General features: G+C 38.8%; 1 protein-coding gene across 2 annotated transcripts; it reads left to right on the top strand.

Moving 5' to 3' along the window:
• The first annotated feature begins 16,438 nt into the window (after nt 1-16,438).
• LOC309962154 (protein EURL homolog) lies at nt 16,439-47,625 on the top strand. 2 transcript variants are annotated; one of them, XM_082839769.1, is made up of 5 exons: nt 16,439-16,495; nt 17,432-17,565; nt 39,409-39,945; nt 40,961-41,023; nt 42,810-47,625. In XM_082839769.1, the coding sequence occupies exons 2-5, from the start codon at nt 17,439-17,441 to the stop codon at nt 42,974-42,976; spliced, it is 894 nt and encodes a 297-aa protein (XP_082695895.1). In that variant the 5' UTR covers nt 16,439-16,495; nt 17,432-17,438; the 3' UTR covers nt 42,977-47,625. The 2 variants fall into 2 exon arrangements, with proteins under 2 accessions (XP_082695895.1, XP_082695896.1); XM_082839770.1 differs by having other exon boundaries at nt 42,813-47,625.
• Nucleotides 47,626-72,089: the final 24,464 nt, after the last annotated feature.

A 72,089-nucleotide genomic window follows, 5' to 3' on the forward strand; every position in this document is an offset into this window, starting at 1 on the left:
GTGTGGGTCTCTCTACACCATAATAACATCGAGCCAACAATTACACACGGCTGGGTATGACACAAGGGAATAATGAGGCTCTGATTCTACCTAAAACTCGCCACCGAGAAGTGGACAAATAAACTTTCCCCACTTCCCCAAGAAGGGCTCAGATGTTTGTTGAAGGAGACAGCTGAGGGCCAAAGGGGCTTAAATTTGTAACCCAAATGCCAGTGTGAATCATGGAACTGAGGTTTTTACAAGTGCAGAGATTTCAGAAGGTGACCTTAGGAAGAGTGACAAATACTATGACCACCAAAGATCAGATACTCTCTCTCCCTGACTTCCCACCTCAACTTCAATCCTGTAATTATCATAAATATGCCTTGGAACAGGAGTGCCACCCTAAAGAGAAGGAGAGGAAGGTAAAATCCAGAACTGACACAATTTTAAGCTTGACTGAAAAAGTATGACAAAGACTGAGTTCACCTGGAAATGACTAGATACAGTTTTATAGCATCAGGAGAAATCAGGCATATAATAGAAACTAAACGTAAAGATGGGAAAATAAAATGTTACCTGTTTTGCATATATGATTTCAGGGCCCACGAAAATTATACTTACAGCAGGTATAAAGGAAGTTACTGCATTCTTAAGAGGATTAAGAACTCTCTTTGGGGAACTATAACAAATTTTGTAAAAAAAAAAAAAAAACATAATAAATCATTGACTGAAATGCTGTGACACTAAATTGAAATTAACAAAGTGAACTGCTATTTTCCTCATGTCTGGCCTTCCCTCTGAGGCATGGTCTGATTCTAATTTAGTGCTGAGTTTGAATAACTAAGGTGATAAGGGTCACTAACCAGTATTCTTCAGTACAGGGTATTCCAAAGATTTCCAGGCCATTCTTGGGTCAAAGTCTAAAGGACTCCAAAAAAAAAAAAAAAAAAAGTATTAGGTATTGAAGGTAACCTGATAGTTAAGATAAACTCTAGAGAAGTGGTTCTTAATGGAGAAGATGGGGGAGAGGCAGCAGGTAGTTGGCGGGGGAGGGGAGAAGGAGGAAGGGGATGGCACCCCATGGGACAGTTGGCGAAGTCTAGAGATAGTTTTGGTTGTCATAACTTAGGGTGGTGCGACGAGCATCTAGTAGGCAGAGGCCAGAGATGCTGCTAAACATCCTACAAAGCATAGACAGTCCCCACAACAATCAATAGTCAAAATGTCAATAATGTCAAGGTTGAGAGACATGCTTTAGAGGTGAGTGAGAAGCCTAACCACGCTGAGGATCCTGGCAGCTTCATAAAGTTGACCTATCACTTTGAATTGTTAATATAACAAAGTTATTGTTCACCGGATCTTTTGTTCTGGGAAGAGCTTGGACAGAACTTCTAGAATTTTTACAAAAAATACTTTTTCTTTTAAAGGGCTCTTGATGATGATAATGATAAAATTCAGGTGAACTTAGTTCTAGTCATAGTTTAGAGCAAGAAAGACCCAGATAACAATCTACTCATCTCTCTATTTTGGATTCTATATTCTGGGCACTTAAATATAGTTATCAGGGGAAGGACAGAATAGAGGGAAAGGAAGAAGCCTGTAAGAGAAAGAAGCTCAATATTATCATTTCTATTATACTGGGGAATGAATAACTAGGTCATTTAGTAATATTAGCTTTGAAAAATATAAACTTCAAATTTTAAAATGGTCATTAGATTAAGAAATATTTTAAATTCTAAATAAAAATAGTCTTTAAATTCTTTCCTTTCCTCCTTTGATTGTAGAATTCAATTTATCAATAAATAAATACATTGCCTCCCTCTTAATTTCAGCAATCTGTTCTTGAATAGTTCAGTAAAAAATACTTACTGTGAACCTAATTGCCATGATTTTAATGGGAAAAATTATAATGTATATGTCAACCACAAACCCACAGCCAATTTCCTAAAATGCAGTAAAACACCCCTAAATAATTAACGAACTATCATGTTAGAACATAAAATGTTTAAACATTACTTCCCAACAAATCAATATAGCTAATAACTTAGCAATATACTGAACATCTCCTCTCTGAAGACTCAAGAGCTTTGCAAATATCAACACGTGGGTCTGATGTTGCGGCTGAAATAACTCAAAAACACTCCTATACATTGTTTCATTGGACATATTTTGTTGATTTTTCATTTCACTGACAATTAACAGTGCTATGTACTTTTTCATGTGCTTACAGGGTATTTGTATATCTTCCTTTGTTAAATTCTGTTCAAGTATTTTAGCTATTTCTTTTATTTAATTGTATGTATTTTTACAAGTCCTTTGTCAAATATATTACTTTGAATATTTTTGTCCAGTTTATAGTTGGCTTTTCATTTCTTAAGTATCTTTCAAAGAGCAGAAGCTTTTAATTTTAATGAATACAATTATTTAATTTTTACTTTTATGGTTAGTGGTTTCCATAAGAAATTTTTACCTACTTCTAGGTCACAAAGATATTCTCATGTTTCTTTCTTCCAGAAGCTTTATACATACTAGAATGGCTGAAAATAAAGGTTGACAACACCTAATATAGGCAAGGATGTGGAGCAACCAGATCTTTCATAAATTGCTGCTGAGACTGCAAAATGGAACAAGTACTTTGGAAAATTGCTTGGCAGGTTCTTAAGCTGTGAAACTGTTAAACGTATACCTACTCTATGACCCAGCAATTCTAGGTATTTATTCAAGAGAAGTGAAACAAGTCCATCAAAAGTTTATACAAAAATACTTACAGCGACCATATTCATAACAGCTTAGAACTGGAAGCCACACAATTGTCCAAAAAGAGGTAGCAGAAAAACATACTGCAGTACTGTATATTCATATAATGATAAATGAACTACTGCTACAAACAATAATATAGATGAATCTCAAAAATATGATGAGCAAAAGAAGCCAGACACAAAAGAGTTCATACTTTATGGTTCCACTTATATGAATTTCAAAACAGGTAAAATAATTGACATTGATAGAAATTAGAATAGTGATTGCCTTGGGGTAGAGGGAAAGATAGGGGATTGAACAGGAAGGGATACAAGGGAACTTTCTAAGGCGTTGAAAATGTTTTATATTTTGACAATGGTGTGGATTGCCTGGGTGTATTGATTTATTATTGGCTTGTATACTTGAAATTTGTGCATTTCACCACATGTAAATTATACCTAAAAAATATAGAGCATATTATATTTTAGAAGCACAAGTATAAATTTTTCCTACAGCTGAGATATGTACACTTTATGACATATTAAAAGTCACAGGCATTCTACTAGAAAAATGTTAACCTAGGAGAAATCCTGTTGGGGTATGCCTGTATTTCCTACATGCCTGGGAAGATCTGTCTTTGTCTATGCCCTTTTAGATGTATTAAGCAGAGAGTCAGATTATGTGCTGAAGGTTGTTTCACTCTGGATTACAACATTTTAACTCAGTGGGAATTCCCAACAGTGGGGCTGTGTTCTCCACTATGTTTGATCTGTACTACTGGACAAGTGCCAAGAGTTAATTCAATCTCTACTGAAAGTTGTAAATACAAAACATGGAATAACAGGGTTTTATTTATAAAATAACAAGGTTGGAAAATATTTTTGTTAGCTATAAAATTACATGTAACCCACTCGAACCAGGGTGAGTGTACACTTGATCAGTGACCGAGATCTGCTAAGACTCCAACTCAGTCTTAATAGTACAAGAGAGACTACATAACTGCAGGTAAAGCATTAACAAAACCTCTTGTCCTTTATGAACAAACTTGACCCTGGTTAACTTTACAGCACTGTTTCCCTGGAAACCTGAAAAAGGTAGAATGGCAGTGGTGCTACTAGGCAATATTTCTCACGATAAAAAAATTACAAATTGCATCTGGCAGGAGAGAAACTATACATGAACTATAAAAACCTGGTGGGAAACCACAGTATGGGGCTCCCTGCATGTGATGACTCTAATAACGAGGCAGGCTCTAGAATTTATGATTGGGAAATTCACTGCTGTTAGACTCATTGTCATCTCTGTCCCACGGATAAGTCACTCTTCAATGCCACAACATAAAGTGGAGATAGCATCTGCTCCTGTACAACAGTAGGAATGTCATGAACATAAAATAATATATGAAATACTTTGACCTCCTCAGAAGAAAATCAAAACATGTTTTGGGGCTTCCCTGGTGGTGCAGTTGTTGAGAGTCTGCCTGCTGATGCAGGGGACACGGGTTCGTGCCCTGGTCCGGGAGGATACCACATGCCGCGGAGCGGCTGGGCCCATGAGCCATGGCCGCTGAGCCTACGCGTCCCGAGCCTGCGCTCCGCAACGAGAGAGGCCACGGCGGTGAGAGGCCCGCGTACCGCAAAAAAAAAAAAAAAAAAAAAAAAAAACATGTTTCGGTACAGGCACAGCTGCTAGCCTTACGTCCCTGGACATTTTTGACAATATTCTATTTTTTGTTTTCCTCTCAGATATATACATAAGCAGTTCCTCTTTTTAAAATACTAAGTTTATGTGTATCAAAGATGAAAATTATAATCTCTCCCCTACATCTGGTTAACTGAAACTAGCCATTAAATATCACAAACCAGAAGCAAACAAAGGGAAGAGTCAAATACCATTAGAGAAGTTAGTGACCAGAGAGTAGACAGAAACAAAAAATGGAAATCCCCAAACCATTCTAAAGCAGAGAGAAAAAAATTAAGGATATTTAGACTTAAAGGCACTTGATACAAACTTTAAATAGATAAACTAAGAGTAGCTCCTGAACAGTCTCCCATGAGCATATAAATTAATCTATCTGTTGAGTCTATCAGAAATCAGTATAATACTCTAAGTCACTACCTTTTTTTGAGTTTTGCTATATAAACCTTTTTCCTACAGAAACTTTTAATGTTCCCAACGTAAAAAGTAAGCCAATGAACCTAATATTATGATGCACTGTAGAGAGACTGAGACTCATCCTGAGAATACATGAATTTGTCATTTGAACTTTAATTATGAAAAAGAGCTGGATATAGTCATCTTCTCTTACTGAGTTCCAGATAGAAAGCCCACATCCTCATTTGTCAGCTAACATTACCATTTGCACATATTGAATGACTTTGCAAAAAAAAAAGTTCAACATATCAATGACTAGATAGCTACTTTGGGTGGATAAAGCTGCAGGGCTTTTTTTGTTTTGCTTTATTTTTGAGGACATAAAACCACTACAGTTTTCCAGATGATTAAACTGAAATATTTAACAATCTGCAATTCTAATTTATTTTCTAGGCATACATGCAAATTTTACCAATAGCCTGTAGCAAAATACTTAAGCTGCCACAAATTGATCGACACATTCTAGCCAGAGTCAGTTCCATTCTCCTGGGTGTTTAAGAAGTACCTAGGGGTAGAGATGGAGGAGAAAAAGGAAAACTAATGCACCCAACTCCTTAACCCTATAATCTTCTCCACCAATGAGTTTATGTCTGAGTGGATAAGAAATAAACAATATGGCCAAAATTGTCTACACTGGTGTCACTCCTTCTATGGCAATAGAAAAGAGCCTCTCTCAAATGGTGCCTTATAGTAGAATCCATGTGGGCCCATTGCAGAGATGACAGGATAGACTACCTCTAGGAGGTACCAACTAGGAGTGCCTAAAAGACTAACCAGTTCCACTAGTTATACTGAATTGGAATGCTAATAAGCACTTGCTCTGTGATAACAGTGTGTTAGATAGATGACTCTGTGATTATTCATTTGTACCCTTATTGTCAATTCCTCAAGGATATGCATGAACAGAATAGTGGTCATTTAGTCTCAGCAGCTACTGAAGATACTGCTACTCTATCAATTAGGATGTTTTCAGCTACAATCAACAAGTAACAGAAAAGCAGACCAAAAATGGATTAAATGAAGTAGACATTATTATCTTATTTTTAAAAAGGTGAATCCAAGGTTGCTGCAGTGATTCAATTATGTCACATGGGTCCAGGTCCTTTCTATCTTTCCACTCTTCTAACCTCAGTATGTTAGCAATGTCTGCCTTCATGGTCACAAGATGGCAGGTAAAGCTTCAACATCACATCAACACAAGAGTAAAGAATCGCCAAAGCAAAAAGAAGGGGGTGAGCAGAATTTTTTTTTTTTATTTCCAGAGGTTTTTCCATTCTACCACATTTTTGCTTACCTCTCACTTGCCAAGACTGAAACTTGTCCATTGTTAGTCTAGATGAAGAAGAATATAATTTCCAGAACTGGCATAGAAGAGTTCTCTAGGGCTAGAGAACAGAGAACAAAGATGGATCCTCCCTGCCCTATTCTACCAATCAAGGAAATGAGGATTGTTTACATGGAAGAGGAGGAAATAGCTATAACCAGCAGTATTTGCATAGCTCATTAACAAAATAGTATATAGCAGATCCTGAAAAGTCAGCACACTCTCAAATCATTCATTCATTCATTTATTCATTCAACAAATATTTGGCAGGCACTATTCTCTGTCCCTGAGATATATGAGAGAAGAAAATATAACTTCCAAACCTCATGGAATTTACATGCTAGAGGAAGAAGACAGACAATAAACAATAAGTATGATAAATAAGATAAATGTATCTCATATATACATATTTCATATATACATGAAAGTAATGATTTCTTTTTAAAGACTGGGGTAAGGTGGGACTGAGAGGAAGCTTTAAGTAGGGTGATTGGAGAAGGTCTCCTAAAGGAGTGATAATGATTAAACAGCAAAAGGTCAGACTGTTACCTTCCCAGTCCACCCTAATTTTTCAGATGGCCTCAAGATAACTGCAACTAAAATAAAAGAACATGTCAGAGGAAGAAGAAGAAAGCAAAAACTGAAGTACTGTATAGAATATATCCAGAAAAAATTTTGGTTGTGCTTACAGACATATTGGAAGCAAATAAACTACGAGCTTACTAAGATTGAGGAAATTGTGTTGGTAAAGAATCTATGAGCCTGAGAACCAAAGATCCATCTGACTCTGAGCCTTAAAACAACCTACAGGCTTACAAAAAGCTGCAAAATACACACAGCCCCTAAGGGGAACATATTCCCACAACACATTTCAGATGTGGCCAAGAAGAATAATAGATGAGGAAGGTTCTTCCAGAAGGTAGCACAAGGGGCCACAGAGAGTAATGGATAAGAATTCCCTCCCAGAGAGTAAAAACAGGATGCAGTCAAGGCACTTCTGCCACTGCTAGAGCAGAGGTCTTTTTCTTTTTTTTTTTTTTTGCGGTACGCGGGCCTCTCACTGCTGTGGCCTCTCCCGTTGCGGAGCATAGGCTCCGGGCGCACAGGCTCGGCGGCCATGGCTCACGGGCCCAGCCGCTCCGCGGCATGTGGGATCTTCCCAGACCGGGGCACAGACACGTGTCCCCTGCATCGGCAGGTGGACTCTCAACCACTGCGCCTCCAGGGGTCTTTGAGACCCCTGCCCAACTGGTCTCCATCAGTCCTATGGACCAATGACTGCTGTGTCTCTCATTGTTTTCTTACCTGAATAGGGGTTTTAATTTTTTGGGCCACTCTGATCTACCTGAGTTACATCTGGACCTGAGTGAAAAGACTAAACATCACTCAGAAATCCTTGGATTTGAGCTGGATACAGTAAGTAGATGGAACTTTGAGCTGTCTCCCTTGGGAAAGGGGTGAGTGTGCTCTATGTGTCTTGCATGGAGAAAGGATGAATGTGAGAAGGACATACACAACACTTGGCAGCCAGAATTGCAGGTTATGTGAGAGACAGCTAGCTTCCCATCAATATTCATCCACTCCTTATTCCTGGCACATAATTAGGTTACATTTCCCAGTCTCCCTTGCAGACTGATGTAACCATGTGACTAAAATCTCAGCTATGATAATGTGAGTAGCTGTGATACGCACCTGTCTCTTCAGGACTCCAGCCTTTAAGAGAGGTGTGCCTCATCCACACTGTTTCCCTCTCCACTGGCTGAACCTGAGGTGGTGAACAAGCCTTGACATGATGACAAGGTGCCAGAGGATAAAAGAGTCACAAGATGACAAGATGGGAGAATCTGGGTCCCTGAATCACCATGTGGAAGAGAGTTGCTACCAACCTGGAACACCCTCGATTATTCTATGAGGGAGAAATAACCTTCTTGTTCATTGTCACTGATTTTCTAAGTCTATTTTTACTACAACTTAGTCTACTCTAACACAGAAATTTAACTCCCCAGCTAATGTAGAAATTATCTTCTATATATTTTAAGATGGCAAAAAAGAACATAATGTTGATACATTTTTGAAAACTTTTGTCTTAGTTTGGGCTGCTATTACCCATACCATAGAACACCATAGACTAGGTGGCTTATAAACAACACAAATTTATTTCTCACAGTTCTGGAGGCTGGAACTCCAAAATTCAGGTGCTGGCAGATTCAGTGTCTGGCGAGATCCTACTTCCTGGTTCATAAACAACCACCTTTTCACTGAGTCCCATGTGGCAGAAGGGAAAGGGAGCCCTCTAAGGTCTCTTTTAGAAGGGCACTAATCCTATTCATGAGGGCTCCACCCTCATGACCAAATCACCTCCCAAAGGCCTCACCTCCAAATACCATCACACCGGTGGTTAGGATTTCAACATATGAATTTGGGGAGAACGTTCAATCTATTGCAGCTTTCTTTCAAAATAGCTAAAATTTTTAAAGTATTAAAAACTATCATTTTCCAGTTATTCTGGAAAAAAAAACTGTGGTGGAACCCCTCATTTCCTACAGATTATAGATAAGTGAATCATTACTATACTTAACATGTAAAATTTATCAGAATAATGAAAAAAAAGCAGAATACAAAAATATATGCCAATGTGGTACTTAGACATCTTTATAGTGCTACGGCAATTAAAATGTAAATATATTTCAATGCCATTAAAAACTCCATTCCAAAAGCAATTACTTAATGCCTGTCCCTTGCATCGGTGGTAAATTTCTCAAGAGTAGGCACTCTCTTGCTCTCTACTGTATAACTAATACCTGGAAAAGTATCTCAAATATAAAGAGCATTTAATAAGAAATTGTTAAATGAACAAATAAATAAATGAATGATTAAATGAATGAAAAAAAGTATTTTAAAAATTGAATTAGTTTTAACTTTTGTGAAAAAGTACATGTTTAGTAGAAATTCCAAAAACAAAAAAGTTGTATTCTTTTTCACTTACCATTAATGCTATCATCTCCCATCCACAAACCTCACTGAATTAAAGAAAATCCTGAAAATTTTAAAATTCTGAAATTTAAAATTCTCTATCTAACTCAATTGGTACACTAATAGTTAACTCAGAAATATGTCGGGATTTCAATGTCTAGCTTGAGTATTCCATACCCAGACATCTTATATTTATACAATGAAATATAAAAATAAACCTCTGGTAAAATATTGTGAAACAGACTGTTTTCTAACTTCAGACATCAATCCCAAACTTCCCTTTTATCACCTTGAATTTAACAGTGGGAATGGTGCACATTACTAAAGACTGGATTTGAACCACAGTGGGAAAAAAAAAAAAAAATCAATAGCTTAGTAGTTAACTACCAATCTCCTCCCAGCAATGCCAACAGTGAATTCATCTACAGACTGGAAATAGGTTTGGTTTGTTCTGCTTGCACAACAGGACAATGGATCAACAGACAGCTTACCCATAAAGTCAGCATTACTGAAACTATAAGTGGTAAATCCCTTTAATGCAAATATTTGTAGCCCAAACTTTCGAAGGGATGCTGGTCTAAGCTTAAGAGGACCCATAATTTTAAGAGAGACATTTTCTTCAGACTTAAGAATTCCAATAGAGCAGTACTAAACTTTGTCTATAATCCTATAAAAATTAGACTTTTAGAAAATGGATCAACAACACTGAAATAAGCCTACCACACTGCTCAATTTGAGTGTAAAGCAAAAAGAATTCTAAAACAGTCAATTTTTGCTTTCTTGCTTGCTAAAAATGAGAAATAGGATAGGTATTTTACCTCAAATAGGTTATTTAAGCCAGCATTGAATCTAAGATTGAAAATTTAGTCTTCAGAGTTTATTAACCAATTTTAATTTTTAATACATGATTCATTCACTTAACACATTCATTCAAGAAATATCTATTGAGTACTGTGCCAGAGATTGCTTGTTGCCTATTCTAATATACACTGTTCCTATTTAGAAGCCCTGATTTTTAGCTGGACACATGGATGCTGGAATAAAGGTCTGATCCCAAGTCTCCCTTTCATCCAGGCTCTTACCACTGGAAGGGTGGGAGGTAACCAGAAATGTTTTGTAGCAGCTTCTTAGAAATATCCTTAAAAAGCAGCTGGTATATATTCTTTGCCCTGTCTTCTCATCTTCCTCCACCCTGCTGTTTAACATTTGTCTCTAATGAAAGGGCCTATCTCTTGCACCAAAAGATGAGCCCATGTCCTAGGGATGACAGAGTAGAAAACTAGGAGCAGCATGCGTTCCTGAGGACTTTGTGGGTCAAAGCCACCACACCTACCCTAGACTGCACATCCCCAGACTTCAATGTAAGAGAAAAAATAAAGCCCTATCTTTTAAAGTTACTTGTATTCAGGGTTTTTATATTACTGCAGTGAAACCTAATCCTAACTGATACAAGCACAATCTGTAAGGTAAGTGTTGAAATACAAGATGACTAAAGCAGGGTTCCTTGCAAACAACCGGCTTAAATTCTAGCAATGAATATTGAAGTATAAAGAACACCAGAGTGAATTAACAATAGTTTTTGCCTGTTTGTTATATTTTCAAACCAACTCCCTTCTTCTGGTAACAACAGCCACTTTTCTTTGGAGGAGTTCTTCTCCCATATTATGAGATCAAATTTTAATCCCTGCAGCCCCATTCCTGAGCCAACCTGTTTTCTGGGGAGGGGTGAGGTGGGAGATGCGGGAATGTAATCCAAGCCTGGCCAACTGAAGTACTGGTTTGGCCAAAAAGTTCATTCGGCTTTTCTGTAACATCTTAATGCAAAAGCCAAATGAACTTTTTGGCCAACCCAATACTAGCCACTATAATTGATTCAGAAATGAGCATATGAATTAAACTTGGCCATTTAGAATCCTGCTGTATTAACAACCACCGCTACAATATGTTGCATAACAAAACAACCCACAACTCAGTGCTTATAACAACAAGTATCTATCACAGGTTTGTAGGTCAGGTAGGCCTCCCTAGCTTTAGGCTGCTGATTGGATGCAGGTCTGCTCGACATCTTTCATCCTCCTTGCACTGGCAACTATCTGGGCGAAATTCTCTTAGTGATATATGACAGAGGCACAAGAAGCCAAGTTAAATCACACAAGCACATTTAAGGTCTCTGCTCATGTCATGTTCATTAATATTCCATCAGGGTGGGGAAATATATTCTGCCCACTATAGTGAGCTATGAGGTCACATGGCAAAGGGAGGGTATGAAGAAGTGGAAATAATAATGCAATTGATTATGCACACATCTTGAGTTTCTGGGTCCTTTAGGGTCATGGTACTAGAAGGCTCTAAGCCTGGGGCTGCATGCATCAATCTTCCAGGCTAAATGGATGAAGCACATCTCCAACAGCAGAGAATGAATTAACACATAAAGAGAAGCAAAGACAGCAAAGGTAAGAGATGGATGAATAGATACACTAAGTATACTGAATCCTTTACTTTAAAATAGGAACATGCCAGAAAAAATACCAAGAATAGCAGTGGTATGAACAAGAGTTGTGGGGATTCAGAAAAGCGAGAAGATTGGAGAAATTTTTATAGCAGACATTCATTGGAATGATGAGCGAGGGTCATTTGCACCAGAGCAGACATAAAAATGATATTCAGAAAAGAAAATTATGTAAACTCTCTAGCAGTCATTGTTGGTTTATATACCTAACTTCTTTTCCTTGCCTCTGTTATAGAGGTTGAAAAAACTAAATACTCACTTCCCTAGAATCCATTGTTGTCATATAATTTCTAATGATTAGATATAAGCAGAAATCTGCTGGGGTCTCTCAGGAAAGCTTTTCCTTCCTCACAAAAATGAAAGAGGCAGCTTTCCCTCCCACTTCTCCCTACATCTTCCATTTCCATCCTCTTGCCTGGAAGACAATATGTTGCTTAACTGTAGGGCAGCCATTCTGCTCTTGAAAGGGAAAGCCAGAATAGATGCAGAGAAGGTAGTCCTGATATAATGAGCCAGTGAACCACTGCCGGGAGATGGCTCCTCAGATCTTGTTCGGTGAAACAAATAAAACCTTACCTGATTCAGACACTGTTAATCAGGTTTCCTGTTACTTTCATCTGAAAGGATTCCTAACTGATTTAAGCCTGAAGTCAAGGTAATGTCGGTTTTAGGTCAAGAACAAATTATATAACTAATCTTTGTATATATCCCCTTACAGTTTGTAACACATTTTTGCACACTTTACTCAGTTACTAAATTAGAAAGGATTGCAGTTAATTAAAAATAAAATCCTTGACTATCCAAGTAAATGTTAGGTTATATCAAATGAGACAGTAAACTGGAAAGCCCATTGTAACTGTCTAAATGCTGAATAGATTCATGTATTACTGTTAGGAGAAAGGCAAGATGCCATGACAAGTTTTTGAGAAGGGGAGTTCACCTGTGTTTATTTCATAATGGACTGTGAAAGACAGACTGAAAAAAAACTAGATCGGAAGCAAAGAGACCTGGGAAGAAGCTCTTATTTGATGAATGAAGGATCCACTGACAAAATAACAAGGGATTCTAGCCAGGATGGAGTAAGGAGTACCAGAATAGCTCTTCAAAGTTAGAAAACAGGGCAAAATTTATGAAATATCTATTTTCAGACACTGAAACACACGCAGAGCAAACATGTCATCCCAGAAAGAAAGGAAACAAATGAGGTGAGCCCTACAATTGCCCTGGTTTTATGCCTGGAGGTAATTTCAAACCATGGTCCACATGAGGAGATCCAAGCAAAGCTGGGAGGAGGAGACAAAGATTGAGTCTGGGGAGTACAAGATGTCTGGAATTTGTAATCAGGAATGCTAGAAAGGAAGAGCTATACACAGAAAGAGTTTCAGAACACGTTTTAAGTCTTCACCTGAATACTAAGCTGTGCATGTACAGCGTGAAGCTCCAAGAGGCTGGGCAAAAATTAATTACCAGGGAAAAAAGAATTACTTGGGAACTACAATATGAACAACTACTGGAACTCATAGGGAAAGTAATTATTTGAGTTTTCTCCAAGTAGAGTATAGAAACTTTATTAAAGACCTGTGACATACAATCGACAGCCTAAGCCACTCCTTAAGAGAGAACTAGAAATTCTTACAGCAAAAGGATAGTCTAGAGTCTCACAAAAGTTTAATAGGCTACTAGAGTAACAGCCTCCCAAATAAAGCCCAACACTCTTTAAAAATCTAGACACTCAATGTATTAGTTTTTTAATGCTGCCATAACAAATTAACACAAATTTAATGGCTTAAGACAATACCATTTACTATCTTACAGTTCTGTAGGTAAGAAGTCCAGGTACAATGGATTTCTAATCCTCCATTTAGAATTTCACAAAGCTAAAATCAAGATGTAGACCAGGTTCTGGATTGAACTTCCAAATCCATTCAGTTTTTTGGTTGAATTTAGTTCTCCAAGTTTTAGGACTGAAGTCCCCATTTCCTTGCTGGCTGTCAGCTGGGATCCAGTCTTTGCTCCTAGAGCAATGCTAACTCAAAGTTTCTAATCACTTTGACTTCCTCTTCTGCTGCATCTCTTGACTTTAGTTGGAGAAAGTTCTTTGCTTTTAAGGGTTCATGTGATTAAACTGGGATCACTCCCCAGTAATCCAGGATAATCTCCCTCTTAAAGTCCACAACCTTAATTATATCTGCAAAATCTCTTTTGCTATGTTACATACATATTCACAGGATGCAGGGATTAGGGTGTGAACATCTTTGGGGAGCTATTCTGCCTACTACACTCAACAATATCACTTTTACATTGTTCAGCAACTAATCAATGCATATCATATAAAAAGCAAGAAAATATGACGTACCCAGCAGCGGAAAAAATAGTCCGTTAATAGAAACAGGCAGCACATTAGTATAAAGACATAGAGGGGTTAAAAATAAAAAGAGAAGAAAAGAAACACATGGAAACACTAATCATAAGAGAGCAGGAGTGGCTATATTGATATCGGATAAAGTAGATTTCAGGAGAAGAAATGCCACCAGAGATAAAAATATCACCAATGATAAAAGGGTCAAATCATCAAGAAAATAAAACAGTCCTAACTATGTAAAATGGCATAACCACATGGGAAAGCAGTTTGGCAATTTATTTTAAAATTAAAAGTAAGTGTACACTTACCATACATACAACTCGGCAATTCCACTCCTAGTTATTTCCCTAAGAGAAAGAAAACATAAACACACAGAGACTTTTACATTAATACTCATAGCAGCTTTATAATAGTCTCCAAACTAGAAACAATTCAAGTATTCATCAATATGTGAATGGATAAACAAATTGTGGAATATTATTCAGCAATAAAAGGAACTACTATTACAAAACATCATTGAGAATCTCAAAAACATGCTGAATGAGAGCAATCATAAAATAATACAAACCATTTATTCCCATGTACATAAAGTCCTAGAGCAGGTAAAACTTGTCTTTAGTGATATAAATTAGATCAGATGTTGGTGGGAGGCTTGACTGAGAAGGGGCATAGGGAATTCTGGGGTCGTGGAAATGTTCTGTATCTTAATTGGGGTGGTGGACTCAGCAACTGTACTTTTAAAATGGGAAAAAAATTTTTCTGTAAGTTAAACCCCAATGTGTAGGCTTTTAAAAATAATTTAAAAATAAAAAACAAGGTGAAAGGTTTAAGGAGAGTTAAAAAGGCAAAATGCCACAGAAAGATAACCCTGAGAAATGAAAAGAACTTGTTCGATACAAGAAAATCGTTAAGCCGCAGCACACAGACAGGATCTTCGTTGTGGCATGCATGTGGGATCTAGTTCCCTGACCAGAGATCGAACCCAGGCCCCTGCTTTAGGAGCAGAGTCTTACCCACTGGACCACCAGGGAAGTCCCTTGTTAGTGATTTTAGAAAGCACTTTCATTGAAAAGATGGGTAGAATCCAAGATGTAAGACATTTAAGTCATATTTACTTAGAATGTGAAATTCAAGTAGAAAACGCATAGATTTTTCTATTTCAATTAGTGCTTCTCAAACTTTCATCTGCATAGGAATCACCTGGGGGGGTCTTGTTAAAATACAGGTTCTGATTCAGGAAGTCTTGGATGAGACTCGATAGTCTACGTTTCTAACAACATACGAGGCAGGTGAGGCCAATGTTGCTGGTTCATCTCCTACACTTCAAGTAGCCAAAACACAGACCACTTTTCTGGGGCACTGATGGTTTATATCAAGTGTCAGTTTGGTCTAGAAGTTCGCAAGATCTATGGAATCCATTCCTACCACCGGTTACATGTAGACTGACAACCTAGTCCCCTTTCTCTTTGTTGGTGTAACCAGGACAGCTGTTTATGATGCTCTGGAAAATAGCAGCGATTTTACGTCAGCAGTCTTGGGTTCAAGTCCCAGCTCTGTTTCTAACCAATAGATAATCTGGGTTAGTCATTTTTAGGATGCAAAAGAAGAAAACTCTTTTCGTTTCTCTTCTCTGGTTGTTTTGAGGATTACAATAGAAAATGTAAGTGAAAGTGTTACATGAATTATAACCTTAAAAAAATGGTTTAAAATGTCAAGCAAAGTGGGCAAAAAGAGATCAGCTTTTTAAAGAGGCAGGACCTAAAGTAAGAGGTGGGGCTCCGGGATTATCCTCGTGGGCGTGTAAGGAATGCGCCATATTACAGGGGAGGGGCGCCCCATTTCTAAGACAATCTGTAAAAAATAAGCTTCTGTATTTAAGATTATCCCTAAATTATGAAACTTGAAAACGAACTTTTCCCTCATTAAATACTTCAACTGGCACCTAACTCAAAGATCAAATGATACTATTTTGCTTCAGTCTACCGATTTCACACGAAGTTCCACCCACGCATCTCTGGCCCTCTCACCCATCCACTCGTCACTTTTCTGCCCCCGCCCCTGCGGCCCCCGCCCGGGGGCAGTAGTTTCCACTACCCTGAAGGGGGAGGTGGTAACGGACTCCTCTATCTACTTGCCTAGAGGAGGGGGCGTGCGAGGAGCTACCTTCCACAGAACGGTAAGAGACCCCGGCCAAGAGGGGCGGAATCAAGAGAAAATCCGAGTTGAGGCCGCGGCGTCGGTGCAGCAGGGGAGCGGCGCTGCCCGCGGCCGCCGAGCGAGCGCACGGCTTCGCTATCAGCCGCGCCGTCCCCCATCCCCCCCAGAGCCTCCGAGGGATGGCACCGGCGGGAGGGGGCGGGGCCGGCGCACGGCAGCCTTCTCCGCTGCGGCCGGAAACAATAGTGGAGGAGCCTGGGCCGCGCGGATCGGCGGCGGCGCGCGAAGCCGGACGGTAAAGCCCCAGCTCCCCTGCCCCCGACTGCCTGCGCCCCGGTCCCCGCACCCTTGGTCCAGCCGCCTTCTCACTCTGAGCCCCGCGGCCCCTGGCGCTGCTCCGCGCGGGCTGCCCCGACGGACGGTCGGAGAGAATGACGGGTTCGCGGCACCCTGAGGGGCAAGCGCGCGCCCCAACGCCGGGGACCCGGCTCCCAGAGGCGCTGAGTCCAGATGGACCAGCTGCCGTGGCCCTCGAACGCCTTCTTCCTGGGTGGGAGGAAGCCCGGGGCGAGGGGACGCGGCGCTCCCGCCGGCCGGGCTCCGGGACCCCCAGCCTTGCTTGGCCACCCCGCCTCCGGCCGTGCCCGGGCCGCACAGCGGAGCCGCTGCCCGACCTTCCGTGAGGATGCTTTGTAAGCGGCCGGCCCCCCTCCCTAGTGTTCACTTTTCCATGTGCATTTTCCTGCCCCGGATCTCGAATAGGAAACCTCGCTACGCCGAGCTAGCGAAACGCATCTGAGGTTCCCACAATGAAGTTAGCAAATCAGTGTCCCGAGCAGATCGTTCGTCCTACCTTTAACAGCGTTGAGTAGGTTGACCCCGGTAGCTGAATAGGTGTCGCTGCTAAGATCCTTCACCTACTCAGGGATGGGGGTGGGCTAGAATACCCGAAAACTGCTTTCCGTCAGACCCCGTCAACTAAATAAAACACAAGACCGAAAAAGGCGCTTAGGCGTAGTGTCACTTACGGCTAGGCTTTAAGTTTTACTAGCTTTGTGTCTTTGCACAATAAAAGTATAATGTTGAAGTACAAGTATGGCAATGCTTGTTTGATGGGGCTGTTGCTTTAGATAACCTGAACAGCATCCTTTGTCTTCCTAGAAGTTCCTAATATTGCCGTTAATGGCAAGTTCTTGAAATTGTGTAACTTTCTTTTTCTGTTTCTTAACAGGGGCACTATGAACGAAGAGGAGCAGTTTGTAAGCATTGATTTGAATGATGACAACATCTGCAGTGTTTGTAAACTGGGAACAGACAAAGAAACACTCTCCTTCTGCCACGTTTGTTTTGAGCTAAATATTGATGGTAAGGACACAGTGTAATTAATTTTATGGCATGAACTTTACAGAACTATTTTATGCTGAACTAGTTACAAGGTAAAACTAAAATTTCTTGAATGATTGTAAATTGTGTCAAGTAGGAAGTGGAGATCTGTTAAAGATAAGGGTTTCTGGAAATGAAACTGAAGGTAGCACAGCTATGAATTTAAGAGAAACTTTTTTTTTTAACTCCCACAGCATTAATCCCAATTTTACTAATATAAAAATGAGGAATGAGTATTGACTAGTAAACTTTGCTGGTTTGAGAGCTTAAGTTGTCAGATTTTAACACACGTGTGTGTGTTTTGTTTTGTTTTAATATTAAGAAATAACATAACCAAACATTTACATTGATAGGCGAATGTAATTTTATTCTTTTGGCCTACCGTGCTAGTACCTAATTGAGGTGAGCTATAACTTTTTTTCCCCAGTGCTATCTTATTATCTGCAACACATTTTAAAATTTTTAGATAACCTCTTTTCGGTGATCACACACACCTTTAAACTAAAAAGGCTTTTAAAATTTCTCAGTAGTATCTCTAAGAGTATACGAAAAAGAGTTCTCCAAATACTTAAAAAAAAATCTATTAAAGTATTTGGGTTGGTGCACAATTAATGTGTCTGTGGGTATCAGTAGTTTGTCCCTGAGAAACATGTGGGGTATGTTTTCTTAATCTTGATGTTACCATGATAAACTCTGATTTTCTTTTTTTAATATTTGAGTCACACTAAAAAAGAATCTTAATATTCTGGCAATAAAAAAAGTTGGCCTGCCATTTGAATTTTGAATTGTAACATTTCAGTAGAGAGATTTTGTTAGATCTTTAGATTAATTTGTATTATCTCTACTTGTTCTATTTATTAAATAGGAAATATCAAATGTTCTTGCCATTAAAAAAAATAGGATTATGTACCTTGAGATTCCTATTAAGACTTGTTTTTCAGAAATTGTTGTAGGCGCCAAATTAATATATATAGATACTCTGTAGTAAAAGTCAAAATTATAACCATAAGTAGACTACTAAAAACATGTAGAGTTAATTATATGACATTCATTTTCCATTTAAGATCATATTGGTTTTGACAGTTTTGCCATTGTACTCAGAACTGTAGTTGCTAAACATGATAATCGATGGAAGATCATGGATTTCCTGTGGGTTGCATAGAACGCATAAAACTTTGGCTTTAGTAAATGTAGCATTATAACTAATTTCAAAGGGATGACTTAAAAACATGATTCTTCTGTAGCATTTAAATTACCATGTCCTTAATCATGCTAGAGTGAAAGATATTAATGTATGTTCTTTAGAAATAGAGTTGGCCCTATACATTCTTTTACATTGTAGATTTTAGTTTTAGATGGGCAAAGGCATTAGAAATGACTCAGCCAAACCTGTATTTACATTGAGGAAAACTGGCAACCAGGTAGTTGGACTGTTCAAGGTTGCTCTAGCAGTGATGGCAAGCTGTTGTTATGTGCCAGGCATTGTACTAAGCACCTTACATGGATTATCTATTTCAGCTCAAAATAGCTCTGGGATGGCTACTGTTATCCATTTTAAAGTTGATGGAGTCTAACCTTCAAGACCTAAAAAATGCACTTTGAAGTTGCCCAGCAGTGAATGACAGTGCTGGGCTTTGAAGCCTGCCAATCTAGTTCTAGTATATGTGATTCTAATTCCATTGATCTACTGTCAGTAGTTATTTTAGTTGATAGGGCTAATATTAGAAACCTGTTTTCCTGAGTCCTAATTGCTCTCCTTGATATTCGGTCAGCCAACTTTTCCTTATCAGTGCTTCCTGCTAAATCATTAGTGTTGTTCATGCTGTGATAGGATTTATCTACAGAAATGTAAACTTTCATATTTGCTTTTCTAGCCTGTTTTTAATGCCTTTTAACTGGTTCTTCATCATTGTATAGATAATATACAAGTATTCCTCAGGTACCATCTTATAAATGTTTCATCTCTGATAACATTTATCTCAATATATAGCTTGTCATAAGCCCTATGTGTTGAAATAAGAGTTTTCTTTAACTTAAAAGACAAAAATTATTCTCAATTTGTATTAGAACTCTATATTCTATGTACACTCAAGGTTTTATATTTTTAAATGCCAATTAAATCTTCATAAGAAAAATTATTTTAGAATTTTCTTCTCAGTTTATCTGAAGTCAATTCCTAGATCTCACAGATACATTTTATATTTACTACAGTGATGAGCTTGTGCATGTAACTGTTTTAATATCATGAGATTTTTTTTCTAAGTATTAGGAATGTTAGGGGAAAAGGAGGGAAATGAGAACCCTGAATTCCTCAAAATTTCTATTTTTATATCAGTATACAGGTTTTTATTTTTATTTATTTATTTTTTTTTTTTTTTGCGGTACGCGGGCCTCTCACTCTTGTGGCCTCTCCTGTCGCGGAGCACAGGCTCCGGACGCGCAGGCTTAGCGGCCATGGCTCATGGGCCTAGCCGCTCTGCAGTATGTGGGATCTTCCCGGACTGGGGCACGAACCCGTGTACCCTGCATCGGCAGGCGGACTCTCAACCACTGCGCTACCAGGGAAGCCCAGTATACAGGTTTTTTAAAAATCAATGGTAAAAAGTGATAATAAAGTAATCACATACCTGAAAAATAACAAAGTCTGTTCTTTGTCTATGTCAGTAAACCTTTTTAAATGTTTTTGAAGTTTTCTTTCCCCTACCAAATTCTCAGCACAGTGCCAATCAATAAATAGATAAGAGGGACTTTAAAAAAATATGACATTTAACTGTACTATTTTTGGTATAACTTTTTTGTAGTATGGTAATGTTGCTGTTACTTGGTTTCTTAGCTTTCTAATTGCTGAGTTTGCTCTAAAGCCTTCTATTCTTTTTTCAGCTAAGAGGCTAGATAAAAATTTTCTTGGAATTTTTAGGGTAGTTTTGAGTCCACAGGTTTGTAGTAAACAAAAATATTTTACACCTTTTGGATTGTTACTTATGTCAAATCAAAACTGCGCTAATCAAGTGTTGCTTATGTCAAATCAAAACTAGTCTAATCAAATTTTTTAAAATGTGCTCATGCATATATTTATAAAATTAAGATGAAAGAAAGAAATAACAAAAGACAGTCTAATCTTGTAGGAGAGATTTCATATTCTGAGCTTGGCTCTAAGTTGCCTTTTTTTCTATGACTTTACAGTACTTAAAAGTAAACGAGTACCTACATTTCATATACTTTCAACCCATAGGTGATATACTTCAAGGACCTAATAAATGCACTTTAAGGAGATTGATGGGGGGCACTTATAATTCACCATTAGAATTACTTGTCCACTTCTAGGATTAGGAGATAGATGCTTAAACTTCTTAATACTGATGGCCTGTCCTTGACACTAAGATGCTATATGCATGTATGATCAAATACATTAATATGCCTCATGGTTCATGGTGCTAAAATCTCTAAAGTTATTTACCAACTACTATTACCTAGGCTATTAAGTCTGGGAGGAAGGTAGCCCAGAGTGGTCAGGAGCCAGTAATGAAACTCAACTGTAATATAAGAAAGTCAGAAATGAAACTACAGCTGGGGGATGGGAGAGAGATCCAGGGCTCCAATCTATTACTTCATACTGTCAGTTTTCATTTTGTACCAAAATACTGTGCAAATAATTAGTATTTGTACCTTCCTCTAATAATTGACTTCCTTTCTATTCTATAGAGAGAAACTTTTTTTTTTTTTTCTTCTTCCTGTACACGGGCCTCACTGTTGTGGCCTCTCCCGTTGCGGAACACAGGCTCCGGACGCGCAGGCTCAGCGGCCATGGCTTACGGGCCCAACCGCTCTGCGGCATGTGGGATCCTCCCAGACCGGGGCACGAACCCGTGTGCCCTGCATCGGCAGGCGGACTCTCAACCACTGCACCACCAGGGAAGCCTGAGAGAAACTTTTTTATAAGACAAGATCAATTCCTCTTATGCCAGAGTTTTCAGTGTGAGTTGATCTTGCTAGTTGATTAGTAAGCATTTTTAATGCCTACTAGTCCATCTTGGACTGTAAAATCCATCTCAGACTTCATTTTCCTCTAATTTGTTGAACTGTCCAGGAACTTTTCTAGAAACAGACCCTAATGCAGATCCTTAGTAATCTTTCCAGCAAGAGAAGTCTATAGGTGTTTCCTTTTGGTTAAGGCACTGGTGAACCCAATGCTCACTTTTAATCTCATTCTTCCTTGATTCTCTGTGTCTTTGACCAAAACATGGTTCACATGGTCAGTAGTCAGGAAGCAGTTTGAATCTCAATATTAAATCTTGACTTAGCTTGGAAGTCAGGATTGATTATTAACTACTCAAAGCCTGTCAACAGCTCTTCCTTTGACTTGCTTCTGACACATCAGCATCTTTCCACTTAAGTAAAAGCCCACCACTTTACTTGTGATAAGGAGACTGTATATTGCTAATTCAATCTGGCATTAACCTCTTTCTCTTGTTTCCCGTAATGACAAACATCATGCCTTGCTATTAACTAAAAGAGCACTTTTAAATATAAAGCCTAATATGCCTTTTGAACTTCAGCTTGGCTATCTTTGATATACTTAGAAATACAGATGAAAGGTTTATTTTTTCTTTAACTGCCTTTTAATTCTACTTTAAATAAATTTGAACACTTTTTAAATGGCTCTGATAGTATAATCTCATTATTTGGACAGGAGTAGGGAGGGTAGAAGTGAAATGTAGGTTTAATTGGTGATAACTTTAAATTATAGAATATTTTTTAAAAATAAAACTAGGCTAACAACATCTGGTAAAGACTTGTGACTTAACTAACAACCCATATCTGAGGAGCCAGGTTCCAGATTCTTATCCCAGTCCTAGTAATGGTGGCCTCTTTTTAGTTACTCCCAACTTTTTCTCCTTTTAACTTTAAGCTGTCTAATTTTAAAGTCTAGGATGAATTTAAAATTGAGATCGTACATGAATTTCAGTTGGAATGGTATATTCTATTAGGAGTTAGGTCTGGCTGTATGTAATAGAAAATCCAAATAATGATGAAGTAAAATGGAATGGATATTTATATGTCTCATATTAAAAGAAGTTGAGTCTGGAGTTGGTATGGTAGCTCCATGATCAGAAAGACTCAAGCTGCTTCTGTTTTTCTAATCCACTTTCCTTAACACATATTTGCCATCGTCAGTCATCTCATGAGCCAGGGTGGATGCTAGAACTCCAGCCATTGCTTCCTTATTCTCAGACAGAAAAGAAAGGACATCTGACAAAAGATACATGTTAGCATTCTCTCCTGCATCTAAAAAGGAGCTTTTCCTAAAGTCCCACCTAACAATTTCTTATACATTCCACTCCCCTTTCAAGAGAAGCTGCTCCAAATAAAATCAGTGTTTTCCAAAGAAAGGGACAAAGGACATTGAGTATGCACCTAGCAAAATCGGCCATAGGGAGGCCTTTCTGGTAATTAAAGGTTACCACATTGAAAGCAAACTATTTGAGCTATAACTAAGACCAACAAGTAATGCTCTGGTGATTCTTCTAACCCAGGAGTTTGAACTGTAAGGGATTTTTAGAGAATGAGGCATTGTATTCTGAGGATGGGCATGCAGCCAGATCTCATGTGAACTTGTTGCCAAAAAGCTTATAAGAATTTTCAAGTTTCTGACCCATCTCGGTACATAAAATGTGATGTTTAACGCTACTGCTCATTATCGGTAAGTTAGATGTTATAAACTTAGGAAAACCACTTCCTGCTTTCTCCCAGCCTCTGTTCATGACAGACTAACATGGTAATGCCACCTTCCTCGTACCTTTACAGGAAAGATTGCTTTTCTACAGCTGGATACATCTGCTGCTGCTCCACTTCTGCTCTAGTGATTGAGCATGTGGGCCTTGGGCTCAGACCTGGCCTTGAATCTTGACCCTGCCACTTACTAATTGGGTTTTCTTGGCGAGAACCTAAGTTTATTGTGTCATACTGGTTCTCAAATGTTACCAGTAAGAGCAGTTTTATATTTTTATTTCTTAATCTTGAAATTATTGTGCCAGAATCATTCAAAAGGCTGAACTCAGAAGGGATTGACACAGAAGGGATTCAGATCAGGTCTCTGGTGTCAGAAAAGTTGTAACCATTGTGAGAAATGGACATTGACCTTTGCCATATTTTAAGTTTTAAATTGCAGACCAGCCCTGCTATGTTGATGGCATTCACTTATTGGTTTTCCTAATGCCTCTGATTAGTCCTGATAATCTTTGTAGTGTCTTTTTTGTTGTTGTTGTTTTTTACGTTGGCATGCTCTCTCCTAGACCTTCCATCGTCACTCTGTCTGGGCTTTCATGGCCTTTTATGCGCTGATATGTAGCAGATCTCCTCCTACCTCTTTCTCCCCACCCCCAAGCTACACATCTATATATGCAACTAGTTTGTAGACATCTTCACTTGTATAGCCCATAAGTACTTCCAACTACATGTCTAAAGTTAAACTATTATTCCTGTACCACGTGTATTTCCTTTCAAAATGAATGAGTAAATAAATTAAATAAGTGAATTCCCCTCCACCCCTGCGATCAGAAGTGTTGGGGTTGGAAGCGCACTGTGGAGAAGGTACGGACTTACATGCCTGGCGAAAATGCGTGCAAGGCAGCGCCGCAGGAAAGAACCTGCCTGCCCTGGCGCTTGGAAAGGCACTTCTCAAAGCGGTCTTCCCTGCCCTAGCACTTCCCGCCCCTGCCACCGCTGTCAGCCCCAACCTGCTTGTCCTCATAGCGCCCTTTCCTTCATGGCACTTGCTATAATTTGTTGCTGTAACTATTTGCTTATGTGTTTGTTTAATGCGCCACCCCTCCCCCATTTCTAATTGGGTAAAGACATGGATTAGAGTCTTTTATTTACTAGTATATAATCAACAGTAGTACAAGGACTGGCAAGAAGTTATGAATGAGTATGTGATTGATCAGTGAATCAGTCTAAAGGAGACTTGAGAGAACTGTCTTTTTTTATATTTTTCCCTTAAACTGGCCCACAGTGAAACTCTTCTGCTATTTTTCTGCCCTTTCACAGAATTGCCTGAGACCTTTCTGGAGTCTCCGAAAAGTTTTACAAATTTTACTAATAGAAGAACTTTGTATCATATTCAAAAGAAAAATGTAGCGAATAATACTAAGAGTGATATATGGTTATCTTTTTCAATCAGGAAGGTAGAAAACAGACATAGTATTTTTCTCCAAACACAGAGCAAGAAGTCTTAAACAGAGCTGTGTTTAGAGTGGGAGTTTCTACATTCATTTACACACTGCAACTCTTGCTATTCAGAACACCTCAGCATAGTGATGTTTGCTCATAATGATGACCCCCAAGGTATTTGATGATCCAGAGTTCCTTTTAAATCAGTAATAATAAAAGTATGTTCTTTAAATCAATGATTTTAAGTTGAAAACAAAGAAACAATATACAACCCAGAATATCTTATTAATAGAAACATCATAATTATAAATAAAGGATTTGTTAAAATAGATAAAAATGACATTCTGATTCAAATTCATAATTCATTCCTTCCAGTGTATTGACAAAGATGAAAAAAATGTTTTATGAGTTATACGGAAACAAATTAAATCTAGATTGAAAATCTTTTAATACTTAGGTCAAAAATATTAATATCTATTCTCAGAAAAGGGATGCACTTTTCATGGTTGAAATAATTTGAATAACTGTTACTAGAGAGTTTATAAAGAGAAATTAGCTTCCCAGAAATAAAGAGTAATTTTTCTGTTGCATGCAAAATAATGCCTGTGAAGAAAGAAGACAAAGATAAGTTTCTGTCTCTACTCTGGAAGAAGTGAAATAATCACTCTCTAGTTGGGAGAAGCTAGTCCCACTGTCAGATACTTAAGGGATTTACACTTTTAGGTAAGTGACTTACCTAAATAATTTAAGTCAGTATTGTTTGTCAGGTATTCTGTGTTACATGCATCATTTCGTTCTTAATACAACTATATGAGCTAGGTGCTAGCTTATCCCAATTTGATGAATGAGGGAAATGAGTAGAGAGTCTGGGAAACTAGTCCAAAATCACACAGCTTGGAAGTCCAAACCTAAGGTATCTGATTCCAAAAGGTCCAAGTGCCTAAATCATTTCTCCTTCCAAAAAAAATTACATGAACTCTTAAGAATCTAGGAGATATTAAGTAACTTTCAGGCAAAGTTACAGATGAATTACACAAATGTGAGTGTTCAAGCAAGGAACAAAATTTGGGTCTCAAGAAATGCTTGCTTTTTAAAAGTTACTTCTACCTATGATATTATTTGATTAATACACATTTGGTGGAATATCCAAAAATAGACATTTCTCATGACCTAAGAGAGTGGGATGATGCAATCTCCATATAGATTACAATCTAAATAGTCTGTCAAGAAAATGTGGTCTTTTAGAACTCTTGGATTAGATTGATGATTATCAGAGAGGAGGAAAGAACTAGGAAGAAGAGACACACACATGACAGTCTTGCTAGTCCCTGCCTAGAAGGAACAAGGAAGTTGAGCTGCACACTGACATTTGCTACAGAATCATACAGGTGGCAGCTGGTGATGAGGCAATTCTTCTAACACTGCTCTCTGTCCTTCCAGCCATTCAAGTAATAGAGGCTAACATACTTACCCTGATTAGTCTTCCTCTAAAGACAGAATAGGGTTCTAAGTAAGTGGAGGCAGACAGTGCAAACAACAGTGAAAAGATTAGCACCAATCCTGGAATTGCACGCTATCTCCCTTTTGCTCATCTGCCCCGGTAGTCGCCTGGAACACTTTTCCAGAAAGAGAGAGAAGAAACAGGTCATAAGACAACATAACTTTATAAGGCACTGTAGATGTTCAGAGGTGCTTTTACAGCATCTTAATTTAATCTCCACATTATAAAGGATATTAACATTCTGAATTCCAGATAAGGTGTTACGTGCAAAATGTATAAATGATTGAAATCAAAGTGGCTGAGTAACGCTGCAGAATTATCAAAATGTTATCAACTATAGTTCTAGATAGAGTGGATTTAAATTAGTCTAATCCCGTTTGTCACACATTAGGATTTAGATAAGGGGAATAAACCCATTAAACACTGAGCCTTGGATTTATAGTTTGTAATAAAGGGGGACAGTGTCTGTTTATTTACAAAAAAATTTAAACTAGTGTATCTATTTCTGTTAGCTTTTTGGCATTACTGTCTCAACTGTAAAACAGTAAGGCAAAATAATGGTTTGTGTGTACCCATCAAAATCTGAATCTCAGAGTTAAAGCTATGTTCATAGCAATTTTTATACACATTGATTAAGTAAATATTAATTGAGCAACTGCTGTGTGCCAGAAATTGTTCTGGTAGCTAAGGATAAGGCAGTTAACAAAACAAACATAAACTTGTGAAGCTTACATGAGAGGACGGAAAAGACATTAGAATAAGTTATATGGTACATTGGAAGGCGATATAGGATTATTTGCCTTTTATGAAGAATAAATTCAATCGCTGATACATTTTTCCATTTTTCCATTATCAATCGCTGATACATTTTTCCATTTTTCCATACATTTTTCCACTAAAATTCACAGTTAGTGTTTATTTCCTATATAATGTGGAGATTAAAATTAATAGACAGTAAAAACGCCTTCCATCCTCTAAAGTGTTATACAGATATACTTAAATGATATCTTTAATATCTAAAACTCATGATAACTGGTGTAATAATATCTACAATGAATTTAGTGAATGATAATTACTAGTCTGGTTTTTTGTTTTTTTTTTTTTTTTTATTTTTGGCTGCGTTGGGTCTTCGTTGCTGCGTGCAAGTTTTCTATAGTTGTGACTTGCGGGCTCTAGAGCGCAGGCTCAGTAGCTGTGGCTCATGGGCTCAGTCGCTCCACGACATGTGGGATCCTCCCGGACCAGGGCCCGAACCCACGTCCCCTGAGTTGGCAGGCAGATTCTTAACCACTGCACCACCAGGGAAGCCCCCAGTCTGTTTTGAAAACAGAGTTCACATGTTGAAGTTTGGTGTTATTGGAGGGGAAGTGTTTCAAAATTAACATGAAGTCCTCTTTTATTCATACTTCTATATTTTTATCTTCAAATATTAAAGAGGATCTTTAGTATCTTTAAGTGTTGGGAAAGATTTTAAAGGTTTTGTATTCTTACTACTTCCTCATTAACACTGTTCGCAATATTTGCCCTGAGCACATTTCTGTTATTTAGTATTAAAGTATCTTTTATAATCTTGACCAAATCTCACCAGAATAATTTCAATATATCAACAATCAAGTTTCAATTCAATGTCAATCAACATTTTGGCTATATTTCTACTACAAAGTAGAATAAATACAATATAATAAAATATAATTCCTATATAGTAAATCAGACAGTTCTCCATAAAACTCAGCCTTAGATTACCAGTGTATTTACTAACCAAATGAAATAGCAGTCGTAAGTATCTGCAGAAAGAAAATATCGCAATTCTCGGTAGAGACTAATTACAGAACAATTTAATTTCATGCTTCTTACATTCTGTCTCTCTTTTCTACCACCCACTCTTCATTTATTTATCCTCTCCTTCATTTGTTTTATCGTATATTGACACATCATCTTGCCTACCTACAGTTATCTTCTCCGTCGTAACCTGGCAGATTGACCAAAAAGATGATTAGAATGGCAGAAATGCTCATGTCGCCCATGTTTAAAAAAAGAGAAAAAATCAAGGGAAAAAGCTTTCCTCTCTTTCCCTTAAGCCATAGTTCTTGAAAGAGCAGTGTTCATTCATTGTCTCCCTCTGTCTCTCCTCCCAACTTAATCTTCCGTGCCCCTGTAACTGGCATACCTCCTATGCTTTCATCATTGACTTCCTAGTTATCAACACAATAAATAGGTTCATGTTCCTGCCGTTTTCAAAATCTGACATTTAACATTTTCCTCTTTTTTGAAACACTCAGCTCCCTGGGTTCTGTGATAAAATATCTCGGGCCTCTTATTTCTGCCCTCTTTTCTTCCTAGGGTCACTGCTTATTACAGGTCCCTGAAATACTAGTGTTTCATTGAATTCTGTCCTTGTCTGTCTTTTTTTCTCATATTGCACTCATCTATTTCTTTCATGCATTGGCTTCAGCTGTACCTCTGTAAGCTAATGGAACTCCACAAACATATCACAGGCCAAATCTGTCTTTTGAGCACCAGACTTATCAATATACATCCAACCACCTGCTGGACCTCTCCATTTAGATATTCTACAGCCGTCTTGAATTTACGTTTCTCAAACTAAATTTCTCTCCTTATTTCCATATACACATGCATTTTTATTTCCTTCATCTTTGGTTCACATGGAATTCCAGGCCCTATACCCCAGAAATTTTGTTTCAGTAGGTCTACAGTTGAGATATTTTGTTTCAGTAGGTCTACAGTTGAGTCTAGGATTTTGCATTTTAATAAGAATCCCAGCTGACTCTTATGCAGGTGGTTTCAGGACCAAACTTTGAAAAACTGCCCTTAGCGAATGAATGGTTCCAGTTTCTTCAGGACTGTCCACATAAAGTTGTGTAGATGCAGTGAGGAATTATGGCTGAAATCTTACCTAAGCTCTGCTTTTCAAGCCATGCACCCTGGTAGAGATGGCTTTTCAGTTCTCAGAGGCAAATTGGCCTGTGGCCTTGCAGCAACGCTGTTCCCTCACTGCTTCCCTCCCACCCACCCTCTCCATGCAGTCTGTCCCTGAGTCCTGTTGATTCTCCCCAGTCTGTTCCTGACTTTTCATTCCCACTGCTATACCTTTGACCAGGCCTTTATTCCTTCTTACCAATACTACTTCAAGACCCACTTAATCAGTTTCATAGACTTTATCCCCCTTTCCCCATCGCTACCACACACCCCTAGTTCTCTCTCAGTATCACCAGAAGGGTCTTTAAAATGCAAATCTGAGCATGCTGTTCATTTTCTTAGAACTCTTCGATTCCTTACTATTTTCATCTGGTTAGGCTGTTAACTCCCTAACATGACACGTAGGACATTTCATGACCAGGTATCTGCTTAACTGGCTACCTTGATCTTTCATTACCCTTCCAAAGGCACTCTACAAGCCAATCATTTGTGCACGCTCTCTCTCCCTTCCTCTCTTTTCCTCCATTTCTTTCTCACTTCCACACTTTTGTTTATCTAGTTCCCTCTGTTTGAACCATTGACGACTTCCTCCAAGTATGCAACTGCTTAACTTTTGGAGTACATGTATTAAATAGAGGTGATGTTGCCTGTGTTCACAGTGCTGCTGCGAGGATCACAGAAAGATGATGAATATAGGAGCTCTTTGGTAAATATAGTATGTGATGCAAATGTTCGTGTTGATTTAAATTGAAATATAGAAGGGTTTTGTTTTCATCTCATCTGAAAAGATGAAATTCTACTGAAAAGATTACTATGATTTGTTTGTATATTGAACAACTCCTCCATTGCCAAAATAATTCATTGTTTTATGTACATTGAGGAGGTTTGACTTTATCCTGAGTTTACCTTCTTATGATTTGGCTTTCAGTAGATTTTTCTGCTCTAGCTGCCGTAATTTCCTTCATGTAGGAGCTGCCCAGCCAATCCTTTCCCCACAGTTTCTTTCAACAGCATGAATTCTGTTCTTGTATCAGTGTCTTTTTCCCTGATTCCCTTTGAAGTCTTCCGGGTCTCCAACCAGGATTGCCAGATAAAACTATACTGTCGTTATAATCTTACTTTGGGGGAGAGGGACTTCTTTCATTTGAAGGTTATCCTTTGATAGATACATTGTTAGCCTCAGGAAATTCTCAATTTAAAAACATATTCAGAATATTGGGATATTTTAGGTATGTGTATCTTTACCATTTCAGCTGTAAATTTTTTGTTTTACTTAGTTCACTGGAACATACAGTACAAAACCTAATTTGTCTCGGACTAAGGAACACCATTTCCTTTCCCAGACCGAAATGTTTCCTTATGGGCATTTTTTTTTAATGTTTTAAATTTTCACTATTTAAAATGAGAAAAGATTTTTTTTCTCCCATAATAGTCTTTTTTTCCATTAAAAAAGCAAACTATGCCTATTACAGAAAAATCAAAATACAGGAAGCAAGAAGAATTTTAAGATTATAATCCCACCTATCTACCAATAATCTCGTAATATTTTTGGTATGTTGTTTTTCTAAATTATTTTCTGCATAGAGTATGCATGTGTGTGTGGTAAATTGTGTTTAAAAAATGAAATCAGGCTATATATACTATTTATAACCAGTCTTTTAATTTAATATATCAGAAACATCTTTTTCGTGTCAATAGGTAAAATTCTACTATGCTGATATTTTTGTAAAAGGTTTCATTGCATTGGACCATAATTTTTAAAACTTTGTTTCATCATGGAATGATTTTATTGTACACTAGTTCTCCAAACCCTTTGTTCTAATCAAAGTTCTTTTTACTCTAGAATTGCTATGATTCAATTATAATACACAGTCACAATATTTTTTTTAATATTTTACAGTATGATTCATCAGTTATCACCTTTTTTTAATCTTTAGTTTTTCTAATCAAATGGTTGGTGAATTGTAGTGATTGTTTCCCATGTCTTAATTTTTACCATTTACTACCTGTAGTAGTAATTAAATTATAAATGCCTTCAAATTCACTTGCTAGTAAATCTCTAATTAATAGATATTGCTATAAAGCATTTAGATAAGGAATAGTCAACTAGAATTTCAGGAACAGTGATTCAAATATAAGCAGAGAAGTTGAGATGCAAAACAGATGTTTTATAAATAGCTGCAGGACAGCTTTTCATTTTGTTTTTCTTATTTGTGAGAAAATAAATCAGTCAAAACCTTAACTGGGCAGATGGCAGGCAGTTCAGGAGATAAAGGGCAGAGTGCATATGGCTATCACATTTCTGGCTTTTGAACCCATAAATTTCCTTTGTTTTAGTGGTTTATCCTCTTTCATCCAGTGTTACTATGAGAGCCTTTTTTCCAGACTGTCTTTTGTTTAGGTAATGTGTATATTTTTTAACCTTGCCTATTTTTAGGGAAGTTTTATTTAGGAGAAAAATGGAACAAGTAGAGGGTTACTTGGGTCAACTGGATTATTGACTTAAAATTTTTTATAATATAACTTAATTCTTTGTGCCACTTAAAAATTATAGTCTAAATATAATATATTTTAATGTGCTAGAAAAACAATTTTAGCTTTTTATATTCTGTGCTGCTGTGAGCTTATTATCCTGAACATGGATAGCTTCCATTCATATTTTTTTCCAAGTACCCTTTCACTTCATCAATTACCTATGGACAAGCTGCCCTGTCCCATATGGTAACCTAACCACAATTTGGTTATTTAAATTTAAGTTAATTAAAATTAAAGTTAAAACTTTAGTTCCTCGGTCATACTAGCTACATTTCAAAGGCTCAATAGCCACATATAGCTAGTGGCTATCCTATTATATAGCACAGATTGAGAACGTGTCCATCTTCACAGAGAGTTCTATTGGACCTTTCTTGTTAAAACAGGTAGCTAAGTTTGAGAGCAGAACTGAGTGTGGATTGTTATTTTTTTGTACCCTGTTAGTAATAAACAGTTGTTATGTAGGTGTGTTTCCCCAATTTCCCAACCATTATAATGAAAAAGTAAAATTCACTGAGAAAGGTTTTCTTTTTGACACATCATTTGCAGTTTATGTATCCATCAATAAAAGAACTCAGTTCTGCTGTGGCTACCTTGGTTATTTGAGGTTGAGATTTATCTTTTAACATCATCTCTCTGAACGCTTTGCTGATTGAAATTTGCCCTTATAATTCCTTTATTGGATTAAGCTGCTTTGACCAACTGCTTAATCCTCTTAGCTCACACAAAAATTTTAAAATGGCATAAACATCTCCTAAGCAGAAATATGCTGTCTAAAGACCACCTGTTGGTATGTCTTTCTTTAAGGCAGTGATTCTCAAAATGTGGAAAAAGCAAGTTGCTGAACCCATCTGTATATCGGCTTAGTACAGTTGCCAGTAATACACTGTTGGGTATTTGAATGCGGCAGACTGTAGGTGGCATGAGGGGGTGGGGAAAGGAGCACTGTTTATCATAGTACTCACTAAGGCACACAGGACAACTGGTAAAATTTTCCAGGAGGTAGAAGCCTGTCCTATTGTGGGTTTAAGGAAGGAAGTAGGTGCTCCAACTATCCATCCTTGCCTTCCCACCTTCGGGCTGATCTGCCTTTTGTCAGTGACAGGATAGACAATCTGAGCATCCTCCCACTGCATGTGTGACCGGCAGTAGGTATAATGGTAATAACTCTTCTTGAATCATGGCTTGGCTGCTGCTTGATCATCAAATGCAGAGTAGCCTGGTCGCTTTGGGTGTCAAAGCATCATTGGGACAACCATTATTTACACAGAAGCAATCCAGACCTATGTCATCACAGAGTCTGAGTATAGTGTGAGAGTCACTAACCAACATGGCTGCAGAGCTTGCTAGGTCACAAGTTCCTGCACACTCATGAAAGGAAGGATAAGGACTGTTTGAATTGGAGAGCACTTACCTAATGTTCAGGCAGTAGCTGCTTCTCATTACTAGCCAGTTGCTGTCAGATCTTCTGATTTTGTTTTTAAGAGAAACCAAGAAATTGAAAATTGTAAGTGAATCTTTTTTTAAAAAAAAACACTTGTAGGCTAAACTTAACTTGCTGCAGTATGGATCCAGACTTCAGGCTGTGGGTGTGCCACCTCTACTTACAGAACTTTTCCTCTAGTCATTTTATCAGAAATGGGAGCCTGATCCTCAAAATCAAAGGCATAACAGCTCAGTCCTTTCATTCTTAGTACAACAAAGTTTAGCTCTCCCTCCATCTTTACAGTTAACAGTTACTTAAAGAAGTACATAAACATGGCTTAATATGGGCAACATGTAAACATGCAGGTGCTTGTTCTCCCTTTCCTAGCAACCAAGATAAGATCATCATAAAAAGAAAACACCTTAATTCTTGGAAAAGTCTTTACTCTGGGCAAAATGTGAGCCTCCGTAAAAAAGATTTTGAAGCAGTACTGCGTGAATTGTTGCACAGATGTTGGTCATGTCTAAAGGCAGTGTGCTTAAAATTTCTTCACAGCCTGTTAACAACCTGGAACTTAAATTATAACTAAATTATCTTGTCTTATTTAAAAATTAAGAAAGAACACACAAACCCACCATTTGGAAAACTAATACTGCCAGTTCTCTAATTCTGGTTCTTTTAAGTTTGTAGTAAAAGTCGAAGTGCTTACTCCCTTAGAGCTTTCCAGTCTCCTACTGATATGGTAACATGTATTACAGCATTACATCCAACTATTGGTTGTATTATATTTGCTCTACCTATGGAATACCAAATTATATGAAGCCAGTCCTTTGAGAAATGAAATATAGTAGTCAAATTCAGAAGGAATTTGACAGAGAGTAATACTCTTTGACAGAGAGTGTATATGCGTAAGGCAGTCAGATGATATGATATTTGAGAACGTGTGAAATAAAAGGCATGTAGCATCAGTGTAGTCGGCTGAGAGATGGTACTGTTTGACAGGACCAGCTAGGGAACCATCAGGGAAAGTGCATAATTACCACCAAATCATAAATAAGATCTTCTTCAAGAGGCTGGGGGTAAAAGCAGAAGGTAATGGGACACGTCATAGAACTCTTAAGTGTTTTGGGTTTTGTGGCTATTTTTTAGTGCCATTGAGAGTATCATCCTGTGAGAGGAAAAATTATGTTACTACAATAGGCATATTAAATATATGCATGGAAATATCTTTGTTTTAAAAGGGTGACACTGATAGGTAGACAGGAAGATCTACATTTGAGTGGCTCTTGCTCTTTTATGAGTATAACCGAGTTTTCTTAAAACAAATTGATCCTAAAGAGGAATTTAAAGAATAAAAATGGGGATAGCATGCCAGATGGGTTAGTGGGAGGGTTTTCAAAGTATGTGAGAATGGTGTAACAAAATCAGAAATGAAAGTGGGAAGACTTTAAAAAGAAAACTGTTGAATAGAAACAGCTTAACTTTTTAAAATACCACTGTTCATACAGAAATGTACTGCCTAGGGGCTTCCCTGGTAGCACAGTGGTTAAGAATCTGCCTGCCAATGCAGGGGACATGGGTTCGAGCCCTGGTACAGGAAAATCCCACATTCTGCGGAGCAACTAAGCCAGTGCGCCACAACTACTGAGCCTGCATTCTAGAGCCCATGAGCCACAACTACTGAGCCCGTGTACCACAACTACTGAAGCCCACGTGCCTAGAGCCCGTGCTCGGCAACAAGGGAAGCCATCGCAATGAGAAGACTTCGCACCGCAACGAAGAGTAGCCCCCGCTCGCCGCAACTAGAGAAAGCCCGCGCGCAGCAACAAAGACCCAACACAGCCAAAAATAAATAAATAAATAAATAAGAAATGTACTGCCTATATAAATTTCTAAACAGCCTCTATCCAGAAGAAACTAGTACATACTTCTAAAAAATATTAGCAATTACAGTTGCCAAGTAAGGTCTTGGTTCTCTAATAATCATGAACTCAAGACACAGTTACATGGACATCTTTGTGATATGTTTTAAAGATTTTATGATAGTTAAGGTGTCAATTATATTGGCCCTCAATTTTTATTAGTAAGGAAGTTTTAGTGCAATTTTTGTTGAACTGGTTTGAAAATTACTTATAACTCAGGTTCTCAAAAGTATCAACTTATTTAATTGCATTTAGATTCATTCCCTTTCAAAAGCTGCTGAGCGGTTTACACTTGTAAATGCAATTAAAATTGTAAAGTCAGTTGGGAAACTCACTGGGATCTCTGATAATAGCAGTGGTTGTTACTCTTATATTCGAACTGATAAAGTGGAAAAAACAAAATCACTTCAGGAGTTTATACAATGACACCTATATTGCTGATACAAATTAAGTGGGCTACTCACATTCTTTTCTAGGTTAAAAAGTAATTTGTTCAAGTATACGAAGTAGTCCGTGTATTAAATTTTTTGTTTCTTCTGCTACTGCATATTTTAAGCTATGTTTATAAGACAAACATTTTCAAATTGAACTTTAAAACTGATTCAAGTTTTAAATTTTTAGTGAGCTAAAGAAGTTACAGGTACAGATCTGGATGAATGAGCTACAGTATACATAAAATAGCCTTCTTGTATATTCACTGTATGTACATTTCTAATGAAAATATGTAATTGAATAGAAGTTCCTGATTTTGTATGGCAGATTGAATGATGCCACAGGAATGCCATTTCTGTATCAGTGCCACTCATTAGTTCTTGGGACTAATGGCACGTTAAACTATAAACATAGGAGTAACTTTACTGGAAGATGCCTTTAATTAACTTCTGAGAGCCTGGCCTAATTGCACATCCTAGTTACCTTGCTAGGATGGGCAAAACTTCATGGCAGTAGACCTCAAATAATAACTGGTAATAAGTTTTAGGTTTGTTTTTTAATATAATTTTAATTTTCCTTTATTCATTTAATTTTCCTTGAGTATTTGCTGTGTGCCAGGCACTATGACAATAAGGATGCATATAAAACAGATGGTCCCCTTTCTCACAGAACTTACCTTCTAGCAGGGGATAAAGGCCAGTGAAGAAGCAACTGTACAGTCTGGTGTGATTAACTCAGATGTTACTGGTTAGAAAAGGCTTCTTTAGAGGAAGTGAGAACTAGATGGGATGGTGAGGAAGACCCAGATAATGTAGTGGGAGTAATAATGGAGTGAAGGAGGATTTAATATGCTGTACTGCTGGACTTTAGGGGGAAAAAAATCTGTTAAGATGGACAGTAAAACATCTGGGATGGGGGTGCAGGGAAGAACTGTCAAGGAGGACACCCAGGTTTCTTCCTTGAGCAGGTGGTGGTACCAGACTCAGGAAGAAGATTGGGTTTGGGTGGTAAAAATGGAGGAAGAGGAGTGTCATTTAGGCAGGGTGAGTTTCAGAAGCCTATGGGACATCTAAGTAGAAATATTTCCCACATTCAGAACTCTTCCTGACATGACTTTTTTATGTCTTTTATAGGGGATTTTTCACCTGAGTGTCTGAATCGGAAATTTATTTTACATCTATGTATTTTCACATTAAATTGAATATTGTAGTTCTCTGACTTGCTGTTTATCTCAGCAGATTACCAATATGCATATAATCATGTGCTTGCCGGGTTCCAAGCATTCATTTGGGGATTTAAGTAACAGTTAAAAAATTATTTCTGGAGAACAAAAAGTTATATTACAGGAATTACTAAGAAGCAACGTTGGGTAAAAATATCTTTAAAAGCCCACGTTAGTCTTCAAATAAACATCCATCATACTGATTTGTTGTTGAAGCTGTGGGGTACATCAGGAAATTTGTTTCATATAATTTTTTATCTTTTTTTAATACAATTTCTGAACATTCCAAATAAAATTTTAAAAACCCGAAAAAACAAGGGCTTCCCTAGTGGCACATTGGTTGAGAGTCCGCCTGCCAATGCAGGGGACACGGGTTCGTGCCCCGGTTCGTGAAGATCCCACATGCTGCGGAGCAGCTGGGCCCGTGAGCCATGGCCGCTGAGCCTGCGTGTCCGGAGCCTGTGCTCCGCAACGGGAGACGCCACAACAGTGAGAGGCCCGCGTACCCCACACACATACACACACACACACACACACACACACACACACACACACACACACACACACACACACACACACTATATACACATATATATAAAACAGCAAAAAATAATGCCTTTCTGTAGCCTAGTTTAGAACCCTTTTTATATGCTGAAGGATTTCCTTTCATACATAGTAAAGGAGAAACAATTTACAGTGTTTAGATTCAGCTAAAGCATTGCTACATGATTAGTGCTGTGGCAGTGGACCGAGTGAGAATGAGACTGTTTACTGTTTCAGGGATTAGCTAGCCGTCAGCCTCATCTTAGGCCAGTGAGCCCTAAGAGAGTTTATAAAGAGTAAGGAAGCTCTTTAATGAATCCTCCAAAGTTAGTAAAGTAAGCAAGCTATCACGTTCTCTCTGCCTAGCAGTAAGTATTAGAATCAAACAGCAGAATGGAGGTATTTCTTATTTTGTCTATAATTGATACTAACTACCTTTTTGTCTTACTTATGATATGAAACATGCATAATAACAATACTTTTAATATTTTTATTCTAATCAAGGTTTGTGAACTTCCTTTTTTATGTTAATTTACCAGGTTTTGAAATACAGCTGTGAGGTTTTGCACTTAAATATTTTAATTCTGCTGGAAATTTGACCCAACCAGACAATAACTGGTAAAAAATATATACACACACAGTTGCAGTACAGGTACCAAAGGGGTAAATAAAACGTGTATGAAATTCTGTTTAAGTTCAGTTTTTACACTCAGTGGAAGAAACAAGGCTGAGATAGTTGAGTTTTCCTGGTGAGAGTCGTTGGCTCTCGTCTGCTTAGACTGTTAGTGTTTAGGAGGTGTGCCCCATAGCTTACTTGTGAGGGAACTGACAGCCCAGTTAGCACTGGTTTTGGCAGTCTTAGCAGGACCTACCATTGGCTGATGTTATGTCATTTTGGAACAAATTAGTATTCGCAAGCACTTTTGTACCTGATTTAATGCCATTAAAGCACAAATACTTCATTATCTTAGTATTAGCCAGCATTTGCAGTTCAGTTAATAAAACTGTTACAACTTCAGTTTTTAAAACAAGGGGTGAATACAGAATGTAATTTTTTCTGACGAAGTCAGCTAAAACTTTTTTTTTAACCTAGCACCTGAGTGGCTCTCCACTTACTCTGTTTTCAAAGCTAAGCAGATTTAGACTGCTTAATTCTGGCAGGCATTAATTTTCAGTTCCACATCCCTTATTCACCTTCAGTATAAAAGCACTGCTGTTTGACCTTAAATGGTTTGAACTTATGAAAATGTATGAATGTATTCTATATTTGGAAGTGTGTTGTGTATTTGAAAAGGTATTCTGTATTTTAAAAAACAATTGAGATAGTATGCTTAAGCCGTACTAAAAAGTTGGGAAACATAAACATGTAATATGAATATTTCCATTATTTATGGTGCATAATGAACACTTGTGAGTTCAAGAATTATACTGGCTATTGTATCTTGGTAGACTGAATGTGTTGCTATATGAGTAATAATTGTGTGTAATGCATTTCTTCTAGAGATAAAATTATCTTGATAAAGTTTTAATAAGTATCAAACATGTGAAAACATTTTAGATGCTTTTCTTACTTAAAAAAATAAACAGTTCATTGACTTTTTGAGGCTTATATTAATGTGTATTTTTCTGGTTCTGGTTTATCTTTCCCCAGTAAAAACATAACTAATAACTTAAGTTCATGATTTACTGTGTTTTTTGTTGGGCAAAAAATTGTCAAGCATTTCTCTTATTGAGCCTATAATAGAAATTTTTTTCAAGTGTGTACTTCAGGAGGATTAGTGAAGAAAGCACTATAATATCAAGGCCAAGATTCTGTAAATGTAAACTGCTGGTTCAGTAGTATTTTTTAATATTATGCAACAACATGCCTCTGGGCTGAGGTTGAAATTGAATCATTAAACCCTTAGAAAGGCTTTACTATTCATAAGAATTTAATATTTCTGCTATTCAGAATTTACTGAATAGTTAAATTGAAGCATAAATTATTAGTCTGTATTTTATATTAATACCAATATTCTTCAGCATTTTTCCTCTGATTTACAAATTATCAGTGACTGTGTTTTACTAAGATGTGTATTTCTCAATGCACCTTATAAAAAACAAAACTGTCTCAAGTCTTCTGTTTCTTTTTTTTCTTTAGGAATACCAAAATCTAATCTCTTGCACACCAAATCATTAAGGGGCCATAAAGACTGCTTTGAAAAATACCATTTGATTGCAAACCAGGAGTGTCCTCGATCTAAGCTTTCAAAAAGTACTTATGAAGAAGTTAAAACCATTTTGAGTAAGAAGATAAACTGGATTGTACAGTATGCACAAAATAAGGATCTGGATTCAGATTCTGAATGTTCTAAAAATCCCCAGCATCACCTGTTTAATTTCAGGCATAAGCCAGATAAAAAGTTACTCCCACAGTTTGACTCCCAAGTACCAAAGTATTCTGCAAAGTGGATAGATGGAAATGCAGGTGCCCTCTCAAACTGTACACAAAGAATATTGGAACAGAGGGAAAATACGGACTTTGGGCTTGCTGTGTTACAAGATTCAGGTGCCACTTTATGCCACAATAGTCAATTGTGGCCTCATAGTCACAACGAGGAACAGAAAAAAGAAGAGACAGTCTCTAATCCAGAGGCTAATGTCCAAACCCAGCATCCACATTACAGCAGAGAAGAATGTAAGTAAAAATAGGGAGAAAAGGTAAAGGTTGGAGTTTTATATGTTTTATATATGTGATGTGTCAAGAATTTTGCTGTGATATTATAGATTTGGTAAATACAGTATTTAAATGACAGGTTCACCCTAGCAAAAAATGAGATGTCTTAAAACTCTTCGTCATTTCTTTGGAATATTCCTTAGTAGGTCCTAAACCATTGGAATTCTGCAGGCCCATCATTTGTTTTGCCATTTTAAATTATTAACGGAATGGAATCAACAACTGTGAATTGGAAAGTTCAGGGTTCATATAGTTTAGAAGTACAGCCTCAACCATTGACAAACACACACTGGCACATTGCTAATCCCTACAAGACTAATTGGGGGTGGCATTTCAAAAGCAGAAATCTGACATTTCACTAAAGGCCAAAGGTAATGTGTGTACTTGGAAAAAGTGACTCATTCAGTCTGCATATTATTTCTTCAAAAACTCATAGGAGCTAAGATAATTTTAATTGACTTAAAATCAGGTGATCTTAGAGCTAGAAGGGCGCTTGGGTATATTTTTATAAAACTCCTTGATTCTACATATGAATTATCTAAGGTTATATAGCTAGGTAGACAAATTGATTTTTCAAACTATTTCCATAGCACTTTAGTGTTTTTCAAGCTACACATCATGAAGCATGTAGTGCTTAAGCAAAATCAACTTGATGGGTAGTGACTAGCACTTTTTAAAAACTGAAACAGAATGAGAAATAGCAGAAACCATTGGACCTAATGCTAAGAGTTTTTCAGTGAACCTTTTATTACAGGTGGAGGTAGACTGGGAGTGAAATGTTTCTTACTGTGGGATGTGGTCAAAACTTGAAAACTCAACACTTTAGGAGTTAATGAATGAAGCTTGGGGCCCTGCAGAATGTTACGTGGGAAGATAAGTGCAAATATTTCTTTTAAATAGGATATTGTGTTGGTGGTGTAGATAACGTCTTTTCCCAGGTTGTCATGGTAATAATGAATATGTTTTCATGTTTCAGTGAATTCGATGACTCTTGGTGAGGTAAAGCAACTGAATGCAGAGCTCCGACAACAAATACAGGGTAAAGACTCAGTGTCAGTGCTTTTTACATGTGCAAATTTTGATACAGAAAATCCCCTGTTAGCTTCACCTGCATTTAAATTATGGGATTAGAACCTGCTCGAGTTTCCAGAGCAAAAAGAATTCTTCTTATTATTTTTTATGAACTGCAGGTGAAATAGGTTCTTTTTTAGGTGAAAACGGAGACAACTTAATCTCTACCTCTTACTAACATGTTTTTGGCTACCTACTATTGTACCAGGCACTGTGCAGGTGTGCTCCTTAGCAGTTCTTTTAGGGCAGGTGGTATTGGCCCCGTTTTTTCTTAATTTTTATTAAATTTTCTAAACACAAAAGTAATCAGAATAGTATAGTGGAACCGTTGACCCATCTTTCCCAGTTTCAACTATAATCAAAAGCATAGCTAATTTTCCTTCATCTCTGCGTGCACCCATTCCCCTCGACCCACCCCCACCACCAGCATGGATTATTTTAAAACAAATCCCAGACAACATTTTGTTTTGTCCGTAAATAGTGTAGGATTTTCTCAAAAAAATAACATCATTTTTTAGGCAATCACAACCTCTATCACATCTTTAAAAAAAAATGGCTAGTAATTTGTTAACATCATCAAATAGGATGCTGAAACAGTGTTCAAATTCCCCAACTGTTTCTTTTTTTTTTTTTCCTGCAATTGATTTCCATTTAGGTGAGAAAACTAACTGTGCTTCAGAGACATTAAGTTGCTTGCAGTTGCCTTAGTTGCTTAGATCATGCTTTCAGTCAGTAACAGATTAAGGATTATAACCCCTGTCTTTAACTCCAAAGCTAGTAGTCTTTCTTGACCACACACCCTCTCAGAATAATAAGATAATAATAATAGCACCTTATATTTATCAAGTACTTATTCTGCGGTAAGTACAAGTATGATCTTATTTAATACAATAAACCTGTGAGGTGCTTACTTTCATTATCGAGGTTATATATAAGAAGAAATTAAAACATAGTTTAGGACTTCCCTGGTGGCGCAGTGGTTAAGAATCCACCTGCCATTGCAGTGGACATGGGTTCGAGCCCTGGTCCGGAAAGATCCCACATGCCACAGAGCAGCTAAGCCCGTGTGCCACAACTACTGAGCCTGCACTCTAGAGCCCGCAAGCCACAACTACTGAGCCCACGAGCCACAACTACTGAAGCCCGTGCGCCTAGAGCCGCACTCCGCAACGAGAAGCCACTGCAATGAGAAGCCCGAGCACTGCAACGAAGCGCTCACCGCAACTAGAAAAAGCCCGCGCACAGCAACGAAGACCCAAAAACAAATAAATTTATATATAAAAAAAAAAAACATAGTTTAAGTTACTTGCCTGAGACGCGTGAGAGTCGGAACAAGGATTCAAAACTCCGGTAGTCTGATTCCAAAGCCTCTTAGGGGGGGTTCCAGACCTGGGTATTAATGGGCACTTTACTGTCCATAAGTCATATTAGAAATTGATTGAACCTGTTTATCTGTTCAGATTGAGAAAAGTATCTCAGAGGTAGTTGTAACTGCCATTTCTGCTATGCATCTCTAAGTCATTGCTTGACTCTCAAGTTTCATTTGATGGAGAAAAGAAAAACAGTATTCCAGTTGGCTATGCAAAGCATACAACTTTCTAGGATGATCAAAACACAACCGTTTCCTTGGTTTCAAACTACTTTCATTGCAAACATTTGCCCAGTGCATTCATTTTAATTAAAGTACTTGAAATATAAATCATAGATTAGCTTTCTGTGTACTAAAAATGGAACTACTTTTTAAATCTTTACAGAAGTTTTTGAAGAGTTAGCCCACCAAGTGCAAGAAAAAGATTCTTTGGCCTCAGAGCTCCATGTCCGCCACATTGCCATCGAACAGCTTCTCAAGAACTATTCCAAGTTACCGTGTCTGCAAATGGGACGAACGGGAATGAAGTCACACCTACCCATAAACAACTGAACTCTAAACTTACACGTCCTTCCTAAGGCCTGCCAGGCATGCACACTTTGAAGAAGTTGAAGAAAGTTATGGTCAATTATTTTATGGTCATTAAATTTGCAAAACTTAAGGCAGTGTTTAACATCTTTGTCAAATAAAGCAGATCATTACACTCTAGTCTTCTAGGGTTAATCATTTTGGTTCATTTGGGAAATCTTTTTTCCCATAATTACTAAACAGCCCTCCCTAACTTTTACCACATGTGACTACTTAAATATACTGTTAGAGTGTGACTTTGTTAAACATGGTTTAATGTAATTCACCTGTCAGAACAACAGAAGGTTAACAAAGTTCTTAGGTTAGTCTAAACTACTAAAGATAACATTTAAGAGGTAAATGGAATTCATAATATCACCTCTTATTTATTGAGCAATATTTTAATATGAAAATTTTATATATAAAAATAGTATTTTAGGTACCTTTTCATTCTGTTTATAAATGTGTATTTGAATGGCTCTGTATATTATATTTACACTTTCATGTGTGAATGTTACCCATATTTCAGATCACTGCATTTTATTCTCTTAATAATGTTTTTACAGCTGTTATCTTATTTTCCAAAGATAAATGTATTTTGGCATAGAAATCTATCTAGTTGAATTGTTTTGACTTCTAATAACTCTTATGAAAGAGGAATTAATAACTTTTTAAAGCAAATATACAGGAAAATAAAAGACATTATTTTTTTCTAACAAAAACAGTTATGAGTCCAAGAAGAAAATGCTAATCTAGTTTCTGTATGTCAGCTTGTCTCCATAGAAGTAAAAGTCTATTCTACGTCATTATTACTTTCATCCTAATGACTTTGATGTGTTAGATTTGGACAGAATTTAAGTCAAGTCTCACTTCCAAGTCAAATGTAATGTCTATCTTCAAATATAATATGCCATGAAATTGTTGTCCTATCTTTGAAAAAAATTAAAATCATTTTGTGTACCACTTAAGATAAAAGTTCAAGAATCCTTCAACTGTCCAAATTCTGTTATCAACATCACTGAAAGTAGTGCCCAAAGAAAGCATTTTCTAAACTTTAGAATCTAAAGGAAAAGAGAAGATTGCTAGTCACAGAAAAACAGAACTCTTAATTCAAAAAAAAAGTCCATTTTTAAGAGGATACTCTTATTGCCTATCATGTTTCCAAAGAATTCTGAACAAATAGTTTGTCTCAAACAGCTAGATAAGTTTTCAAATAATATAGTAAAAGCTATAACCAATGCAGAATTAAAATGGGCTCTAAATTCTGTTTTCAACTGGTACTTAGAATGTATTTATGAGGTAAGATCCTTTGCTTGAAAGAATCCACAGAAAAGCCCATTAACTTGGCAGTTTCACACATAAAGATATGAATAACTTCTGCCTTAAATTTGGCAGCCTGCCCTGGTTTGGGTCAGATTTTAGTCTTGAACACAAAGAGTATTTGACTAAGCAAAGAATCACCTCAATCTAGTAGAAAACAACTTTTTGTAACGCTAAAATGTGTTAAATTTGCCTGAGGATATCAATTGATATCTCACTGATTTTGTTTTCTTTGAAATATGACATAACTGCTTTTCGGAGGGAGCTTTTGAAAGATGTTTTCAACTTCTCTCAATCCTTTGAGTCACCCAGAATGAATTTAAAATCCAGGGAGTGGGGGCTTCCCTGATGGCACAGTGGTTGAGAGTCCGCCTACCAATGCAGGGGACACGGGTTCATGCCCCGGTCCGGGAAGATCCCACATGCCGCGGAGCGGCTGGGCCCGTGAGCCATGGCCGCTGAGCCTGCGCGTCCGGAGCCTGTGCTCCGCAGTGGGAGAGGCCACAGCGGTGAGAGGCCTGCGTACCACAAAAAAAAAAAAAAAAAAAAAAATCCAGGGAGTGGGAATGCATTGCCTTAGTTGTGATAAGCTTTAATTGAATGTGTGCAATATCAAAATTTATAAACTATAAGTTGAATAAAGACATCTCCTGATGAAGCCGATAAGTATCTCAGTGCTTCGTTGTTATGGTCAGATTTTCAAATTTGACTTTACTCTTTTTGACATAATTCATTAAGAATCTTCCCAGCCAGGGTGCTTCTACACATTTGTGGTTCTATTTAGGTCACTTAGGGACAGTCGTAAAAGTTTGGGATGTGTTGCCTTTGATGTAAGTAGTAGCTTGTTGCCAGAACATGAGCCATATGGTGCAGTCCCAAATATAACAGTGTTATCCAAAGAAAGTGTTTGCTTATTTCTTAGAGTTTCTGGCGAATTTATAGCATTACTAATGAGTTTGGCACAATTGGATGGGGGCGTATATACCAAGGTCTTAACTGAGGACTCTAATTTATTCCATTTAGATATTTCTTACTTAAGCCCTTCAAAGGCAAGGTGCTCTTAAAAAATACCTGTGGTGCTGGTACTCGCACTAGTACTTAATTTGGAAGGATATCCTAGTTAAAAAAAATTTTTGAAAAAAGTATTTTGCACAGCAGTTTATCCAAATATTTGGTAAACTTATTTTATATTCCTATGTTAGTTTTCTTGAATATTCAATTATTGCATATGCTAAAATAAGGGTAAGGGATAGAGTTGAGTTTTCAGAGAACATGAAATACCGCAAATATTGGTTACCATGCTTGGCTATTTTTCTGCAGAGTTGTTAGTACTTTTTGAGGAAGTTTAGAAGAAAACCTCACATATACCTTTAGTTTCAAAAATGGTAAAAAAAGAGACTGCTAATCAGCCATTATTGACATCTTCACAGCTTATGTGACTAAAGGGAGTGAAATAAGACTAATATTTTTTTCACTTTAGATTTCATAATTAGACAAGTTGAATTAAGTTTAAAACATCAGTTGTTTAAAGTTATTTTGACCACACAAGATTGTTCTCTTTAAAGATTTAAAATGCTTGCAGCCTTTTATTTAAGCTAAAAACCTATTTACTTTGCGATTATTATCCTTTGATCCTAGTACTTAGTATCCAAATTAGTCTTTTTTTTTTTCTTAAAGGCATGCACTTAAGAGACCAATAATAGATGATGCATGCAGGCAGCAGGATAGTGTTTCTTTCCATTATGTAGTTGCTTACACACAGTGTTGGAGCAGAGAAATGTTGTTAGTTTTTCAAATTATATGTTCATTTCACCACAAAGTGCCCATTTTTATATGCATTTGAGGGTTGTTTTTAAAAGAAATTCATGTTGGAAAGTGATTTCAGAAATATAGTCAAAATATATTCTTTTGTTGTTGGCATCTTGACAAGCATCTTGAGATTTCTCGGGTTTTTTATTTTACTGTATTCTTTACCACTGAAAATGGTTTAAAGTTCATTCTTTTTTGTTTTTATATTTTTTTTACCTAGGTGTTTACAATGTTGAGGCTTTCGGTCAGTTTTTGCCGCATTTTGGGTTTTTTTTTAATATTTTGGGATGAGTGTTAATGTTTACCAGTTTTGGCTTTATTTTGTTTTGTTTTGGAAGAAATCTGCTAGTGTTATTAATGTTGTAAAATGTAATACAAAATGTATATGCTCAAAACCTCAGTAGGAACTTTTAAAGAAATTATTTGTGTAGCTTCATAGGAGGTTCAGGTTAGTGACCATAAAATTAAGTTACATGACATAAAAAATTTTCAAATGGTACAGTGTAAAGTTCTTGTAGTGTTATTTTTATGCTAAAGTAAGATATGTGAGTAATTTTAAGTACTTAATAGAAAGTTTAGTACTCTACAAATAGATTTTTTTTAAATATCTTTTGTTCAGATGTGGCTGAAAAGCAAAGATAATTGATTTCATTTCAGTGTTCAATTGCATTTTTAACTTTAGGTTGGTAGAAATAATTATTTGAGGAAATTTGTGGTGGTGGGGTGGGAGAGAGTTTATTACCAAAATAATAAGGTAATAAGGCTCTGGCACAAGTAAAGGTATCTTGGAGGGGGGCTGTAATACTGTGCTTGGAATAACAAGGATCTGTCCAGCGTCTTAAGTATTTTCATTCACTTCATCCTTTCATAACTGCCCTTATGGCAATGTAGTCTAACCTATTAAGCAGCTTGGTCACCTTGCTATGAACCATATCATAGCAAGTCTCTAGCATTGAGATTTCTTGAGCACCTAGTTTGTAACATATGCTTTCCTATTCTTTTTAGTTTAAAATAATCCAGATTACTAATGCATTTCAGTGATGTTGAATTAGTCCGCAATTTTAATCCTACCAAATTAAAAAGTTTAAAAATCATGAAGATGAGTATTGCCCTCCACCCTCCCTTCAGAAAAAGTGTTAGTTGAACTTCCCTCAACTGCACAGAAAGCAAAGGGAATTTTAGTAAATGTGTGTTTCTTCTTTCAAACGTGTAGAATGTTTATTTCCATTCTACTGCCTCCAAAAGAGGCATTTTAGAAAGTGTTCAGTAGTGACTTCTGTTAAATGCCATTCATACTTTTACAATTTGTGTGTGTGTTAATGTTGCTTTAAACTTGAGTAGAAATTCGTACAAAATTGTCTAAGACCTTTGAGAAAAGAAAATGAAGCTGCAGTGATGAAAACCAAGTTGGTTTCAAAAAAGTTTATTTAGACATTACTTGGCTGTTATATTTTCCTTTTAAAACTGCAATAATTTATATATTTGTATTGCTCTGCTTTGGAACTGTAACTACATATGCTTGTCTACTATTTTTAATTTTACAACAATAAAATAAATATTTTATTATCTGCTAGCTTCAGTGGATATTTTTGTGTCCGTATATTTTCTTTAAATTATTGACCCAAATGAAAAGTTTTGTTTTTCACAATTAGGGAGTCTATACTTAGAATTGTTATCTAACAATTTCTTAATTTTTTGTGAGAATCTTTCTTTGATACTTAATATTCCCTCTGTCCCAAGAGTTCAGAAGCAGAAAATAAGATTCCTGTGGCTTTCTAGATGTCTATACAACTTTTTAATTTGGAGTGTACTTTTTACATACAATAAATACACAGATTTTAAGTGTGTTGTTTGAGTTTTAATAAGTGTATACAACTGTGTAACCATCCCCTCTTTGGGCCCCTTTCTAATCTCTTCACTCTCCATTTCCTTTCCACTGTTCTTATCTCTATCACCGTAATTTGCATTTGCCTGACTTAGAACTTGACATAAATATTATTCTACAGGATGTGCTCATTTGCTTCTGGCTTTTTTCACTCAGCCAGCTGCTCTGAAATTCATCTATATTAATGCAGGGTTCAGTAGTTCATTCCCTCTTTTTTTAGCTGACTAGTCTTTGGTGTGTATTATAATTTGTTTATCCATTCATCCTGTTGATGGACTTTTGAGTTGTTTCCAGTTTAAGGTTATATGAATAAAGCTGTTGTGAATATTTTTAAGTTGGCCTTTAAAAGGGTATTAAAATAATAAAGTATTCAAAATTACTCATGGTTAGCACTATGAATCTGAATTTTGTTTTTAATTATCATTTTTCCCACAAATGATTTTTAAAGTAATTTATATACCTTGTGGTAATAATTTGAAACTAGGAAACAGTTGTTCAAGAGATAAGAGGAAGATTACAAAATAAGGGATGTGTGAGAATTGAAACATTTAATGGGTTGCAAAGAATACTGATCATCCTTGAAGGTCTCTTCAAAGTCTAACAGTCTAAGACCACTTTGTTTTCCAGAAGAGGCAATGAAGACCAAGAGAGTCTGGTTTGGAGAAAGTACTGGAAAGAGCGCCAGACCACAAATGAAGTTGTTCTCCTGTTTAGCTTTAACTGCTTTGTGACGTTAAGGGAAATTAATCACTTAAATTTTTCTAAGCCTGAATTCACAAGCTAGAGCCAACAGTTGGTAAAATGTAAGCCTTCTGCTTCATCATCTTTGTTCCTGCACAGGTTCTGAGCCTTCTCAAGGATTTTCAAAGTACTTGTAAAATGATTTGCTCGCCCTCATTTTTAAATGTCATTACAGGACCCAGAATTCTTTGTAGGTGTCTTAGAGACTGGTAAGTAGGTGTGAGTAGGACGAATAGAAAGGAGGGGGAGCTGCAGGCAGAACGCCTTTTAAATCATTTATATATTGGTGTTCTAAATTACTAATTAAAAGGTTTTAAAAGATTTTATCTTTGGAATCTGATCTAGATGATGTCTTAGATCCCTTGTAAAGTTCCACACGACTTGCAAGTTTACATCAGTGTATTTTTCTTTGGAGGGGTAGGGGCGACATGTGCTCTGCATCTGAATCCCATTCCAGTGTTCAAATGGCACAGACCACTTTTACCTGTGGAAGCAAAAACTTCACCCAACCTACCTTGCAACTTGGACACTGCACCCTAATTGGCGAAGCAAAGAAACTGGGTAGGAGAGGATCCACGCTGAGAGCAGCAGCGTCTAACTATCACTAGGGGAAACATCTGGTATATCCAATGGGGACAACAGGTAAGCTCCTAGCATCTGGTGTTGAGTAGCCATTGCTCTGAGAATTTGGCCATGAACCTATTAGCTGATGAATCACCTTTGTTGCTGCCTGGTTTCCAAGCTTCCTGGGCAATCTCTACCCATTGAATAAATTCCTTTTCAGCCTAAATCAACCAGTTGCCTTCTCTGGCTTGCAACTGAGAACCCTGTTACACCTCATTTCAGTGCTCTCCCGCTCTGAGATCTTACAGAATTGGTTTCTAAAAGTGAACTGCTGAGAGCCACCACATAGCTGAACTATCCCTCAGGACCACATGGTCTGCCTTGGGTTAGCTGAAACTGATGCGAAGGTTCTAAAGAGAAATTAAATCTTTTGGTAATGTAGATGTCTGTTTTCCTGTTTTGTTCTTTTTAAAGGAATTTTGCCTTTTTAAAAAAATTTTTATTTATTTATTTATGGCTGTGTTGGCTCTTCGTTTCTGTGCGAGGGCTTTCTCTAGTTGCGGCAAGTGGGGGCTACTCTTCGTTGTGGTGCACGGGCTTCTCATTGCAGTGGCTTCTCTTGTTGCGGATCACAGGCTCTAGGCGCGTGGGCTTCAGTGGTTGTGGCTCGCAGCCTCTAGAGCACAGGCTCAGTAGTTGTGACTCGTGGGCTTAGTTGCTCCGCGGCATGTGGGATCTTCCCGGACCAGGGCTCGAACCCGTGTCCCCTGCATTGGCAGGCGGATTCTTTTTTTTTTTAATTTATTTATTTATTTTATTTTTGGCTGTGCTGGGTCTCCGTCTCTGTGCGAGGGCTTTCTCTAGTTGCGGCAAGCAGGGGCCACTCTTCATCGCGGTGCGCGGGCCTCTCACTATCGTGGCCTCTCTTGTTGTGGAGCACAGGCTCCAGACGCGCAGGCTCAGTAATTGTGGCTCACGGGGCTAGTTGCTCCGCGGCATGTGGGATCTTCCCAGACTAGGGCTCGAACCCATGTCCCCTGCATCGGCAGGCAAATTCTCAACCACTGCGCCACCAGGGAAGCCCTGTTTTCCTGTTAAAAGTGTTCATTGTTCATAGGTGGGGTGACTTTGGAGCACTTCTCTCTATCCTCCACGAATTACTGTAAGTGCTCACAGTTTGTATCTACCAGGATCTTGCAGGAAGTGATCTAATACAAACCAGTGATGATCATAACTTTAGCTCTGAGCTTGGCCTGTGTTCTCCCTGGTCATACGAAATGACCCCGGCACAGTAAGCATATGTTGAATGAAGGAGTGAATAAGACTTCAGAGGCAGCACCAGGATTGCATGTTCTCTATGTCAGTAGTTACAAAAAAAAATGTCTAAGGCCCTCATCCAGTGACTGAATACTGCACATTCTCTTCACATACCCCACTCTCCACAACATTGTGACTCTATTTTAGGCCTTTGATGACTAGTACTTATTCTGTCTCTGTTTCTCCTCCAAACCAGTAGTTCTCTAACTTTGAGCTTCATGAAACATATGTCACGTGGCTGCACATCCAGAGTTTCTGAATCAGTAGATCAGGGTGGGACCCAAGAATTTCATCTAACGAAGTCCCAGGTGCCGCTGATCCTGCTTTTTTACACAGCACTTTGCAAACCACTGCTCCAAACCATCCGCTGCCCCAGAGTTTACTTCCCAAAAGATGTGATATTACTATTGTACTTCCTTCCTCAGCCTTTTATAGATTACCACTGCCTAGAGAATAAAAATCAATCCTCACAGCTCAGCATTAAAAGACTTCACCATTGGGTTCCCACCTATTTTCCATTTTAATTATTTCATCAAATTGAGATTGTGTTCCAGGAACTCTTAACAAACCCTGTAGGCTTTGGGTCTAAGAGATATAAAAGCCAACAGAGCTATATTGGCCAACTGAAAAGGATTCTGCCCAGCAATTAAATAAGGATTGAAAAAGGTCCACTGGATTTAGCAACTAGGAATTCAATGAGAATAGTTTTACTGGAACTATGGGAGCAAAAGTAGATCATAATGATTTGAAGTGTGTGTGGGCAGGTAGGATAGTGGATTTGGGGTATGAGCTCTAAAAAGTCTAACCATAAAATAAAGTTGAGGAAGTCAGGATGGTGGGTCCAAGGTTTTTGTTTTGTTTCAAGTTGGGGAGTATCAATACTTAAACATGAGTAAATACTGAGAAGACAGATCTAGTGGAAAGGCTAAAGATGGAGAGGCTGCAGTAATCAAAGGAATAAAGTACTGAAGAGGCAGAACAATGTGGCACACCTAGAATGAATTGTCTTTGAAGAGGCCAAGGATCATCTCAGGCTTTGATATTGGACAGAAGGTAAAACTGCAGATGAAAGTATTTGAAGAAGATTCGTTGGAGGGTAAGTTGAGAAAGTGCCTACCTGGCTGTTTCTATTCTCTATGAAAGAAAAGGAAAAGATGATGGGGTCAGAAGCTCAAGGAAAGGGGTGAATAGCTGCTTCTTGAGGAATGAGAAAAGTCCTGGCTACAACTGGAAGAGTTGCCAGACTGTTTAGATGAGGTGGAGATTGGCACCCATGACTCACCATTGATTGAATTTCTCTAAATTTACATTCAGATTTTGTTACTGTAAATACCTACAGAGATGGAGTATTTTTGCAACTGGAGTAAACTAAACTGAGAGCACTACTGAAAATAAATCAGAATCTGAAACTCAGATAAATTTGTGGCTCAAAAATTCACAAAACTGGGCTTCCCTGGTGGCGCAATGGTTGAGAGTCCGCCTGCCGATGCAGGGGACACGGGTTCGTGCCCCGGTCTGGGAGGATCCCACATGCCGCAGAGCGGCTGGGCCCGTAGGCCATGGCCGCTGAGCCTGCGCGTCCAGAGCCTGTGCTCCGCAACGGGAGAGGCCACAACAGTGAGAGGCCCACGTACCAAAAAAAAAAAAAAAAAATTCACAAAACCCTACCCAATAGATAAAATTTCAAGTGTGTGGAAAATGAGAAATTTGAAAAGATCCTATAAATAGTATGTAGGAAACAAAATGAATTCTGTAGCTTTAATTTAAGTAATAATTTCCAAGCAATTATTTTCACTTGTCCTCTCAGTAATTGGTCTTACAGGCAAGAGTTGACTAAGGCTGTTTAGAAGGGCAAGCCCTTATAGGTCAGTTGGTATCAAGCTTCAGCAGAGGAAGGTGGGGAAATGCGAAACCTAGATAAAAGGAGGTTTATGAGAGGCCATCCGTACACAGAACGTGGAAGAAAGCCAGGGCATAGCTAACCACTGAGTTTCAGATCTGTAACTTCAAAGCAAAGAAAAGGAGAGGTAAAAGGAGAAGGGCTCTTCTGGGGGAAAGAGTCAACTGAAATGAAAGTGATGACGGCAGAAGAGGAAGTTTTAATGAGCAAGGCCATTGCTCTACTGAAATTCGGGAACTTGGGTTCTAACCCTCCTCTGCCACTCCTGGTCTCCACTCCACCTCTCTTAGCCTCTGTTATCTCGCCTGTCAAAAGTAGACTTGAACATTGTGATCTTTAGGGGAACTTCCAGCTCTTACACTCTGTAAGGATAATGAATTTTAAGAAACTTGCAAGGGAAAATTTCCTCGGCCTCTGCATGAACAGCAGAACTGAGCTGAAAGGACATAAAGGAAGTGTGGTTTCATTAAGAAGAAACAGTGAGGTTTTACAACAAGATATTTCTATGACCATCTGAAAAAAAAGAAGAGACGGTGGAATGAACATGGCTCATAAACAACTCTACAATTCTCTAGGTACTGTTTGTAGACAGGAAAAAAGGACAGTAAGTCTTGACACCTCATCACTTTCCCACATTCTCTTATCAGGGAGAAGTATTTGGGGAGACTGTTCTCTTAGGAGTGACAGTGGGGCTGTTCTCCCACACAATCAGAAGCTGGGTCACCCCGAGCACAACTCCTAAAGACTGGCTCAGACAGTTCCACCTGTGAATGGAAAATGAAAAATGTCAAGTCAGTGCAGTAAGCTGTTTGGTAGGACATGATTTCTTCAATTAATAGAACTCCTTTATTCTGAGATTACTTCTTTCCTATTATGGGAGCAGAAAATTGTTCTTTCCTTCATGAAGTGATAACAGTAGATGATTGGTTTTCATTTTTGTTTATTTGTTTGGTTTTGAGTCCTTATTGGTAAAAATTAAAACCACAATCTTATGTTGGTGCATTATTCAGAGCTCTGCAGAGAAACAAAACCAATACGGATAGGTAGATAGGTAGGTTGGTAGGTAGGTAGGTGGACAGACAGAGAGATGGGGTGGGGAAGGGGTTGATTGCTTTTAGGGAATCGGCTTACTCAATTGTGTGTGCTGCAGGCTGGAAACTCTGGCAAGAGTTGATGTTGCAGTCTTAGACCTAAAAGCAGTCTGGAGGCAGAATCCCTTCCGCTTCAGGGAAACTTAGTCTTTTCTCTTAAGGCCTTCAATTGATTGGGTGAGGCCCACCCACATTAGGGAGTTATGGAGCATAATCTGCTTTGTACAAAGTCTACTGACTCAAATATGAATCATATCTAAAAAATATTTTCACAGCAACATCTAGACTGGTGTTGAAACAACTGGGCACAAAAGCCAAGGCCAGTTAGCACATAAAATTAATCATCACAATTGATTCACATGTTTATTTTAATATTCCATGAATTTAATAAGTCTGGAAACCATGGATCCGGCGTTACCTCATCCAGGCAGTGGCCTCTAAGCAGCAGTACCTCAAACCCCTCAGCCAGGTCTCTGATTTCCAGAGAAGGAAGTGTACTCAAGAGGTTCTTACACTATTCTGAATTTTTCCATGTGTTCTAAGAGGGCTTAGAGGAACAGCTTTTCATTATTTTTTAAATAATCCTTTGTGCAAGAAAGACAGTTATCTAATTCTCTTTTTTCTCTTAACATGGTGTTGGTCTTAAATTACTTGAAGACCGAGTTTTATACAAAAAGTAAAAGATGTATATGGCCCCTAGGAGATTCAATACGCAGTGATTTTAGATAAATCACTGAAGGTTTTATAACATTGAATATTTGGTGTACCGCTCTTACTCTCCTTGCTCTTTCCTACCTCCACCCCACAAATAACTCTCCAGACAGTTATTCTGCATCAGAGAAAGATATCACTCAATCTCAACCACCACCAGCCCAAAGAGCACATTCTTGAGGTAAATGTACACAGTGCTGGGTGGGAGAAGAGCTCAGGAGTGTCCCACGACTAACCGGGTAAATAAATTGCTGGCTAGCTCGTTTCGGGGTGTTGGCTCCCTTTGTCCTGATCAGATAGTTCAGAGACTAGGAAAGGCAGCATCTGGGCCCCCTGCTGAGTTTCTCCCCACTGTTGCTGCCACACTACTTCTCACAAACGCACCCCAAAAAATGTGGGGTCCTGGGCACTGCTGCTGCCCTACAGAGATCGGGGAGCTTCCCTCACTTAACAGAAAAGGCTGGAGGAGTTGAACTAGTGACATGCAAAACCCCATTTCCTTTGCTTCTTCCACCTCTTCTCATCCTCATACCTGTTCGAACAAAGTCCAAGCCAGCAGATTTCATGTCCTGCAGGGCTCTGCTGCCCTTCGTCAGAGTACAGATGGAATTTCTCTCCCAGATCGATACAGATGGGGCTCATCTCGGAGAACAAGTGAACCAGCATGTAAGATACATAAACGTCATAGGAGACCACTAAATATGTGGTGCTAAAGGAGACTTTGAGAGTCTCATAAGTTTTATTTGATTTGCTCTTGTTTTATTTTACGAGAATGCTTTCTTCAAAAAAAAAAAAAATCCTTCAAGTACAACTAAGGTGTAATATATATGAAAGTTGAGCTGCTGCTGCTCTAAGTGAAAGACAATGGAGATTATCACAGCACAGCCCACTTTACATCCTTCTCAGTGACTATCACCCCAGTTCCCCAAAACTGCTACCATGAACCCTGGAAGCAGCTCTGAGTGACCTACAGGCCCTGGGTATCTACAAAGTGCCAATTAGAAACTGCTGATCTAGTCTCATCCCCTTAGCTGGCCTAAATTGCTTAAGAAGCTTCCAAACATTCTACAGAACTTTTTTTTTTTTTTTTGCAGTACGTGGGCCTCTCACTGTTGTGGCCTCTCCCGTTGCGGAGCACAGGCTCCGGACGCGCAGGCTCAGCGGCCATGGCTCACAGGCCCAGCCGCTCCGTGGCATGTGGGATCTTCCTGGACCGGGGCACGAACCCGTGTCCCCTGCATCGGCAGGCTCTCAACCACTGCGCCACCAGGGAGGCCCTCTACAGAACTTTTTAGCCACAGAGGCAAAGACTGAACCGCAAATCTCCTGATTTCATTTCCAGAGCTCCCATGATATGATACCACCTCTGTCTGGACTCCTAGTTTTTATTTCTCTGTCTAAAGGAATTGTAGGACATTTATCCACACTCTGAGGGACCACAGAAACAGCCAAGAGGGGAAAACAGAGGGAAAAGAAAAGCCAGGGTAAGTTTCTCCTGCTAGGCAATGCAAGATTTAGTCTGAACCGGGACAACTGCTAGTGAATCCAGAGGGTGCCTTATCTGTCCTCATTCTGGAAGGCAACCAGGATAGGCTACAAGAATAGTTCCCATCAGAGCCTGAAGACAGCAAGTGCCTTTCTTATATCAAAAAGACAGTTTTAGCAAAACTCATTGCTATGAAATGTCAAAGCTTATAAATGCCCACTGCTTTACCTAGAAAATAAAGGGAAAAACATACTCCACAGCTCCTGACTGTTTCTTCAAAACAGAGGCGAAAAAGTCAAACATGATCACAGTCATATATATTCAAGGGACTGTGCACAGTGTGGGTGGAATTTCCTCTGTCAACAGAAGGAAATGGCAACAGTGTGTGCAAAGCCCCAAATGTCCTATATTAATTATATTATATTATATTTATTATATTATAGTATATTACATTATATTACATTACATTACATTATATTATATTAATCTCTTGTAGAAATGACATATTTCTGTACCATACCCTAGAACCATTGAGAAGAAGGCTAACATGGGACCAGCAAGGAAGCTCATTATGAAGCCTAATTCCAATCTCATACCTAAGTGAATTTGAAATGGAAACCTAGTTAGCTACAAAGAAACTTTAGAACAAGGTCTGAAACTGTTAGTTAAATAACCCTCTTCTTACCCATTACCAGTAACTTACTGCTCATTAGAAGTAAAAGGAGGACCTATCCAATTACTCACTGCTCGGGACTGCTGGAAAGCAAGAATCCCTGTCTGCTGCAGCCTGCAGCTTGGCCACACGTCTGGGTGTGCCGCCAAGTTCTTCTGACCAGTCAACTTAGGTAAAATCTCATGACTGGAGATACTAGAAGTAGCACCAGCAAAATGATCTAAGAAAATGCACAAAGTTTATGTTGCCCTTTTTCCTTTCCTTCTGGAACAATTCAGTCTAAGAGCTATTAGATGGGACAAACAAGGGTGGTGTCCACAGGGGCATAGAGAGGTAGGGCCACTGGTATGGGGTGTTAGAGTTGGAGCAGGTGGGGGGGTGCTCGTGCAGGCTCTCAGGCCGCCAGAGGGGTGAGGAGGGCACCCATGGGGGCATCAGCAGAGATAAGAGCCTGGATGTGGGGTGTCGGAGCCCCAGTGGGCTGAAGAGGACACCTGCAGGGGGAAGAGTGGCAATGGAAAATTGGTAACACACACAGAGATTGATCAGATAAGTAAATATATTAAGGATCGGGCTTCCCTGGTGGCGCAGTGGTTGAGAGTCCGCCTGCTGATGCAGGGGACACGGGTTCATGCCCCAGTCCGGGGAGGATCCCACATGCCACGGAGTAGCTGGGCCCGTGAGCCATGGCCGCTGAGCCTGTACGTCCAGAGCCTGTGCTCCACTACAGGAGAGGCCACAACAGTGAGAGGCCCACGTACCGCAAAAAAAAAAAAAAAAAATATATATATATATATATATAAAGGATAATGGGAGCCTGGTTTCTCATTCCTGAAGGAGTTACAAGTTGGAAAGGGAAAAAACTAGAAGGATCCCTGTGGGTTTGACTAGAATTGAAGATAATGAGGTAAACTCATCATTTTCAAATAGATACGTGCATACATGTATATATATACATACATGCACAATCAAACATACCATGTGTGCTTGTCCACTGAGAGAGTCTGGGAGAGTGACCTCCAACAAAAGCAGTGGGTACACATAGAACTCAAATCTTAGTTTCTAAAACCATTCTCCACTAAATCAGCACCCTTTAGGGAAATGATTGATTTTAGTGCTGAGGCAGGGAAAGAACAAGATGAGTCTTTTTGTCCCCAAAAGTCCTCAAAACATGATGTGGACATGTCAAAAGAACACAGAAGCTATGTTGAAGGGGCTCCATTGACCAAATGGCAGACAATTTAAATATCAAAATAGTGAATTAGTTGAATAAAATTTAAAAATATGTGTCCATACTGATTTTTAAAAATGAATAAATGGAGAGTTTGTCATGAGAGGTGGGAGAGTTATTAATGCCAAAATCTCAGCTCCTGTGCACCAGTGCCAAATCGAATCTCGGAGACAGAGTTTTAGGTGAAGTAGAAAAGAATAGCTTTATTGCTTTGCCAGGCAAAGCGGGGCACAGAGGGCTCATGACTGGAAAACTGCATGTCCCAACCTGGGAGGATTTGGTGAGGAGTGTTATAGCAATGGTTCAAGGGCAGGGTGGCTGATAAGATTTGAGTGTGTGCAGGGCCTGTACGCCTTTAATCTGATCTCAGGTAATCTCTTCTTTTTTTTTTTTTTTTTTGCTGTAAGCAGGCCTCACTGTTGCGGCCTCTCCCATTGCGGAGCACAGGCTCCGGATGTGCAGGCTCAGCGGCCATGGTTCACGGGCCCAGCCGCTCTGCGGCATGTGGGATCTTCCCAGACCAGGCACGAACCTGTGTCCCCTGCATCAGCAGGTGGACTCTCAACCACTGCGCCACCAGGGAAGCCCTCAGGTAATCTCTTGATGAGCTTCTCTGGTTCCTTTAATCTGGCCTCAAGTGGTCTTCTCTGGAATGAAGAATGCTAACTCCATTTGCTGGGGAGTTTTAGTTCTGTAAAGAGCTCAAAGATATTGTTATGTGTATACCTTGAGGCAGAACCAGGAACTTGCCCCAAGAATGCACTATTGTTTCTTTGCTGCTCCTCCCTTGTCTTGCATCCGCTCCCTTCCCTGATTAGCAAGTGTGCGAACCTGCCCTTTGGGACTCAGGGAAGGTCATGGAGGTTGGAGTCTGTTCCTACAAACAAAGAATGGAGGACACAGAAAGGTTTCTGTGCCCCGGAGCCCCACAGGGTCCTGCTCAGTTTCATTACCTCATCTCAAATTATCTCCCCCTAGGGGGCTTCCCTGGTGGCGCAGTGGTTGAGAATCCGCCTGCCAGTGCAGGGTACACGGGTTCGAGCCCTGGTCTGGGAAGATCCCACGTGCCGCAGAGCAACTGGGCCCGTGAGCCACAACTACTGAGCCTGCGCGTCTGGAGCTTGTGCTCCGCAACAAGAGAGGACGCGATAGTGAGAGGCCCACGCACCGCGATGAAGAGTGGCCCCCGCTTGCTACAACTAGAGAAAGCCCTCGCACAGAAACGAAGACCCAACACAGAAAAAATAAATAAATAATCTCCCTCTAAATAATTATTATTTACAAAGAAGAAAAACTTTAAGGCTCCACCTTAATCAAGTGATAAAGCAATGTCAGGAAAGGAGGCAAGAACATACAATGGAGAAAAGACAGCTTCTTCAATAAGTGGTGCTGGGTAAACTGGACAGCTACACGTAAAAGAATGAAATTAGAACACTCCCTAACACCACACACAAAAGTAAACTCCAAATGCATTAAAGACCTAAATGTAAGGCCAGACACTATTAAACTCTTAGAGGAAAACATAGGCAGAATACTCTATGACATAAGTCACAGCAAGATCCTTTTTGACCCACCTCCTAGAGAAATGGAAATAAAAACAAAAATAAACAAATGGGACCTAATGAAATTTAAAAGCTTTTGCACAACAAAGGAAACCGTCAACAAGATGAAAAGACACCCCTCAGAATGGGAGAAAATATTTGCAGATGAAGCAACTGACAAAGGATTAATCTCCAAAATATACAAGCAGCTCATGCAGCTCAATATCAAAAACACAAACAACACAATCCAAAAACAGGTGGAAGACCTAAATACACATTTCTCCGAAGAAGATACACAGATTGCCAACAAACACATGAAAGAATGCTCAACATCATTAATCATTAGAGAAATGCAAATCAAAACCACAATGAGGTACCACCTCCCACCAGTCAGAATTGTCATCATCAAGAAATCTACAAAACAATAAATGCTGGAGAGGGTGTGGAGAAAAGGGAACCCTCTTGCACTATTGGTGGAAATGTAGATTGATACAGCCACTGTGGAGAAGAGTATGGAGGTTCCTTAAAAAACTAAAAATAGAACTACCATATGACCCAGCAATCCCACTACTGGGCATATACCCTGAGAAAACCATAATTCAAGAAGAGACATGCACCACAATGTTCATTGCAGCACTATTTACAACAGCCAGGACATGGAAGCAACCTAAATGTCCATCAACAGATGAATAGATAAAGATGTGGCACATATATACAATGGAATATTACTCAGCCATAAAAAGAAACAAAATTGAGTTATTTGTAGTGAGGTGGATGGACCTAGAGTCTGTCATACAGAGTGAAGTAAGTCAGAAAAAGAAAAACAAATACCATATGCTAACACATATATATGGAATCTAAAAAAAAATTGTTTTGGGGCTTCCCTGGTGGTGCAGTGGTTGAGAGTCCGCCTGCCGATGCAGGGGACACGGGTTCGTGCCCCGGTCCGGGAGGATCCCGCATGCCGTGGAGCGGCTGGGCCTGTGAGCCATGGCCGCTAAGCCTGCGCGTCTACAGCCTGTGCTCCGCAACGGGAGAGGCCACAACAGTGAGAGGCCCGCGTACCGCAAAAAAAAAAAAAATCATTTTGATGAATCTAGTGGCAGGACAGGAATAAAGACACAGACATAGAAAATGGACTTGAGGACACAGGGGCAGGGGGGCGGGGGGGAAGGGGAAGCTGGGACGAAGTGAGAGAGTGGCATAGACATATATACATTACCAAAAGTAAAATAGATAGCTAATGGGAAGCAGCCGCATAGCACAGGGAGATCAACTCAGTGCTCTGTGACCACCTAGAGGGTGGGATAGGGATGATGGGAGGGAGGCTTAAGAGGGAGGGGATATGGGGATATATGTATACATATAGCTGATCCACTTTGTTATACAGCAGAAATGAACACAACACAGTAAAGCAATTATACTCCAATAAAGATGTTAAAAAAAAAAAAGTTGTATCAGGGAGTGAGGGTAAGGGTGGGGTGGGAAGAGGCATGAGACTGCTATTTCTTATAAGAAAATACAATTGACCTTTTTTAATAATATAAATGTGTAACTATGATAAAAATATTAAATTGGAAAAAATTTAATAAAAATTCGTATCTGTTATTCTTAGGTCTTATTCACTGAAGCCTAGAAGATAAACAACAAATATTATAAATTAAGACTATTCAATGATAACAAAGTATGTGAAATAAAAAAAATACATGGAAAAGTTTTCACAAAGGAGAAAATCATTTAATGTCTTTTAACACAAATCCTGATCTTTAGGGTTTGAAATGTTACCAAGTTGAATGAAGCAATTCAGAAAGTTTAGTGAATACTATTGTGAATTATGGTTGGTAATAAATACTCTCTAGCTAACATTTGTAGAGTCTTACTGAAGGGCAAAAACTGTTCTTAGTGCTTTATACCCGTTATCATGTTTAACTTTCACAATTTCTCTATGATGTAGGTACAGTTAATATTCCCATTCTACAGATGAGGAAACTGAGGTACAGAGACTTTAAGAACCTAGCCCCACATCACACAGAGGGGTGAACTCAGAGAGTGTCACTCTAGTGCCCATGTATTTAATCATTACACTGACAGTTTTAATTCTTTAGTTCTATTCCTCCTCAAGTTTAATCAGTCAGCTAAGATCTAGTAACGTTGTCCCTCAAAACATCTCTAAGAGCTATCTCTGCCACCATGACTATCTCAACCTTAATTCTAACCCTGCTATTTAATTCCTTGATTACTAAGAAGACTTCTAATTCCTCTCTGTTATGCACTGAATGTTTGTGTCCGCCCAAATGTCACATGTTGAGGCTCTAACCCTCAATGTGATGGTGTTAGGACGTGGGGCCTTTGAGATGTACTTAGGTTTTGTATAAGGTCAAGAGGGTGGGGCCCATGATGGGATTCTCTCTCTCTCTCTCTCTCTCTCTCTCTCTCTCTCTCTCTGCCTTGTGAGGACACAGGGAGAAAGCAGTCGTCTGTAAGCCAGGAAGAGAGCCCTCACCAGGAACCGAATGGCCAGCAACTGATTTTGGCCTTTCCAGCCTCCAACACGATGAGAAATAAATATCTGTTGTTTAAGCCACCCAGTCTATAGTATTTGTTATAGCAGCCCGAGCTAATATACTGTCCCTATACATACTGCTATACAGACTGTCTCCATACTGGTCCATACTCAAGGCTATCTCCCAAGTAAGCTTTCAAAGACAGATTTATCCATGTCACACTCCTACTTAAAAATATGTGAGGGTATGGTGCCTGAGGGAGGGTTCAAATCCATCAGGAGGGTATTTGAAGCTTTGTACCATTGGACTCAGTTAGTTTTACTAACTTTTTTCTTTTTTTAATTTTTATTTATTTATTTTTGAATTTTATTTTATTTAGTTTTTTATACAGCAGGTTCTTATTAGTTATCCATTTTATACATATTAGTGTATATATGTCAATTGGGAGATTCGGAGATTGGGATTGACATATAATTTTACTAACTTTATTTCGCACTACACTTTTCTATGAAATGTTCCCTCCAGCCAGTTCCCCAAACACATACAAACAAATGTTTGGATATACATTCTATATCTCTCTGCCTTTATATATGCTCTCTGGCCATTTCTGGAATGCCGTGCCCCTGTTCTCTCTCCAGAAACTTCTTTTTACCTTTTAAGATACACTCTAAGAGTCCCATCTTCTGAAAAGATTTCTCCAAATCTCTGTGCTCCCATAATACTTTGCTTATAGCTCTATTTTGGCAAGCATTTATTTAGGGTCGGTCTCCACCAAAGACTGAAAATGCCCTATGGGCAAGGACAGAATCTCCTTGTCTTTGTATCCTCATCCCTTGCACATTAGTAGACTCTCATTAAATTAATGTTGAGGGAATGAATTGAATCTAAGAATATACTCCTTCCAAATTTTGATGGCCATTAACTTTGGCCAGAATAGTAGATAATTTTAACAAGTAGAGGTTAAGTTTAGAGATAATCTTGCTTATCTAATTTCCTAACATTGCAAATTTCCTGCAGTTCCACATGCAGTTCACTGATCAACTATCAAACTGAAGGATAGCTTGTCATTACATCTGCAGTGAGTCACTTGCCTGGGGAAAAGTACATGTCACACATTTACGTTTTGGCCTTAAGGTAAAAGCACTTTTCTGTTTTCTGAACAGAGGAAGAGTCTTGAAGCCTAAAACAGTAAATTCAGTGCTGATTGTGGTTAGCAATGAAAACCACTTATAAAAATATAGTTTTTTGGAGGCACGTTCCTGGTCTCGAGCTGGTATTTGTGACCATTATCAACACTGATGAGCTACCAAATTCCAAAGTCCCACACAGATGACTTGTGCAAACAGAGCCTGTAACAAGCTATTCAGCCAAAACCTTTTAGCTGCTAACTATCACTGGTGACCTTAAAACTTCCACTGGAAGGAAAGGCCTAACATTTACATGAAAGGTCATTCTGGGGTAGGGTGGTGAGATGGATGGCTAAGGAGAGATCACTTAGGAGGCACCTGCAATAGCCTAGATGGAAGGAGACAAAGACATTTCTTTGAAGTACTCTGATGTACTATTATTTGAAGTAAAGACTGCCATATCTAGAGACACACATGCACACACACACTTTCAGTGTCTGTGTTTACCAGCACATTTGAACCTACAGATTATATTCTTTTCTGGGTCGCAGTAGTATAAAAGAAAGAACACTAGACTAAAAATCAGGATATCTGACCAGAGGAACTTGGAATAAATGATAATAACAAATAATGATCACAAAAAGTGATATAATAATCACTAATGATTTCCATATATTAAATGAGTTAGTCCTCTTAATAAACCTAAGAGGAGGGGACTTTTACTTTACAGGTAGGAAACTGAGGCACAATAAGATTTAGCTGACCACATCATACAGTTGTACATAGTGATGCTGGGATCTGAGGGCAGGCACTCTGGTTAACTGTGTCTGGGCTTGTAGCCACTAGCTCCAACATTCTAGTATCTATTTACAAAATATACTGCTCTTATCACTCATGAGTTTTCCCACTTGTCTGGGTTTCTAAGCATCGGGAGATTTGTCTCCAAACAGCCCTTATGCTAAAGAGTATCTATATGAGAGGAGAAATTACACATTCAGTCATGCAATATTAATTAAATGGACTATATCATAGGTGATCTTTTAGTTTACAACGTAGGAGACAACTAATAAAGGATGCTGTTTCTTCAACCATCATTCACCTGCCTATTCATAAATTTATCCTTAGGTCATAAAAACTCCCATTTTGTAACAGGCACATAAACAGACGCCTCCTATAATTCAATGATTTTATACCCCATCACCTCCTGCATCCACTTCAATCCCACAAAGTGAAAAATGCTTCTTTTAAAAAACAGAAAGTAAAAACCACATCGAAATCACTGTAGATTTAACCCTTCTGGTACCCAAGAGTGTTTTCTCTGGAAAACCTCTAGAAGCACTATTCAACTCAATACTAACTCTGGCAATATTGTATCACCTGATACAAACAACACCAATTAGTGTTCAGAAATTAAACCAAGTGAGAGCATTTGAGTGTCCTGGATGAGATAGGCACCTGGGAGGTCTGCAGTGCTTGAGTGGCTAGCAACCTGATCTCAGCAAAAATGTCTGATAAACTCAACTTGCCTTATAATTTCCCAACTCCACTTCCACCAAGATTAAACTTCAGGATTTTATTTCTTTACCCAGAGCAGGAACATATCCGACTGTGGCTGTTTCTCAGCCCGCCAGTTTTATGGGGGAGTGAAATAGACTATATTGTGTTATTAAACCATAACCAGGCAGTAAATTACAGGAAGGAAAACAAAAGCAAATTCTGCCTAGCAGGATGGGTTTTTTTGTTTGTTTTTTAAGTGGACAACTTTACCTTAGTCTGAATGAGCAAATAGTACAACGTTTCTTAGGAATTTGTTATCATACTTCATCCTTATTTTGTCTTTAGCAACAGAAGCAATATTTGAAAGAAACAGTTTCCACATGGGTGAAGGTGAGCTGAGAGGATACTGGTGCCCTAGCAGTTTTGACAGTTTCTAAGTAACCCTGTTTCAGTAATTCTTAGGATTTTGCTTTTGAATCTGTGGACAAACACACAGGGGAGAAGATCAAACTCAAATATTTCAACTTCTCAGCTTTCCTTGAACTGCGGAGGGTTGGCAGCAGCGAGGGTTGGCAGCAGCATATTTTGCTCACGGAGATAAAATTTTTTTTTTAATAAATTTATTTATTTATTTTTAGCTGTGTTGGGTCTTCGTTTCTGTGCGAGGGCTTTCTCTAGTTGCAGCGAGCAGGGGCCACTCTTCACTGCTGTGCGCAGTGCCTCTCATTATCACGGCCTCTCTTGTTGCGGAGCACAGGCTCCAGACGCGCAGGCTCAGTAGTTGTGGCTCACGGGCTCAGTTGCTCCGCAGCATGTGGGATCTTCCCAGACCAGGGCTCGAATCCGTGTCCGCTGCATTGGCAGGCAGATTCTCTGTCACTGCGCCACCAGGGAAGCCCCGGAGATCAAAATTTTTAAGGAGGAGTCAATGGGGAAAGAAGGAAACAGAGCAATGTCATAAAATACACAAAAACCAGTCTTTGCCCCAATAGTGTTAAGACTATGTGTGCCCGGATAGGGGTGTGGTGAATGGTGGTTCTTGGGTAGGCTGAAAGTGTTGGCCTCCCATCAAACCTATTTCTACCTAATTTTTCAAACCACTCCCACCCCCAGAGCTGGAGCAGAATTTGGGAGATGAAGGCCACAGCAACTTTGTACCAAATAGCAAAGCACAAAATTTAGTAGCTTCTCTGCTTGCTTCAATATTCCCTGCTTCCTTCAATAATGACACAAGCAATCACTGAAGGATCCTTATTAAACACTATGTGTGTTACACTATAAAAGCAAAAAAAAAAAGAACCCGTACATGAATGTTCTCCACCTACACACACCAACCCCCCATTATTCAAAACAACATTGAGGGAAGAAAATTGAAGTGACATCATCATGCATCATAGGACGGAAATTAATGTTTTTATTTGGTAGATAGAGAACCTGAAGTTCTAAGAATCCGCTGTCGTTCTCAAGCCCACAAAGCTTCAAAATTCTGTTGTAGCGATTTTGAGAACAGAGAGAAGTTCAAGGTCAAAACTGCCCATAGCAGGGGCTCTGGATCTTTGGCAGCCTCCCTTTTCAACAAGGTCTCAGATTCTAAAGAATTGAGGGGATTAAACTCTATACCTTATTTTTTTTTAAGTCAAGTGAAAATGTTTCCTTAATATAGTCGTAAAATTCTTAAAACTTACATAGTTTCTTTAGAAACAGATTCCCTTCCACTGTCTGGAGAGTTAGGAAAGCTGTTTGCATAACAAATAACAACCATCAAAAATTTTCATCAGAAGACAGGAAACTTTTCCTAGAAGTTCAAGAGGTCTATGACTTTTGAGGATGATTCACCTGTAATTTTGCTGAGAAAACAAATTAGCTCTTGCTCAAGAGGGTTCTGTAAAACAAGACTTTTTCAAGGATCTTTGAAAAACGAAGAAAGTAGAGGGAAAAAAATGAAACCAGTATATGGGGGTGGTGAGGACAGAAATTACGCTCCTTAATAAAAATATGGGGCTTCCCTGGTGGCGCAGTGGTTAAGAATCCGCTTGCCAATGCAGGGGACACGGGTTCAAGCCCTGGTCCGGGAAGATCCCACATGCTGCAGAGCATCTAAGCCCGAGAGCCACAACTACTGTGCCCACGTGCCGCATCTACTGAAGCCCATGCGCTCTACAGCCCGTGCTCCACAACAAGAGAAGCCACTGCAATAAGAAGCCTGCGCACTGCAACGAAGAGTAGCCCCCCACTCGCTGCAACTAGAGAAAGCCTGCACACAGCAACAAATACCCAACACAGCCAAAATAAATAAATAAATAAATTTATTTTATAAATAAATAAATAAAAATAAAAATATGAAAGAGCAGTCTCTTCACTACAGCAAACAGAACTGTGTAGTCAAAACAGTTATATCTTGGAATAGGAGATAGCCAGTGCCTGAGAGAAAAAATAAGAGCATACAGAAACAAGTATTGTACTACTCTCGAACATTTTTTAGGCCACCTCTTAGATCCTAGCACAGTAGTCCCCCTTTATACATGGTTTTGCTTTCCATGATCTCAGTTACACTTGGTCAACTGTGGTCCAAAAATATTAAATGGAAATTTCCAGAAATAAAAAATGCATACGTTTTAAATAGCAAGCCCCTGCAGAGTGGCATGAGGAAGGAACTCTTGTGTGGTCCCGCTCCCTGAAGCCAGGGATCTGAATCACTCAGTTATCAGATTGACTGTCACTATATCATAGTGCTTGTTGTGTTCAAGTAACCCTTGTTTTACTTAATAATGGTCCCAAAGTGAAAGAGTAGTGATGCTGGCAATTTGAATATGCCAAAAGGAAGCCATAAAGGGCTTGCTTTAAGTGAAGAGGTGAAAGTTCTCAACTTAAGGAAAGGAAAAAATTGTATGCTGTGGTTGCTAAGACCTACGTAAGAAAGAATCTTCTATCCATGAAATTATGAAGAAGGAAAAAGAAATTTGTGCTGTTGTTTTCCTGCCGTACTTCAAACTGCAAAAGTTACAGCCACAGTGCAGGAGAAGTGGTTAGTGAAGGTGGAAAAGGCATTAAATTTGTACAATAATATATTTTGAAAGAGAAAGACCATATTCACAAAACTTTTTTACAGTATATTATTATAATTGTTCTATTTTATTATTAGTTATTGTTGTTACTCTCTTACTGTGCCTAATTTATAAGTTAAACTTTATCATAGGTATGTATGGGTGTATAGGAAAAAACGTAGTATATACAGGGTTCAGTACTATCTGTACTTTTAGGCACCCACTGGGGGCTTGGAATATATCCTCCACAGATAAGCTGGGACTACTGTATCTTAATATGGTAGCCCTAGAAGGAGCTTTAGAGACACTTCCATTCTGACAAACTTAAAAGGAAAAATTTGAGGCCACTTCTGAGGCACTCATCCACCACTTCTGGAGACACTCCTCAGGTACACTTCCCTTTGTGAAATCTGTCTTAACTCCCCAAGCAGAGAGAGGGGGCTCCTTTTCTAGGTTCACAGAGCCCTTATTCCTATTGCTACCATTCTGGCATGGGTTACAACCATATTATTACTTCTTTACATGTCCATGAGCACCAGTTGTTAAGAAGGTGTGAACTAGTACTTATGTCTATTTGTGTTAACATCCTCTGTGCTTGCATGAAAAGATGATAGTCACTAATTATTAGGGAAACACAAATCAAAACCACAATGAGGGCTTCCCTGGTGGCGCAGTTGGTGAGAGTCCGCCTGCCAATGCAGGGGACGTGGGTTCATGCCCCGGTCCGGAAAGATCCCACATGCCGCGGAGCGGCTAGGCCTGTGAGCCATGGCCGCTGAGCCTGCGCGTCCAGAGCCTGTGCTCCGCAATGGGAGAGGCCACAACAGTGAGAGGCCCACGTACCGCAAAAAAAAAACAAAAAAACCACAATGAAATATCATCTCACACCTGTTAGAACAGCTATTATCAAAAAGGCAAGAAACAACAAGTGTTGGCAAAGATGTAAAGAAAAGGGAACCCTTGTACACTGCTGGTAGGAATGTAAACTGGTGCAGCCATTACAGAAAACAGTATGGAGGTTCCTCAAAAACTTAAAAATAGAATATGATCCAGCTATTTCACTTCTGGGTATTTATCCAAAGAAAACAAAAACACTAATTTGAAAAGATATATGCACCCCTACATTCAACAAAACATTATTTACAATAGCCAAGATATGGAAACATATCTTGTTTCCATATGTAAGTACCCATTAATGGATGAATGGATAAGCAAGATGTGGTATATAAATACAATGGAAGGTTATCCAGCCATTAAAAAGAATGAAACTTGCCATTTGTGACAACATGGATGGACCTTGAGGGTATTATGTTAAGTGAAATAAGTGAAATGGAGAAAGACAAATACCATATGATTTCACTCATATATGAAATATAATAATAATAAATTAAATAAATGAACATATAGATACAGAGAACAGAGTTACCAGAGGGAAGAGGGGGAAGGGTGAAATGGGTAAAGGAGGTCAACTGTAGGGTGACAGATGGAAACTAAACTTTTTGTGGTGAACATGATGTAGCATACACAGAAGTCAAAAGATAATGTTTTTCTCATGAAACTTATATAATGTTATAAACCAATGTTACCTCAATAAAAAAAATACTTTAGAAAAATGATCCTCAGGACTTCCCTGGTGGCGCAGTGGTTAAGAATCTGCCTGCCAATGCAGGGAACACGGGTTCAATCCCTGGTCCTGGAAGATCCCACATACCTCGGAGAAACTAAGCCCATGCACCACAACTACTGAGCCTGCGCTCTGGAGCCCGAGAGCCACACATACTGAGCCCATGTGCCACAACTACTGAAGCCCGCATGCCTAGAGCCCGTGCTCCAGAACAAGAGAAGCCACCGCAATGAGAAGCCTGAGCACCGCAACAAAGAGTAGCCCCTGCTCACAGCAACTAGAGAAAGCCCTGGCGCAGCAACAAACACCCAACGCAGCAAAACATAAATTAATTAAACAAATATTTTTTTTAAAAAAAGCATCCTCTGTGCTTAGCAAAATTTGACTCAATAAATGGGTATTAACTAATTGATTGCTCAATTAAATGACAAATTATTGCATAAGGAAAATAAGGCCACACTCCTTAACTGGCTACCCAGATCACACAGCTACTTTGTATCAAATTACCTCTCCTCAAAGTCCAGCAAAGTGTTTTTATTATAACAAGAAAAATTCCATAATGAAGCTTGGAAAAACCTTAGGTCATCACCCAAATGTGTGCCAAAATTAGCTAGCTTCTTTTTTAATATTTAAACGCTAACACCGTGCTAGAAGAGAATCTGAAGCTTCAGAGCAAATGCCAAAAACAATTTGGTTCAATTTTTCAACATAATTGTACCTCACTTTGTCTGGGGATCTGGCGCTGTGCTGGGAATAAGGACACCAAGACAGATGGCACAGATGCTGGCTCCCAAGGATGGTGATCTAGCAGGCCCTTCATGGAAATCACAGGGATTCCTTTAATTTTTTAAAATAAATACAATTGCTTTCTAGAAAAATATAATATATGTAGTTTTTTAAACAAATAAAAGGAAAAAGATGGAGTAAATAAGGAAAACAGCATCAACGCTAAGCTCTGGTGAGCTCTGGGGCGGTGGGGGGAGTGGGCTGGGGTTCTGCTGCTCCCAGCCAGCCGGGCTATTCAGTGCTCCACTGGGGTGATGGGTTGGTGGTGTCCTTGACATTCTTTCTTAGACCACCATAGTCCATATACACTGAGGGCCATGCCAACGCTTCAGTGCTCTGTTCCAAGGGGGAAAAAGAGCCACACCATCACAACATGGAGAGTGAAAAGGGCCAGGAAAGTCAGCTCGAACACCAGCCTGCTGTTCCACCATCTACACCTGCGTCATACAACTCCACCCCCCCCACCTCCCCCTCCCCCCTCACTCAGTCTTTCCCTGGCATTTGCTTTCTCTTCCAGAAATGGCTGGAAGTCTCTGCATGGCCAAGGTTAAGACCAACTTCATGGACATGTGACCTGGGCACTCAGAAGGGTCCCACACTTGCTCTCTACTCTGCTGTTGCCATCTTGAAATTCTACATAATTTTTTATCAAAGGATCCCTCATTTTCATTTTGCGCTGGATCCCACAAATTCCATTCTTGTGCCCTCATTCTTTTGAAATCTAGGCATTAGGACTGTAACAGAGAAGAATAAACCTGACTCCCAATAGCCTAAAATATACCTGATAGCTAATTCTCAAGGCTCTGCCTCCCAGGCGTGACTTTTAAAGCTATAATAAAAAGTTGCAGAACAGAAAATAATTGCCTTGTTGGAGTTTTATAGGAACATTGTGACAAGACCTACTTGGAGAGCTGCAAGAACAAAGGACTCTGGGACCAAGAAGTTTGCAACAACTAGCCACACCCCCTCCCTTTTTAGTATAAAAGAAACCTGAATTCTAACTCGGGTAAGATGGTGCTTTGGGACACTAGTGTGCCATCTTCTCTCTCTGCTGGTTTTCTGAATAAAGTCTCTATTCCTTGCCCCAACACCTCGTCTCTCGATTTATTGGCCTGTCGTGCAGCGAACAGTACGAGCTTGGACTCCGTAACAGGACCACACAGGTTCCCTGTCAGCACAGCACATAACCTGTATGTGGTATATGGCATCCCAGGCCTTATCGCAACAGAGTATTGAAGTCTAAACAGTGCTTGACCTTCAAGTGCTACTGTCCTTTCTCTGGGAGTTGAGGAATACAGTACAAGGATTTACTGTATGGATTTACAGATTCCCTCACAGGCTCAAGGGGCAATAATTTCAAAACAATGCCAGTTAGGAAGGTTGATCTTCTCATCAGTCACAGACCACTGACACACTGGCACAGTCCAAACTGTTTCTGGGTCTCTCAAACATCCCCCTGGGTAAAGAGATCAGGGCTAACTGAACAAAAGTAACAGAAGCATAATTATGTTACTACACTGTTATTACACTCACACTATTACTATAGCTTATTACAATGGGTCTCGAAATCTAGTGCCTGAACGTGCGGCGTCAGTATCCCCTGGGAATTTGTTAGAAATATACAGTCTTAGATCTACTGAATCAAATTCGGGGGAGGGGGACAGCAACTTGAGTTTAAGAAATCTATCTAGGTGATCCTGATGGCATTGAGAACCACTGGCTCATTAGAAATGGAGGAAACAATATCTTCTTATTGCAAATATACAGCATCAATTACTAAAAATGTCCTCTACCATTCAACTTATAGGAGGAAAGTTACACTTTTTCATTCATTTATCTACTTCAATCATAATTGCTTTTATGCTTATGCTAAATACATTCGTGTGTGTGTGTGTGTGTGTGTGTGTGTGTGTGTGTGTGTGTGTGTGTGCGTAAGCCCCTCAGGTGAGCCAGGCAGTGCATTGGATATAAGGATAATGGTTTGTGTCATAAAAGGGCTTATAATCCAATGCAGGTGAATATGAGAGGCAAATTCATAAATATGAATAGCTCTGTCCAGAACGCTGGATGAGAGATTCAAGAAAGTGCAGCATGTGTTTGGCCAAGGCAAAAATCACATAGTTTGTTGGGGCAGCGTTAGGGAAAATTTACTGAATGCACAGTGCAGCCAGAATTTTGATGTGCAGTGAATGGGGAAGAGAACCTTCCTGGCATGCAAGAGCACAAAGACAAGAGATGGAAAAGAAC

This window comes from Leucopleurus acutus (genome assembly GCF_964270905.1).
Source record: "Leucopleurus acutus genome assembly, chromosome: 5".
In the NCBI taxonomy this organism is placed as follows: domain Eukaryota; kingdom Metazoa; phylum Chordata; class Mammalia; order Artiodactyla; family Delphinidae; genus Leucopleurus; species Leucopleurus acutus.

What these genes read in the sequence shown, in the direction of transcription:
- LOC309962154 (XM_082839769.1), top strand. Translation starts at nt 17,439, where the DNA reads ATGAACGAAGAGGAGCAGTTTGTAAGCATTGATTTGAATGATGACAAC. An exon ending in TTTTGAGCTAAATATTGATG is followed by an intron (nt 17,566 to 39,408) that starts GTAAGGACACAG and finishes TTTTTTCTTTAG; the next exon opens with GAATACCAAAATCTAATCTC. An exon ending in GCTCCGACAACAAATACAGG is followed by an intron (nt 41,024 to 42,809) that starts GTAAAGACTCAG and finishes AAATCTTTACAG; the next exon opens with AAGTTTTTGAAGAGTTAGCC.